The 72,089-nt window shown below is 34.3% G+C and overlaps 1 protein-coding gene across 1 annotated transcript; it reads left to right on the forward strand.

Moving 5' to 3' along the window:
• Positions 1-39,475: 39,475 nt before the first annotated feature.
• Positions 39,476-41,667, forward strand: LOC103496005 (probable O-methyltransferase 3). The gene is made up of 2 exons (XM_008457722.3): positions 39,476-40,306; positions 41,252-41,667. Exons 1-2 carry the CDS (start codon positions 39,524-39,526, stop codon positions 41,555-41,557), a joined length of 1,089 nt encoding a protein of 362 aa, XP_008455944.2. The 5' UTR covers positions 39,476-39,523; the 3' UTR covers positions 41,558-41,667.
• Positions 41,668-72,089: the final 30,422 nt, after the last annotated feature.

Genomic DNA, 72,089 nt, shown 5'->3' on the forward strand with positions numbered 1-72,089 from the left:
TCATGATTCTATTTTACTGACATGAATTTATGACACATGAAAACCGTCATTTTTTTCGAAAAATATAAAAGCCTTCATTAAAAGCATTAAGCTGGAAACAAGTCATCAGGCACCCCATCAGTTTCTAGAAACTTTCGGCTGGATAAGGAACAATCAAGGAGGAAATTTGCAGCACCTATTACACAATGAAATGTGTCAAATATTATCTAACTGATGTATTCTTTTTTCATTCTTTATTATTTGTATCCCTAAATTATAGGATTTATAATGAGGCTTGCTTTTTTGAAAATATAACAAAACAACAAAGTATTTACACTGTATAGAACAATTCCAAAAACGAAAAAAGCCCACAAATTCACAATGTGAAAAAACAGTGAGATAATCAATCAAATCTTCAGTTAATACTAAAGCTATAAACTGTTGTAATAGCTAGAGGGACAGCAGAAGAGATAAACACAAGAAACTTTGTTAACCTAGTTCGACCAATGATGCCTACGTCTGGGGAGCTACGCACACCCCTGATGAGTTATTTTATTAAGATTCACACTTCATCAAAATACATTGATACAGCAGAAGACTCGGTTCAACTATATGGCTATTTGATATGACAAATAACTGCAGACTTCATGCTCCCCCTGAATATGTGAGGGTAAATTTTTTTTTTGGCATGTAACATGACTTGAGCCATCTTCGGTAATGTTTTGTTTTTACTTTCAACAACTCCATTATGTAGAGAAGTTATAGGAGCAGAGTATTCATGGTGTATTCCTTCAGAATCACAAAAGTTATTGAGATCTCCATTTTTAAATTCTTTGCCATGATTACTTCTGATTCTAACAATTTTCACTCCTTTTTCTCGCTGCAAAATCAAGCACAAGCTGATGCAGACTTTGGGAGTATCATACTTGTCTTTCAAAAATCGAATCCATGTAAATCGAGAAAAATCTTCTTCAGCTACAAACACATATTTCTTTCCACCAAGACTTTCAGTCTGCAATGATCCTTTAAGATCCATATGTAGAAGTTCAAGGACTCTATTAGTGGAACATTCCTTTAGGCTTTTGTGGGATGCTTTAATTTGCTTCTCAGTTAGACAATCTCCACAAACCAATTTGCTATTTACATTAATATTTGGAACACCTATCACAACATCCTTTTTTACAGTCTTGTCTATGCTTTTCAGGTCGATGTGTCCTAGCTTTATGTGCCACAACAAGGTTTGATCTTCTTTATTCAAATGACAAACTTCTGAATTATTGGGGATCCAGTGATAGCAGTTATTCGCTTGCGGACTACCATTCATAAGAATCTGATTATCTTTATTAATTACCACATAATTGTCTTTGCTAAAGTTTACACTTTAGCCTTGATCACATAGCTGACTTACACTAATCAGATTTGCTTTTAAGCCATCCACATATCTAATATCATACAAACATGGTAGATTATTTTTGGCAATGTTTCCTTTCGTTATAATTCGCCTTCTTGCACCACCTCCAAATGTAACATGACCATAAGTAAATTCCTTTAGTTCAGAAAATAAGGATCTGTTTTCTGTCATGTGTCTAAAACAACCATGTCAAAATGCCAGGCATTCGTCGTGACTTGAACAGATGTGAATGCAATATTACACTGTCCAAACTATTTAACTTTCCAAACCATACAACTTCTTTTTCTCTTACTTTGTTTTGCAGGACTTGCTTTATACTTTTGATTGCTGTGTTTTGCCTTCCACTGATACAATATATCTCTCCGTAGTTTATAGCAAAAAGGTCTAATATGGCCTTTCTGACCAAAGTAGTGACAGATCCATTTAGTAGTTTTAGCTGAAGGGCTAACTACTTTCGTTACCGTGACTGTATCTGTCTTGTCATTAACTGATGCAGGTACAAACTTTATTTCGGTTGTAGTATTCATCTTTCTTGCAAAAGCATCAAACCCAAGACCATATTTGTTTAAACCATTCTGTCCTGAATTTAACATTACATCTAAATTCTCAGTTCTTGAATTTAGCATCTTTATAGACTTTAATGTCTGATCATATTCACATTAAACTTCCTTTAACTTTAGCTTTAGAGATGATATGACAGACATTAATCTTTCATTTTCTTCTATAAGATCTTGAATTCTTTCTTTTTGTATTACTCTGGCTTCAGAATCTTCTTTCCATAGGACTTTGAGCTCTTCAAATGTAAAGTTTTTATCACAAATCTGCCTAGAACATTCACTTTCATCTCCAGAGTCAGTTTCTGAAACACATACTGTAAATGCATTCATGCTTTTAGCTTCTTCACCATCACCAGTATCTTCATCTAACAAAGTATCACAAAAAATTTTCTCAAAGTTTTTCTTTTGTCTTCTTAAAAACGTGGGACATTCAGCCTGATAATGGCCCACTCCCTCACATTCTCTACATCTGAAAACTCTTCCTTCGCGCTCTTTTTTTCGTCCATAATCACTATTTCTCCTATTTGAATTTTCATTAAACCTTCTCGTATTGTTCTCACCATCTTTTCTTTGATAGTTAATCATATTTGGAGCGTTTGATCCTATGGTATTCAAGTTTTTGAATTTCTTGACCACATTAGAAAACTGTTTGATCAGGAGGTCTATTGATTCGTTCATGTTTCCTTCAGTGTCACTTACAGCCTTCTCACTTACATGTGTCGATTTAAAAGAAATTCCCTTGTCTTTCTTACTTTCTCTATCAGCAATGGCCATCTCAAACGTAAGCAACGAACCAAACAATTCATCAAGTTTCAACGTTGTAATATCATGAGCTTCCTCAATGGCAGTAACTTTTAAATCAAATTACCTGGGCAAGGATCAAAGTACTTTCCACACTATTTTAGAGTTAGGTATTTTTTCACCAAGCATCAAAGATTCATTTACGATTTCAAGCACTCTCTTATTGTAATCAGACACTGATTCATCCTCAGTCATTCAGGTCAAACTTAGACGTTATCAACTGTTATCTTGAGATCTTTACTTTGGAAGTACCTTCATACGCTACCTCCAAGGTTTTCCAGGCTTCTTTGGCTGTACTGCAAGAATTTATTAACTTGAAAACGTTCAGGTCAACACCATTAAATATCATGTTAAGTGCTCTGGCATTTCCAACAGAAGCTTGCTCTTTAGCATCAGTCCAATAAACTTCAGGTTTTAGAATCGAAACACCACTCACGGTAATCATAGGAGGATCATAACCCACCACAAGAGCTTTCCAAGCTTTTTCATCTAACGTCTTAATGGAGAAGATCATTAGAGGTTTCCAATATGATAGTTTTACCATCCAAAACAAGAGGACGAGAAGTCGATGGTCCCTCTCTGATTATCTCCATGATCTAATAACCCGCTCTAATACCAATTGAAAAAACAGTGAGGTAATCAATCAAACCTTCAGTCAATACTAAAGCTATAGACTGTTGTAATAGCTAGAGGGACAACAGAAGAGATAAACACAAGAAACTTTGTTAACCCAGTTCGGCCAATGATGCCTACATTTGGGGAGCTACGCACAGCCCTAATGAGTAATTTTATTAAGATTCACATTTCGTCAAAATACATTGATACAACAAAAGACTTTGTTCAACTATATGACTATTTGATATTACAAACAACTGCAGACTTCAGGCTCCCCTTGAATATGTGAGTATCTCTTCTCAACGTTTTCTGAGTTCAGGCTCCCCTTGTCTTCATCCATGAATCTCCTTAACGATTCCTTCATACTCTTCTGATGAATACGATGATCACGCAAATCACCATCTCGTCCTTATCATTACTCATCAATTTATATCAACTTAGATCAACGTGCTAAGATCATACTGCCTTTTCGTTCCTGTAGCTTCTGCAATCAATTCTTCGTTAACCTTCAACCGTGAATGATCTTTTTAATATTTTTCCACCCACGAACACTGTATTCGAAAACCCTATTTATACATATAAATCTACATGTATAAATATTATTTCTTCAAAGATAATTAGCAAGATTCCTAAAATAAAGAAGAATCTTTTATCTTCTTGTAACTAAATAACTCATTAATAAAAGATAATCTTATAAAATAAGATAAAGGAGAATCTTTTATCTTTTTGGAATTAAATAAAAGATAATCTCATAAAATCTTTTTGACAAAATCCCAACACAATGAAAAATATCAAAAAATACCTCATGATTATTTAGATTTGGTAGAGGATTATTTAGATTTGCTATTCTTTCCTACACGATCGTTTAGATTTGATCATTTAGATTTTGCTACTAAAATCTAAATGATTATTTTTTCAAGATTCATTAGTTTAGATTTCGCTATTGTTTAGTACACAATCGTTTAAATTTGGGTAGCCAAATCAAAACGATTTTTTTCAAGATTTTTTGTCACACAATCATTTAGATTTTTGTATAATATTGTTTAAATTTGGGTAGTCAAATCTAAACGACTTCTTTCAATATTTTTTTGATACATGACCATTTAGATTTGATCGTTTAAATTTGGGTAACCAAATCTCAACGATTTTTTTTTCCAAGATTTTTTGGTACAAGTTCTTTTATATTTTGTACAAGTTTTTTTAAACAATTTGGGTAGCCAAATTTCAACGATTTATTTTCAAGATTTTTTGGTATACTATCGTTTATATCTGATCCATGATCGTTTAGATGTGATCTTTTAAATTTGGATTTGACATCCACTAAACTAGGTTACCAAAGCTCTCTATGTTATTTACTTCTACTGAATATTTAACTATTCTTCCAGTTATTTACTTTAGATTTAGGTAAAGAAAATTTTGATTATCTCACTAGTTTTTCACAGGGTATTAAACTCGACCTATCCTCACTATGTTTTAAAATTAGACAAATTAGAGGAAAAATTAAACATGCACGTGTAAGGCACTAAATAAGAGCTGGCAAACTAAGACAAGTTTAAGGATGACTAATCCAGTTTATAATTAGTATAAATAGGCGTTATGAGTTCGAAGGAAGTTATAAAGAAATTCAAAATGTTAAAGCTCTGCCAAAAGAACACCAAGTAAGGAGAAGAAAAAAGGTGTTAAGAAGGGGATTAAGAGAAAACGTTTAGTGTTTGTGAGTGATTCTTCCAATGAAAATAGCAAAAAATACTAAAATTTTTCTTTCAAAAAGTCATGTTATGTTTTGTATAGTGAAGTGCATGTTACATTTTTTATTATGTTATATAAGAAAAGCATGATTGTGTGAAAGATTTCCAAGTTAAAGTATTCATTTATGTTGCTTGAATGAAATGCTTGTATGCAAGTAAACCATTAGCTTTATTTTTATCATTACCTATCTATTATGTGCATATAAGAGTAATGACAACCATTCATTGACTTGTCAGTGTGGGAGGTCGTTGGATGCGTTGAGAGGTCTGCATTCGTGCTGACCATTTGAGCAACTAGATTTGAACATGAATTCTTTAGGGATGCTAATGGTGAAATGAATCACTATAAGCAGCTCAACGACGCTAGCCCAATAAGCCTCCCATTGCAGCAATAAGACCAGATGGATGGCTAGGGATATAAGGCATAAGACGTAATTCACTCCTACTCGTTTTAAGGTTAGAAGATAGGTTGTTCCTTTAAGGACTGAATTCAAGTCTTGAACAGGGGATCCCATCCTCTCATTGTCTCAAGAGGGGTTCAATTTATAAATTGGACCTTAAATCAAATGTCAATAGTAGATCAGTTGGAATTAAGGAGTAAGATGTAGTCTTGATGGTAAAATAGTATTTTGACCCAGTCGAGGTTATGAAAAACCTATGAAAGATTAACTGACCGATCATGGTTATATTAGATGGATAGAAATATCCATAGTGAGGGGAGTGCAACTACGAGACTTCAGTGATTAGCTCGGTCTAAAAGTATTTAGCAGTTAATCTCAGATCGTTAGAGCCCATGATCTATGGTTCATTTGGTTCCCCTAATAGCATATATAGAATTAACTTAGAACAATATGTTAGAATAATTCGAATTGTTTGAATTAGGTAGAGAGAGAAACTGACAAGTATATGTGATATAGCCATCGATTATAGAACCTTATGTTTAAATATGATTTAAGTATGAAAAATATGAATATGGAGTCATATTCGGAAGCTCGGAATTGATGGAAATGGTCAAAGTTGTAAAAAGTCAAAGTCTTGACTTTTGACTTTGAAACGTCAAACTTTGACCGACTTGATATTCAAATGTGATTTGAATTTGGAAAAAAAGAAATGTGGATTCATGCTTGAGAGGTTGGAATTAGTTAAGAGGAACAAAATGGTAAAAAGTCAAAATTTTGACTTTTGACTTGAAAAAGTCAAAGTTTGAGTTTGACTTAGTTGGTTAAATGACCGTATTGCCGTTGGACTAATGTTAGTGAAAAAATTCAACTTTTTGTTGGATAATCCCACTAACACTTAGTGGGACAAGTGTTTACATGTGATGTAAACAACAAGCTCACCACGATTAAGTTGAATAGGAGGTGTTGTTTTTTGGTGAAGATTTTCCATGCCTTTACACGTAAATCTTTTATAAAATTATGTTTTGAAAATGTTTTTTAGACTTTGGAAAAATTGGAGAAGTTATTCAGAATTTATCAAAATTTTCCCCACCTCTCTAACTTAACAAAGATGTTGATTTCTTCCTCCCTTTTCCCCACCTCTCTAACTTAACTATCATATCAAATCGCGTAAGGGGCCTTACCAAATTCTTCAGAACGTGCAGTACAGAAATGGTGCTACAAAATAAAAGGTGTTGATATTGCATTAAGGAATGGTATTGTGTATTGCACCTTATCGTAAGCTCTTCAACCAAACCAGCCAATGTGTCACTTCCTTCCCTCATCACCGTGTTCTTCTCTCTAATTATTGTGTTCTGTACCTTGAGGTTTGTGAGTTGAGTTTTGAGCTTTTGATTTTGCATTTTGAGTCCTTAACTTCTACTTGAAGTTTAACCATTTGTGCCTAATTGCTTGCACTTGCATTGTCAACTTTAAGCTTCAGGTCGCTTACTTGCTTTTGATCTAACAATTGTATTTCTTCTAAGTTGCTCTAGCACTGAAATATTTCTTCAAACCCTCTTTCTAACGGTTTACAAATAAATTCATCCATGAATTTGAAGACATAATCCATGTCAATTTCTTCTTCTTCTCTCATCGCCTCTTTCAGCTTTATTAATCGCGTTGTGGGGTTTTGAGATTGGTCTACGTGGTGAGGGGAGACTTCTCTCACTAGCATCCTCAAGGAGTTCTTATTTTTTCCCTTGGAGAAGGTGATCGATAGTCTCCTCCAAGACTTCTTTCTCTTTTTTGCCTTCCTCGAACTCTTTTATCGTTATCTAATAATGTTATTGGGTTAAAAGGTGTTTCGTTGAAGACGTCTTGGTTTGAAGTATCAGGGTTGGGCAACTTGGACTGACACAAAAGAATTGCGTAAATAAGCTGAGAAGTTTCCTCTTGACGAGGTAAGGAGGATTCGGCCCATTCAATCAAGACAAGGGTACAATCTTCATTAGATTAGTGCTTGGGCGAAGAAGTGGTTAATGGGTTAGTGATGGGTGGTGGCGATTTGGAGTTTATGAATTTGAATTCTTGGGATTGTTGGGAGGCTTGAGGTTTTGTGGGCGTTTTGGATTTTTAGGGTGTCTGGAAAGTTGTGGCTTTAGGAAGTTTGAATTTGATGGACGGGAGAGGGTTGTTGGGCTTCTTTTTTGTTGTGACTTCTTGACGATGTCGAAGGCAGAGTTTCCTTAGAGTCCTTGGCCTTAATGATTTCAGACTTCTTCAAACCCGATGGCTCCTCCTCGCCATGTCTTTTTCACTTTAATGGGGTTTCTCTTTCTTTCCTTTCTTCTTCTTTCTTGCTATCCAAAGTTTTATCCTCTTTCTGACCTTCTTGATTGGTCTTAAGGCGTCTAAGCTTTGCCCTATTTTTGTGGATTGTGATGATGCGATGGAGTGTTGGTCCTGTGCAAACTCTATCGCTCACTTAAATTTCTAAGGACCTCTCTAACTCTAGGCAAGCCTTTATACACATTTGTTCGATGAGACGCGGAAATGGCTTTGCCCCATGAGGATGCTTCACTCATACAGTTAGATGTTCACAAATAATCTCGCTAACATTCATAAATATTGCATCATGATATAATACAAGAACATTACTCTTTCCATTGAAATTATGTTGTTGTAGCGAGTAGGCAATATCTTCTTCTTGATGAATACCAACCACACACTTGCCTTTGTGACTAAATTATGCAGGAAGAGTTAGTATTTCCCGGTTGGTGTTCTATCCCTCTTTGTCACAGTGCATGTGACTTTCTCCAAGCCTCTTGTAAATCATGATCCTTACATGTCCAATCTCATTATTTTCCAACCCATATACCGCATTAATGGCATCAGGCCTGAAGTTTACCCTCTTTCCCTTAACCTCGAAGTAATGCTCTTCTATGTTTATGTAGCCTTTATAAAATAAGTATACCACGTCGAGTCTAATTGTGTTTACCCTCTGAAAGAATCTCTTCAATTTTAGTGCTCAAATGGGAGCCTTGAGGAACTCATACATAGTTTGTTTATATGGGTAGAGGCCCTTTTAAACTATATAAATAACTTACTAACTCTCTTCGCATAGAGGGGCTCGTCCATCCCGCTTTCTACAGTTTTACCCTCTTCATCGTTCTTAACTTTATTTTTCTCTTTCTCTTCTCGCCTTTTTCTGAACTACTCCCTCAAAGCCTTCTTTTTAATCGTAACTTTTCTCTTTTTCTTTGGCATTAGAGCATCGTCGTCCAAAGGACTCAATTTCTCAATTTCTTTTTAAGCTTCTTCGCAATGCTCCTCAAACATCTTTTCTTTTCCTTTTTCCTTGCTCTTGTTCGCTAGAGAGCAACCTCATCAACTTTAGTTTGGAGCTTCTCCCGTCTCTTCATCTTGACCTGAAGTTTTCCTTCTGTCAAGGCTTTAATGCCTTGCAACTTCACCTTAGTCTTAAGAAACCCATACTACAGTTGTTCAATCTTCTTTTGGGTCTTCTTTGCCACTAGTTCAATCTCTAATTCTGCTATGGACAAGGAGGTGTCTTTTTCTAGCAAACTTTCATCTTGCTCCTCCTTACAATTGTCTTCTTCTTCCAATTCTCTCTCTTTTTCCTTTTCTCTCTTTTTCCTTCTCTTTCTGTTTTTCAACTTGGTTTCTCTCATCCTCGTTCTTTTTTAGTTATTCTTGTATTTTCTTTCCTTTCTACTCCTCAGCCATTTCTTTTCTCGCCCTCTCTTTATCTTCTTTCTTCTTATTTTCAATTTCTTCTTTAGCTTTTCCTCGTCTATTACTCTCTTCTATAAGCAAGTGCATCATAAATCCTATGTGTTTCATCAGTCATGGGCACCTTTTTGCCCTTGAAGCTGAAAAGATTCCAACCTTCTATTCCAAAGACTTCTCTCGAACTGGGTAAAGCTTTATCGTGCGACGAGGAAGCCAACTGTGCTTGCTTCGACATAGGACTATCAGAGCACACGATTTTGGTATCTCTCTCGAAGGGAATGGCCTTAATTGGTGTTTCTTTATTTTTGGACTAACCAGTGCTCTTCGTTTCGGCCATTTGTCGGTAGGGGTACAAGGTAAAATAGGAAAGAAATCAAAGTAAGAACATGAGATATCACGCAGACAAAAGTTCGGAATAGGGATTTTTGAAGGGTTTAAATAGGTAAGGATAACTATGGTTAGGGTCTAGGTTAACCACGTAGTTAATTTCACACGTTATTAAGACAAAGCGACATGTTCTAATAACATTAGTTGGGCTTTCGATGGCGGCATAATCATTACTATTAAAATAAGAATTTTAAAAGAGATGATCCTTTGAGCTTCCTAAAAACCTGAATCATTGATAATAAAAGCCTTTTGCTCAGCACTTTGTGAGAAGATTGAAACGTCTAATGCGTTTGGACGCTAACCCTTCTCATTTAGTGACTTCATCTAATTCACTTAAATACTCCACGAGAAAAACTCACGCTCCCTAACATGCAAAGAATCTCTAACAAACTAAACTTCAAAATATTTACAAGTATACTATACAAAAAGAATACCAAATTAAGTATATAGATTCTGGTAAAGATTAAGGAAATTTATACATTATAGGTGCATCCTTTCGCTCAGGTTCTTTGGTAAAGAAGGTTGGGCCTCAACGCGTGCTGCTCTTCATAGCTCCCTTATTCTATAGTCTTCTCTTGAACTTCGTGGATGAATTAAAACATGTCTCTACGGGTCCTGATTGCTCATCGCAATAGCCTTTACTCGCAATTGTTCATCACAATGTTTACACGATCTTTCTTGGTCCCTAATCGCATAGTTAGTAGAGATATATATCTCACTAAGCTCTCCGCCTGGACATCTTCTTTAATGTCTTACTTTGGGTTCTTAGATTTTAACGGATTATGCATTAAATATCTTAGGCGTTTGAGGATCTCAGCAACATGCACAAATTGAATTTAATTTATTCTTAACTTACTGCTGAATTGCTCATTTTCTGAAAGATACACTCAACCATGGGCCAGCTCCAGTAAGCACAAATTACTTTGGTACCTTAAACCTCTTGACATGTTCCTCAACTGAATGCGTGATTCACTAAAGTTAGGCGTTTTGTCTAAAATCAAAGTAAAATCCTATTTCTATGTTTGAAAAATCAATTTTCCGGCAACGGCCACATGGTTGTGGTTTCAGACTTAGTGAGGTAAACTATTTCATTCTTCATAATGTGTCATTGATTCAAGATCATTGCATGCAAAATGCTCCCAATGTCTTTATTTATTATAACATCAAAGTTAAGTCATTGTCGAGTATAAGTTTTCATATTGCTTTTTCAAGTATAAGTGAAACAATAGGTTTATCTGGATGATCCAGAGTCGAACACAGGGAATTAATATCAAAAGTTAGTTCTGGGATTTATTACTCAAGTAGGCGGCATAAAAGAATAATGAATAATGAATACTTAACAAATAAATATAAGTTCAACAATAATTACTTATGTACTCTAAAGATTCTGTAAAGGGGAGTTAGATGGATGTGAAATGGAGATGTGAACTAAGAATGGGTGGAGAAATTTATATGCATGACTAGGTGCTTAAACCATGAAGGTTTTGATGTGATATAGTTTTCATAACTAGTCCATGATTAAGGAGAGCTCCTCTCAGAGTCTTTAAACGCCACACTTGTTCTCCTATCGGGGTACAAATGACTCAACCTAGTTAGGTGAGATATATATAGAAGAATACACTTATAAAACGTATAGAGCTTCGCAATTAAGGACAATAACCTCTAGGTACCTACTGCACACACTTATAAAACATATCTCTCTAACTCCATTTTTCGAGAGTGTTTATGTCTCATAGAAAGAGTGCGTTGAGCCCTATCAAAGAAAACAAAAGACTATCAGAAACACAACTCTATATGTTTACAATTATCATCAAAGTAATGGGATCAAACTGAACTGTCACCCATCGAGGACGGTCTCGCATTATCATTATTTAAAACGTCGTCGAACACTATAAACATATGATCTATCTCTCGAAAACCGATGGGGAATGACAACATAGTACCTAGTACCTATGGACATGAAAACCAAGATTAATTAAAAAAATGATAATATTTCAAACTAAATCTAAAAAAAAGAATAAATATGTGGATATGTGGTCTTCTCATGTTATTCATCGTCACTTAATCTGATTTGTGGTGATAATTATTCATCATCATCGTTTATAAAGTCTTTAACGACATGACGCAAGCAGTCTTTCAACCACTGTGGGATCAACTCAGGTCGGCACAGAGTGTCATCCTCAATGTGTTCATCCACATGATATCCGATAATAATTTCTAATACATTTAATTATTCATTCTCAACATCTTCCACCTCGAGCATGTTCTATATACGTTGATTTTGGATGGCTTTTTTTGGTCCTCGAGGTAAAATACTTGATATGCGTGGGTCGCGAGAATCACTGATTCCTCAGCGAATTAAAAACGCTACATGTTAATTAATTTGTAGCCTAATTCCACGTGGGTCCTATGACTTTTATTGTTGTCGGTGTCAAACCATCTACACTTGAATAGCCAAACACATCATCCTATCAAATATTGAACGTCCAACACTTCACCTAAAACACGATAGAAATTATTATAGACTCTTCCCCTGCCACTATTTTTACCGACTACCAATGTCTACTGTTTTGTGTAGTGCAATGGGAATCACGCTCTACCATGTGAAATCGTACCCTACTTACAACGCGTCCACTATAAGAGCAAACCTCAGATGAAGGTCCCATTGTGAGTGAGAAGAAATCATGAGAAATGTTTTCTCTCTCACGTAATTCTAGAACCCAAAATTTATGTAAATGGATATTTATAAATTCACAAATAAGATATACCAATAATGAAATTCATGTATGCTATATACCTGAGCTCTGAACCAACTAAGAAATGCTCGTTGATGTCTTTTATATAATTCAGAAGCGTTTCCTAAAATAGATAATTGTGAATTTGTACGACGACAATAATAAATACTTAAAATAGCAAGTAAAGTATAAGGTTGAAAATGCGTACCTACAGTAGTTCGCTATTTCATCTACATTGTTGAGGATGTATTAATGTGAGAGTCCTTTCTCTTTCTCTAATAAGGTTCACAAACTTGATGCACCTAATGGTCATACTTTTTGCATGAACACTTCCAACTCACCAATGACATCATCATTGGGAATGCCATTATCATTTCGTTCATCTATAGTGAATAGAGTTTCCATCCCACTTAGATATCTCAAACAAAAAGTACCATAATTATTCATCAAATGTGCTTCTACAATAGACCCCTCAGGACGTGCTATGTTTCTAACAAATTGTTTTAACATGCGTAGACTTCTTTTAATGCGATACATTACGTCAACGAAGGTAAGTTGGAGTATTCTTTCCAATTTGTAAAGTTTGATTATGATATCTGATTGCAATCAATCTAAATCACTTATTCTTATCCTTCTTGTGCACAGTCACGAAAAAACTACACAATTTAGTAACAGCACTAGACATTTTTTTAGTAGATATCCTCGAACACCAATGGGAGAAATGGATGTAGCAAAGCATGATAGTCATGTGTTTTAAGACCTTTATATTTTCCCGTCTCTATCATTCACACATTGTGAAATATTAGAAACAAATCCATCAGGAACTTAACGGATTTTAGATACTTGCAAAATGTAACTTGTTTGCTGGTAGTCAATGTATAACTTGCATGTGGCTTCACTAATTTGTTACTGACTTTTATTAGGTGTAAATCCTTTATTATTTTCAAATCTTGTAGGTCCAACTGAGCATTCATGGTATCATTCATTTTTCCTTTAATATTCAACAACGTACTAACCAAGTTATTACATTCTTTTCAATATGCATACCATTCAATTTATGACATAATAATAGTCCGGACCATTAAGAAAGTTTGAAAAAGATATTGCTCTTAATCCAAATGAGAGCTTGCTTTATTTTCTTATCTTTCACTGAGAGATGTTTACTCATAATTGGAAAATACAACATATCTAGTTATAAGATTTTATGCCCATTCATTACCACTGGAGGAGCACTATTCTACGATTTCATGCCCATTCATTACTATAGGAGGAGCCCTACACTCAACCTATCCATCATGTAGCTTACTTCTATGCCAAACGTGGTTCTCTAGAAGATAACGTTGATGCCCCATGAATGATATTTTCTCGTTTATCTTGAATGACGATTTATCTCCCATGCATATGGAAGATGCTTGGTACCTTTTCGTACTCCACCCAGATAAGTCACCATACACCTGGAAGTTATAATTCTCCACAACAAGGCTGCATACAATTGAAAGAACTAATCAATATGAGAATCATACATACGCTTAGCAAAATGTCATAACTCTTTCAATTCCTTAATCAGCGATTGTAAGTAAACTTCAATTTCCTAATCAGGCGATCTTAGACCGTGTATGAGCAATGACATGAAGAAGTTGGACTCTTTCATACATTTTAAGGTGATAAATTATAAGGAATTAACACTACAGGTCACATATTGTACGAGGTACTCATACTCCAAAACTGATTAAAGCCAATTGAAGCTAATCCCATGCAGTAAAATCAGGAAATTCACAATCAAAATGCTTGTATCCCTCTGCATCAGCTGGATGTCTTAACAAATTCTCTACTTCGACTCATTTATCCTTTTGTTATCTCATGTCAGACGAGCCTTCTTGCGATACAAGTAATTGTTGTAATCTCTATATCAACGAAAAGTGGCGCAATACTTTATACAAATTTTTTTCCTTTGTTAGGACTAACCTTGTATCGAGACTCACCACAAGTTGGACAATATTGCAAATCGCTAAGTTCCTTCCACTATAATGTGCAGTCGTACTTACACGCATGAATGGTCTCGTATCCTAGGCCTAAGTCACTCAGTTTTCGTTTAGTTTCGTAGAATGAACTAGGGATATTAGTAACCATTAGGAACACTACTTTTAATAGTACTAATAACATGTCTACTCCAACCATTGAGAACCCAAATATGTATCAACTTAACCAAAAAGTTCAAGAAAGAAAATTTTGGACAACCGAGGTATAGCTCATTACATGCTTCAGTCAATAAATCCTGTAATATGTTTGTTTTCTCTTGTTCTACACTAATATTAAACAACATCTCATTCTCCAAACCTTGCTTCGTTTCTTCTTCATATTCAATCGGAGCTGGTAAATCATTAAGCATACCTAAAATTCATTTTCTTCATGCAAAAAGTGTTATTGTTAGTTCCTTCATAAAAAATGGTTACAACTAGTTCCTTCATCAAAGCTTTCTATACCTCTATGCATGTTCACTAGCTCTTTATGATACATTGAATCTATATATGAGGGGGATATTCCAATTGTTAGTAGATATTGTTCCACCTGCTCTAATGACTCCCACATTCAATTCATACATCTCTTGCATAGACACCTTGTTCATCCGTAATCGTCGACGTCAAATTTTGAAAGCTCTAAAAATTGGGACACTCTCTCTATACTCAACCGATAAATTTATTCTTAAGTTTCATCCAACTTTTGTCCATCGTTAAAGGCCTAAAACATAAATAGGTTTGATTAGTCATATATTTCTCCCCTCAAATTCTCGAAGTGACTCCATGAATAAGCTATGCCTAATCTTCCAACTTTCACTAAAACTAAGTTTAAACTATAGAGGTTACCATAACTGTAGGATAGCCATAAGCAACTAACCACAAATAACTTCCATATTTACAAACTACTTAACACTTCCAACATACTTTACAAGTTACCTAGCACTTCAAACACCCAAAACTACTAATAAATTAAAAACTAAGTTTGAACTAAAGATTACCATAACTGTAAGATAGCCAGAACAAATTTCAGACAAGTTCAATATCAAACCCCCCCCCCCCAATTTAATATAACCCCCCTCAAATTCAAATTCAATATTAAATCCTAAAACTAATTTAAAATCTAAATCCTACAACTAATTCAAAATCTAAATCCTAAAACTAATTCACGATATAAATCCTAAAACTATTTCAAAATATAAATCTAAAATTATTTCCTTAACTAAACCAATACTAAAATAAAACAATAACTAAAACACAAACCAGAATGAAGAGCGACAGCTGTAGACGACAACGAACAATGGGACGGTGATGACGGGGAGGTTCTTTTTTATCTCTCTATCTATCGCAATTCTTTCAATTTCTTTCTCTTTCTATTTGGCGTTTCACATAACATAAAGAAGGTTTTTATAGGGGAACTTATGATGTATAACAAAATGTCAGAAGAATCTCCATATTTTTGACGCCATCAATAAAGCGCCAAAAATAAATACCCATTTTCTCAACGTCAATTGTGTGACATCGAGGGAAAAGAAAATTATTATTTAATTGTTTCCTTCCTCCGACACCGTTAGGGGTCACGTTAGACATAGTGAACCCATTCCCGACGTATGTTGAACTTGCATCAGAGAAAAGAAAATAATTAAATAATAGTTTCCTTTCCCTCGATGCCATAAATGTCCACGTCAGACATAGCGAACCCATTCTCGATGTATGTATGTATGCATGGTATCAAAGAAAAGGAAATTATTATTTAATTAATATCTTTTCCCTCAAGGTGTTAAAAAAACCAATCGTAACCCGACGAGCCTGAGGTTGGGTTGTGTTAAATTATATATTGGGTTGGGTTAGGTTAGAGAATTGAAAAAAAAGGGGGCAGGTTACTGGGTTGGGGGATTACAGGTCGGGTTAACCCAACCCAACCTGATTTAGGGATCTATATAAAACCCTAAATAACACCTCTAGTTTTAGCATTTTAACCCACCCCAACACTGATCTCATGGCCCACACTCAACCCCTTCCCCTCGCATTCACAATCAGTTCGACGTCACATTCCATTGGCGATGACCTCACATTCCGAATCCAACCCACCTCAATGTGACCCACACTTTTCCCTTTTTTGATGGCTATGCAAGCTGAAATTGTAACCTCAATCTCCTAAACTCACGTTCTTAGCACTTTTCCAATCATCTCTCACGAAACCCCATTCTCTTTTTTCTTTCATCCTTCTTCATCGCTCTGCATTCTTTAGGTTAGTCCATCTCTTTCTTTCCTTTCACTTTTTTCATGCTTTTTATCTATCAATTTTGCACCTCGATATCTTTTTTTTTTCCTAAAATCACATTTCTAGCTACCAATTTTGTTGGGTTTGTTTCTTTTTGGTAATGTGTGAGGTGAATCTTTTGTTCCGTGTCTTTCATTTTACTTACCGCGTATTGTTCTATCTGTATTGTGGTCGGGAGTTTTCTTTTGCTTCTTTTTGCATTGTGGTGGGTGTTTCTTTTTTCTTTTGCTTATTGCCTATCATTCTTTATGTGTTCTTTCTACATTATGGTGAGGTATTTTCCTTTGCTTCTTTTTGCATTGTGGTGGGTGTTTTTTTCCTTTTGCTTACTGCCTATCGCTCTTTCTGCGTTCATTCTGCATTGTCGTGGGGTTTTCTTCCTCTTTCAATTTCTTTTAGTTTAACTCTACCATTTGTTAGTTTGATATGTAAAGCTAATTGTTTTAGTTTTCTATCCAACTTCTGTCGGCACTACCTAAACCCTAAGAAATTATGGAGAGACTCATCATCCAACCCAACCCAAAATTTTTGGGTTGGGTTGGTCCTTGCATATTGAACCGATAAGGTTCATTTTTTGCCAACTTCGATAATCTGGGTTGGTCCATACTAACCTAAATATTTACACAGAGGATTCTTTACAGGGTAATGGAATAGGATGTTTATGGATCATGAACTAACTTGTATTAAGAAAGATAAAGGAAAGCCTTTGCATTAAAGGTGGTTTAAATAGAAGAAATGGCTTGCTGCAATATATATCACTTAACCATCTTATTTTTAATGCGAGCAATCTGTCGGCACCTAAACACCACACTTATTCTCTTTTCGAGACACGTAAAGATCAATCAAGCGATATGCATCTAGACATGCATCACTTGATTGATATTTACCATTTAAGCATGTTTTATTTAAATCTTGGTCTAGATCTTGGTCACTTACTCTCTAGAGGAGTTTGCAAAGAACGATGGCCAAGCAATGAGTTAAGCTCAAGCTGAACACGAGGAATCTTATACTTAAAGAACCCTTATCAAACAAGTAATACATACTTAAACTACTTATCACACTTCAACAATATAAATAGTAAAGAAATGCTAGAAAGGCAGTGGATAAAACATGCATTGTATTGATAATGTAGGCCTTTCAACTATAACATTAAGAACATTTATACAATACATTACAAAGTACAAAAAAAAAAGGAAAATAAAGAGGTAAGTCGAGCCGTAAAATGCATTATCATGCATTCCTTGGCTCTTTCACAAGTTAGAGGAAATGGTTGGCGAGCTTCTCTCTCTAATCTCTCACTTAGAAGCTGACTGGTGAAGAAGTGGAGGAAGAATTGCTACTATAAATGTGAAGGATGAGTTTTAGAGTCCTTCACATTTATAGTAGTAACCGTTTCACCGCCCTAAAACTCATCCTTTCACCGCCCTCCTCAAGGAAGGCCTCTTCTGCATTCTTGTTTATGGTCGAGTTGGCTTCTTTGTAAGTATACTTCTAAAAATTAATTGCACTATGCTACATCTCCCTTGTTATGCTCCACATTAGTCAATGCCTACAAATGTCAGTGCAAAAAGTAACCGTTTCTTGTCACACCAGATCCAACTACCACTCTTGTCTTTTAGCGAATCATCTCTCGTGATGTATTGGCATCTTGCCTTACGAATCGCTAGGCAGCTTCTTCTAGTTGAGTTCATGTGTGTGATCCTCGCTTCATTTCTTCTTTCTGATGTCCTGTGTATAAAAACACTTAAAAGCATAGCTAATCATGTGTGAGGACTTATGTAGGGTGCATTCTCTTAATCATTATGAATCTGCACTAAAAGCTAAGCGTTTTGATTCTTTATCTTGCATTTTGACTTTATTGTTTTACCTAAATAGCCACGATAATTTATATTTTAACAAGTTATCACACCGCGAAATTTAAATTTAAAACAATGCTTGTCCTTAAGCATAGCTCCGTCCCTTAAGGCTAAGCTTCCTTTTTCACATCCATTAAACTTCTCATAAAGAAATTTAGTCTTACTCACCAATCAAATTTAGACTCATCGCATACTTCCAACCATGAAAGTATTTTATGGTTTAGAACGCGGCAAGCATAAGTCTAAAACAATCCTTGTTCATTCTTGATAAAATTTTATTTTCAATTTTTAGAAATGGCTTAAATTTCTAGTTTGGTTCTTTTTTGGTGAAGAAAGTTTTATTTATTTTATTTGTGTTTGGTGTTGAGTAGAAAATCATTGGTATTCTATGAATTCTTTTCTCTCCTTAACTATAACTCTTATCGACACTTTAACTTTTACTCTCAGATGTTTGAAGCTTTGCTTCTTATTTTTGGGATGAGTGGTGGCTACATTTGAGTTTTTATTTTAGTTGAATTTGAATAAAATAATTTCATAATTTTACTTTATTTTTTACATTGTTTTAACTTTTAAAATGTCTTATTTAAGACGCGTTGAAAGGATTCTTAAAGAATTTTCGAAAGCTTTAGTTTGGACCTTGCACACCCCCAAATCTAGAATGTAGCAAGATACTCATTGTTAAAAAAAGAATGATAAGATTTTTGTAGCAAAATCTTACAAAAGAAGTTTGAGTTAAAGCTTGTTAGCCTAGTGAACTTCTTGAAAAATTTTCTAATTAGGTTTACTAAAAAAGTTGGATGCCTAAGTGACAAATGAAACTTAACCTCATAATGTTTACATCATTGAAGTTATTATCATGAGGCAAGAAAATTAAAGAACTTAAATGCTGAAGTTATTACTTGCAACGAGTAAAGTAAAACGCATAATAAATGCATCAAAATATGTACTTGAATTGCAAATAATATAATTACAAAATAGAATGAAAATTACAAAAGTACAGGAAAATTAATTTACAAAATAAGAAAAATACAAACAACACCTCCAAATTTATGGTTCAGCACGCATTTCGAAACGTCCTGACGTGACACTTGGTTTGCTCTCAAAAAGGGGTTCCTTAATTTTTTTTTCCAAATGGCAAGCTTAGGCATAAGACTTGTAATGGCCACATGGATGTAATTCATCATTGACTTTGTACTGCTTATCAGATAGCAATAAAGCTCTTTTGATCAAACCGCCCAACGTCTAGATCTGTGCTTTTAGACTTATAATATCTTAAGCGATTTAGTCATGTTTAGTTCGATGATGTTGATTGTAGTTATTAATATCTATCTCCATGTCTTGAATATGCTTCTCATGTCTAATCGCGCGTTCTTGCAGATCAGTTTAGTTTCAAAAAATATCTTCAAGTTCATCCATCAATGGTTTTCCAAACGTCTCGCTGATGAACTTCAAGTATTGATCCTTATCATCTCTTTCTCTCACAGCGTGTTCTTCTTGATTGTTTGTTTGCTTTGACTTTGAGGAGCATGTATTTGCCTGCATCCTCAGAGGCGATTTGTTTACCCCTGAGGAGTGAATCGTCAATAGACTCCTCCTAAATCTTCTTGGCTAGTTATCCAATAGGGCTAGGGTCGTGTTCTTTTGATCCTTATCCATTTCTTCATATATGGTTGGTGGATCGCAAAGAAAGTCTTCAAGTTGGTCTTTGTTGAACTCATTATTTGCCCCTTTATCAAATATGGTCTCATCATCTTCGTTTGGTGGCATGGTGGTTTGGTCATGTAAATCTACGACAGAAGATTGAGTATTTTCTTCTTGTCACGGGGAAGGGGTAGTAATAATATTTTGGATTTGGTAGAGATGACTTGGAGATTTTGACTTTTAAGAAGATGGAATTTGGATTATTGGAGGAGGCGGTGGTGGTTTGTTTTTAGCATTTTGGAAGGCAAGGGCGAGATGGTGGTTTGGGTGGTTTGGGTAACAAGCGAGGTAACGATGCCAAGAGAAATAGGGTCCGTAGACTCATTGGCTATAGGTTTCATTTCTCTTTTCTTTAACTTAGATGCATTGTCTTTGCCTTTCCTCTTACGAACCAGTGGGGTTCGATCTTGTTCCTCCTCTTTGTCAATCTCCATTTCATTATCCTTATCAAACTTTTTTGATTTATTTATATTGAGGCTTTTGTCTTCAGATTTGTTCTTGTGTAGTCTAATCATGCAGTTTAGGCTGGTTATTATGCAGATTTCATCCTTCGCCATAGTTGTTGGGATGTTCTTCAATGTAGGACATTCCTTCAAGTATAGTTGCTTTATTAGATGTGAAAATGGTTTTGCGGCTACATAGATGCCTGATCCACGGGTGGATGTGATCGCATATTGTTTCGCCCATATTGACATGATTCTCCTCCATAATATAATAAAGGAGCATCGCTTTGTCCATGGAGATTGGGTTATCGTGGCAGGTCGGCATGAAGTTCTTCTTTACAAAGAAAATCCATACACTAGCTTGTGTGTTCAAGTTGTGCAGTAAGAGTTGGTACTTTCCAGTTGACGTGATGTAACAATTGGTTCCGACCATGGTATCATCTTTAACGCATCCATCATGACCTTTTGCATGGGGTTCGTAAAAATAACTTGCCTCACCGTGTTATCATCCAATCTGTAAACCTTGTTAGTTTCCTCTGACCCAAAATAAACCCTTTCTTGTTTAACCACCACGTAGTTTTCCTCTTCGTGTATGAAACCCTTGTAGAAGAGGTTAACCACGCCCACCCTTATTTTGGTCACCCCTTCGAAAAACTTTTACAACTTGAACGCTCAGATGTTTGCCCCAAAAAAAGTTGGCAGAGAATGTCTCTAAATGGGAATAGCCCTTTCTTAGTCTTTAAATATTTTTTTAATGTCTTGCCAACTAGGGGCTTGTTCCCATTGCCTTCTTGGTCTTTTATCTTCCTATAGATTCATTTCACCTAGAGAACCCTTCTTTTCTTTTTCTTATTGCTTCTTGGGGAACTGTTCTCTTAAAACGCTCTTCTTCACCATTACATTCTTCTTTTTCTTTGACAGTGACACCACTTCATCATCTAGAGGGCTTAGATTATCCAACTCTCTATCAAACTCTTTAACTAACTCCTCGCTAGGAATCTTCCTCGCATTTCCCTTCTCTGTATAGAGAGGTAATTGGTCTATTTTCTTCAAGTGATCTTCCCGCTCCCTCAAATTCACTTATTTCTTTTCTTGTGAAGGCCTTGACACCATATGCCCTAATTTTGATTTTGCGAAGGTTAGAGGCTACCTTCTCCTTCTTTTCTTAGGCCTTCCATACGACCTTCTCAAAGTAAGTTGTGGCGATAGGGTAAGAAGATTGTCTTTTTCTTTCTCAGATTGTTTCTTTAATTCCTCCTTTTTTCACTTTTCCTCATCGTCGCATTTCTTGTAATGCTCTTCTTCCTCTTCTCTTTCTTTCCTTCTTTCTTTCTCTTGTTATTCTTCTCTTTCCAACTTTTGCTCTTTTACAATTTACAACACCGTAGCCAAATCTTCTTTATCAACATCTCCATCATCTAAATTTAATGCTTTAATCTACAATGGCCTCTTCGCTACACTACCCTGCCCTTTACTACCTATTCCTCACGTCAAAACGCGATTTAAGTCAATCGAATCCCCAGAAACTCCTTCTAATGCTTCAAAGTTGACATTGTGACTGGGTTGAGCACACTCTGATACAAGACCATCAGGGCGTACTTGATCTAAATGTTCTTGTGACTGGGTGGGTTTTGAGGTCAAATACCTCTTGATGGTGTTGGTTTGCTTTTATGCCATTTGAAATTGAAAGAAATAGAAGAATGCATTAAGAACAAAGAAAGAAATCTCACTTGAATGTTCATCAAAAAGTTGGTCTAGAAGGGTGAATGATAAAAAATCTTAAGGTAGGCAAGTTTTGATAAAAATAGAAACAAGGGTTTTGTCACGCCTCGCACCATATGGCACTTCATGCGATTAGATGGGGGTCTGCCACCTAGTAGCTCATTAAGCATTTGTCCACGAGATAATGCCCTGAACGCCTAGTAACAAAATAACTTAACTTGCCTATACCTAATGTAGCGGAAATTAAAACTTTACTTCATCGTCTATTACTCTTTACATAATACTAATCAATTTAACCTCTAGGCTATAAAATCAAATAAAAATAATAACTATAAATACAGTCCAATAACGTAACTTCTTCTCTTTGTTAATTTAACACTTTACAGAGTACATACTTTACAATTACATTCCTTTTCTCACGAAATCACATAATTAAAACTAAGTTTTGATCCACTTTTCTTCCTCCACTGCCCAACGCTGCTACTTGCTGCGGAGGGCACTTAGAGGTGTAAGGGTCTCTTTCTCCTTGATCACCCAGTAACAATCCTCAGGGCTTCCTTTGCTTGGCTCAGTTCTTCGGCTCTTTTGCTTTTTGAATTTGGCCTCACCAACTAGTTGTGCTCTCGCCTTCTCTTTTAAACTAAGTGGTAGCCCTCAGGGTTAAAAAGTAAAGTCTTTAACTACCGACTATTTAAACATGAGACAGGATGACACGACTCGCACGCCGCACAAGCTTACATAACTGCCCACCTTTCCCTTATTTACTTGGCTTCTACACCCAAGGTTCATTCCTTACTTTGTTTTGACGCCTGACAACTTAGGGAGAGGAGACTTAAAACGTAAGCCAATGACTTAATGAGTGATGGGTTTAGTGATTACCTTTTGTGGAATACAACACTTTTAGATTTCATAACCACAAGGTCATTTCATATACAAATATATAATGTATTAAACACACTCACAACCATGGCAAAAGTTCCACGAGGTTTTAATCAACAAGCATTCACTACTCATGGGCCTGGGATAATTCTCCCATCGCCTGGACCTGGGATTCCCTTTCACCAACATCTTATCGCTTAGACCTGGGATTCACATTCACCAACATCATGTGATCAACCTTGGATCCGCTTCTACAAGCGTCACACGATTTCCTTGGGATTCCACTAGTGCCTCGTAATACTCATTCTTTCTCAACCTGAGATTGGATTTCACCAGTATCTCATCGCTTAGACATGGCATTCAAATTTACCAGCTTCACACGATGGACTTGGGATTCACTTCCACCAACGTGTCTTATACATTCCTTGTCTAGATTTGGGATTCACATTCACCAGCATCATGTGATAAATCAAACCACACCACATCGTACAATCATAACAAACCACAACAAGAGAATATTAGCTCAGAAGATTTTCATACAGTACAACGTAGTACATTAGTAATAGTTCTTGCAATAACATCAAATGTAAGATCACAATGTTTCACAACAATCATATACATTACTTTCATTAACAAAAGAATAATTTATTCATTTACAAGATCGTTTACGAAATACTTGCTTTACTCTTGCAAAACCATTCATAACAAACATTTGTTTATAAGGATCACTCACGAAAATACTTAGTTTCAACTATTTCACCCTTTGGCTTTCGGCTTCTTCTTCTTGTCAGCAGTTCCTCTCAACCAGTCATTCAACACCCAGAACTCTCTCTAGACAATTTATTAGAATATTTAAAATCTTACGTTCTTCTTTCGATCTCGTTAGTCCTATTCATATTCACCTTTTGTATCTAAGGTTGATCTCCACGCTTGACACGAGTCACTTTCCTATTTCATCGCGTTATGCAGTCAACCCAAACTCGACACGTATGACAATGTCAGTTACGAATAAACACTTTTCTTGAGACACCAACCTTATCTTCTTGGGAAGCCAAACTTTTTATCGTCTGACCCTCTTCTTGGGAAGCCATAAAACATTTACTACGAATCGAAGTGTTATCCAATCACCTCGTACAGACGTCCAACCTCTCATTCGAACGCCTACCCTGTTGTAACCATACGTAGGTGCATGGACTTTTTCGTGCATTACTTCACCCAATGCCTAGTTCTTAGCTTCTGTCGCGACCTTCTTCCTCACCAGCTAATTTCATCATGTCGCTTACTCTAACACGATAGCACTTAAACTCAATTGCTTCTCTCACCTTATCTTACCTTCCATCACATCCTTTTCCAAAAAATGCCTTTTATCAACACTTTGTTCGATGCGACTCTTCTCAACGAGGATCCTCTTGAATAGGGCTCCCTTTTGGATTTGGGCTTCACAGGTTTTTAGAGGTTTATAAAGGGGCTATATTGTGGTAAAAATGATGGTTACTACACATGGATGGAATGAGTGCATTTTAAACACGATGGGATGTATGACATCGTCATTCAAACTTTCAAGGCAGCTCATCTTTTCTCCTATTTTAAAATTCAAATAAAAATGTTCTAAATACCTTATAAACCATAAGAAGCTGATAACTTATAGAAATACAAGTTATTGTGGTCTTTTATGTAAACTAATGAAGCCTTATTGCATAAGAACAGACAGAAACGAGGGAAAAAGTAGACTTGATTAACTTATGTATCGCATCTTATAAAAGAACTTTATCCTCTTTTTGTCCCATTTTATATGTCTTGACGTAAGATTATAGGCAAAAAGAAGTAGAGTTAGGCAATAGAAAGCTAGGCGAAGAGATGCATTCAACCAATGTGGCAACGATCACAACAAGCTAGGCGATCTGATGCACTAGCAAACAAATTTGGTTGGTGCATATGTCAGAAAATGACAAAAGGACATCTGCGCGATGCTGATACAACTTTAATCAGAAGCATTAATGAGGCATATAATGTCCTATCAACATCACTCTCCACCTATAAATAGAAGCTCTACTTTCGAACAAAGGGTGCAAAATGGGACCGGAGAGTGAGTTCATTCCATCTTCCATACTTTCTCCTTCTTTAGAAAGTTTTGAGGCTTCTAAGACAAAAAGAGAGGGAGTTCTTCCCTTACTATTTTTCCCTCAGCAATCAGACAAAAATCAGAGCCGAGAAGTATGAGAAATCATATTATGAGGCTTGATTCACTTCTTTGTACTCCATTTTATGTTTTTCTTCTATTAATTTGTAACATGTACTTCATGGTTGAAAGGCCTAATGTTATATTTATAAAATTAATGCATTTCTTCTATCACTCTTCCATTTCTCTTTTAATATCCACTTTAAATCTATTTAATTAGTTCTTAAGTAATACAATGTGTTATTGATATTTGAGAATCCGAATGTATATCTTGTATGTTTTGTTTAGCTAAACGTGAACATTAAAGCATTGTTCATTCAAGAGAAAAGACAATCTCATTGATACCAATGACCTGAACTAAGCAAACGACAAATAGTATATAGCAATACACTCTCATAGTTGAGTTCATCCTTCGCATAAGTTGCAGAAATGTTAACATCTGCGGTGAAAGCATCTAAAAATTGCTCGCCTTAGATTAGGATAAATAGAAACTTTAAGTATTTGGATGCCGAAAGGCGAGCAAGTATGGCAGAGACGTAAAAAGGATGCTCGCCTTAATTCTGAAGTTAATAGATGCTTTGTATCACCTAAAAATGTTAATGCACATTACATTGCAGTTAGTTTCATATCATATCTGTAATATGAGTTCATTTTCCATCATGCACCATATCTACAATTACTTTGCATCACCAATTGCACCTTAGTGTATATAATTAGGATAAAATATATTGTTCATGCTTACAATGTAAAGATTATACCACATGAGTTTAGCTATGCAATAGATTTAATAGAAACATTGATTCCTTGAGTTCCACCTTGGATCACCAAGAAACCTCTCTTCGCCTACACTTTTTTCCCGATATTATTTAAAATCAATTTAATTGTTAGATTAATTTTTGCCATAATTTTTCTTTTTTACTTTTAATTTTGTGATTAACTACCTTTTTCTAAAAAAATGTTATTTAACTACTTTTTAAGTTTTGTTGATAGTTTAGTTAAAGTAACTAAAACATTTAGTTAGGGTGACTAAGGTAGATGGATCAATACCAAAGATGGTAACATTTTTTAATTTGATTTTGTTTATTAAAGGCTCCATGCCATTTTGATATGAATGCTAAAGTTGGTATTATTTTCAAATTAAAAAAACCATCCATTTTGAATTTTTAGCCATTTGAAGAAGCACATTCTTTTGCTATAATAATCCCTTCTTCTTCATCCATGGTGAACACCCATTTTATCTTTTCTTCTAACAACCCGTAAATCTTCATCTTTCTCCCTACAATGCCAAAAATCCAACACACAAAAAAAGCTTTAACTTAGTTGGAGGTGTATGGTAGGGTTTTGGTCTCAATGATCTACACCTCAACAACAAATGAGTTTAGTGTGTTGAGATTTCAACTTTTCTTTATTTTCTTTTTCCTCTTTTTCTTCTTATTATTTTGTTTATTTTCCTTCAAAGTTCTTTATTTTTTATTATTCTTACTATTTTTAATTATTTTATTTATCTTTCTTCAATCTTCCATAAAAAAAGTGAAAAAGAAAAGAAAAAGAAAAAAAAATAAAGGCTAAATGATTAAATATTTCCTTATTATTGTTGTTCTTATTTCTCTAGTTTTATTTCTCTTATGATTATTTATTTATTATCTTGTGAGCTTCTCTTTTATAGTTATTTATTTATTTATTACATATTTCTTCATACCTTGTTGTTATCTATTTTTTATTTATTATCATGTCTTTCCATTATTTATTTATTCTTAAGCTTTATTTTCTATATATTGTTTCTTTACATTTTTTTATATATAATTAGCATTTTTATTTATTTAATTCTTTTTTCTTTTTATAGCTTTTAGTATTGTATTTTCTCATCTTGATTATCGTTTCTTTAATATTTTTCTCATCTTGATTATTGCTTCTTTAATATGTTCTTCTCTTTTATATGTTATTTAATATTTTGTTTTTTCCTCTTTTGTGGTCAATTTAATATGTTATTGCTAATAATTTTTAAGCTTATTAATATTTTAAATTATTTTTCTTTAAAAAAAATTTCACGATGGAATCTAGAAAATTTGGGAGTCCAATTTCTTAGAATTCTTGAGTTGAGGAGATCGATTCTTTGGAAGTTCGAGATCAATCTTCAATATGTTATTTTGTGTTTGCATAATTTATTATGATGCTTCTTTACTCTTGTTTATTTCTACTTTATAAGCCTCATTTTTATTCCTATTTAAAAATTTCAAGTCTTTGTAATTAAAATTCTCAATGTTTTAAAATCTTTCTAATTGAAAATTATCCAAGTTTTAAAACATTTCACAAAACCTATTTTTTTTAATCATTTAGAACTTTTTTTCTTCTAAAGTTACAATTTTTTTTATATTTTTCAAAGGTTCAAAATTTAATCTATGATTTCTAAAGTTTCTTAATCAATCTTTTCTAATAACTTATACCATTTTTCCTAAACGAAATCCTACGACGGAATCTAGGAAATTTGGGTGTCTGATTTCCTAGAATTCTTGAGGCGAGGGATTACATCTTTGGGAGTCCGAGATTTCATCCCAAGAAACAATAATTTTAATTAATGTTATAAAAAATTATGTTCATTAGAAGGCAATTCCTATGACGGATTTTGACAAATTGTACAAATTCTTTAGTTTCTTAAGGTGAGAAGATTTTCTTCAACATAGTTTAATTGATGGAATATTTGCCACTTATTTTATGAGATCATTGCTTTAAATATTGGAGTAATAAGGAGTAAAATAAGAAATTAGTTTTTAAAGAAATTAAAAAATATTTTCAATTCAAGATTTGGAATTTCACCACTGTTTTCTAAACAAGTGTTATGGGGTACTAACATCTGCCTCATACATAAATGACTCCTGAAATCAACTCTAGTTTTCGCAGACCTTTTTTAATGATTTTATTTAGAGGATTTTTACTATATTTCGATGTCCAATCACACCGTAAAAAATATTAGTTGCGACTCCTATTTTATTTTATAAACTAACCCATTTTGAGGACATCAGCCACTCCTCGTCGTCTCCAACACGTGGCGACAGAGAGGAAAACTGGTATTACACGCATATTATGAGAAGAAATGCAGCGCATAGATAGGATTTGCCCCTTTTATCTCATCATCCTATTCTAGTCACTTAATCGGTCACTCAATTAGAGTTTAACATGACGTACCCACGAACAAATGTTGCATTACACGAAACAAGCAAAAACCCATGGGCATTTCTACTCAGTAAGCTTTGTGAGATGACTTTTGATGTGTAATGTATTTTGTCACTAATTCTTATCTCCCACAGTGGCCTTATTGCATATACCCTATTCTCTTCCCGCCTAACTTCCACTTAAGGAATCACAACTACCTTTCCTAAACTTGTCAAAAATTCTAAAGTAGAAAGCAATGAAAGACAAACTAAAAAGCATGCAATAAAATAAAGTAGTAAATAAAAAAAAATTATGTGATTTGTAAGACAGTTAGAGAACGCGATATATTACAAATGCATCCTTGCGTTCAGATTATCGAAAGTGATTGTTTGAGGCTTGGTTGCGACAAACCTCGCACAACCATCCTAGAAGTTTATTTCTTTCTGAATGTCTTGCCATCACTTGAATTTTACAGCCTCATGTGATTTTGCTCTTTCCTCCTGCATCTATTCTTCGCAATGTTTTCCATACAGAAGTTAATGTAGTTCTCTCGTGCTGTAAAAGATCACTTCATCCTCTCTCGCATAGCTAGAGATGACCAGCTGCCTCACTAAGTCTATCACGTGTACCTTGTTGATGATGCCTTAATGAATATCCTCCACAAATAAGGATGCAAAAATTCTTTTCCTCCAGGCGTCTGAAGGACCTTTTATGTTTTGCCTTAATTCCATGCATTATAGTTCTTCATGTGAATGCATTTTTCAGCGACTTCTTTCGGTAAACACATGATTCAACACAAGTTTAATGTTTTCTTGAAACCAAAGTAAAACATTATACATAATTTTGAAAAAGAAATTCCTTGGCAACGTCGCCAAAAACTTGTTTGTTTATTTGTGTTGCAATGCATCAGAAACTTTGTTGGTCTGTTTCTTGTGCTTAATTATGATTATGCATTACAAAATTCATTCATTGATGTATCATGAATGGTTCTAATAATGTGACTAATCAAGCGTCTAGGTTAAGGATATACAATAAAAGATACATGTCTTATCTATTCATTGCTAATTAATGATGATAAACGTTAAAAAATTTTCCTCACACTGGCCAAAGTGTATGTGAGGCGATTGGTTTCCTAGGTAAGCCAGGGTCAAAAACAGAGAATTTCTATCAAAACTTAGTTATAAATTTTACTTTTAAACGAGACAGTATAAATTCTATACAGTATAGGTATAAAATTATACAAAGCTAACTATTTACGTAAAGGGTTCTGTAATGGAGAACGAAAACTGGATGTTTAATTATGGATCATGAACTAACTTGCATTAACAAAGATGAAGGAAAGTCTCTGCATTATAGATGGTTTAAATGCAAGATACGGTTTGATGTGATACAGATCACTTAACCATCTTATATTTAAGGCAAGCAACCTCTTAGCGCGTAAACACCACACTTGTTCTCCTTTCGGAAAATATATGGTAAAGATCAATCAAGCAATATATATCTAAACTTCATTATTCATAAGCTTCACATTTTCCTTGCTTTTTAAGCCGAGCAACTTCTCGCTGCCTAAACACTGTACTTGTTTTCCTCTTGCGACACAAATGATTGGAGGCAAAACGCCATATTGAAGTTTGTTTCTAAACTCCCTTCTACGCATGTTTAGCAAAGTCTTTGCCACTTACTCTCTCAAGCCGTTGGCAACAAACGCTGGCCAAGCGAAGAGTTAAGCTTCGGTTAAATAATATGAAGCTTGCCTACAAATGTCAGCATAGAAAGTAGTTATGTTTGAGGTTTGTTGAAGGAGATATGTTTGAGGAAATAATCCCACCAGCAAATGCTATTTTACTCAAGGTATATGTGTTTGATTTTTGGAGATGGTATAGAATTTTAGTTTAATGTAAACGAGTGAACTTTGTTCCTATAAAATTTTAGTTTCCATGCATCCTATTAAACCATACAAACTATTTTATCAAATTAGTTATAAGAATTAATTTCAACGTTTTCCAATTTATGTTGGTTTTCAATGAATATTGTTTTTTAGTGGTTTTGGTTCTTTAATAACAAACTTTATAAAATAAAATTGATGAGATCAATCTCGCCAAATAGGATCAAAAGAGACCATATATATTTGACATAAAACTATATCTCATATTTCAATAATTGTTTCTAAAGATGAAAGGAACATTTTTTGTTGTTTGATACGCGGTGTTTGTTATATGTACAAGTGTATCTTATTTAAATGTATAAAATTAAATATTAAATTTATTTTAAGCGATTATAAATATGTTTTGGAGTCATTTCAAATATGATAAAAAATGATTTTAGGTTAAGTGGTCATATAGAATGGGTTACCTCTAGAATAAATATGTATATAGAATTAAGAAATCAAATTATATATTTTTAAAATTAGATTTTTAATTTTTGGATTTTGATAACCAGTGGATTCTACACGATTGGAATGATGAACAAAACATTAGGATATTGAAGAAGTGTAAAGATGCAATTCGAAGCAGAGAGAAATGTGGAAAATTGATCATCATAGACATTGTGATGGAAGACAAGAAAGAAGAGAAAGAGTCAACTGAAACTAAACTTTTGTTTGATGTTTTGATGATGGTCAATCTAGGTGGGAAAGAATGAATGAGAATGAATGGAAGAATCTATTTATGGAAGCAGGTTTTAGTGGTTACAAGATCATTTCTAAGTTGGGTTTAAGGTCTGTTATTGAGGTCAACCCTGCCTAATAATTAACTCAACCTATTACTTATTTACGTTGTTTTTTACCACTTGTATTATCTCAAAACTTTTACTACTTATTTTAATTTTATCGTATATATAATATTAAAGTTTTATACATTTAAAGTGGACTTTTTAGGTTCTCTAGTTTAATCATTTGTTTTATGAAAATTAAGTCTAATTCATCTCCATGTCTTACAATGATTCACATTTTTCTTAAAAATAATAGTTCGATTCTTAACCAAATTCCAAAAACAAATCGCCATCATTCTTATTTGTAGAAAAGTGACATATTTAAGTAGGTTTAAATTGGATTTTTAAGTTGAGGGCAAAATACTAAATATGCCTCAATGACATTTTTTAAATAAGTTACATCTTTATTTAGGTTAAAAGAAAAGAAAATAAGAGATAGAAAAAGATAGGGGTAGCCAACAATTAACAACCACAAGAGAGAAGAGAGAGTTACAGCGAGAAAGCGATTGACTTCTTTCGATTCGGCGTTCGGCGAGATCTTCGAGGAGGGCATAGATCGAGTAGCGAGTGGCCACCATTTATGGAGAAATTCTTCGGATATAAGATGGACCAAAGTAAAAGCTTCGAAAAGAACCTGGATGAATTTCAGAAGATTGTAGTTGATCTCCATAACATTGGTGAGAAGATGTCGAATGAGAATCAAGTAGTGATTCGTTTAAATTTCTTACCAGGAACACATCGAGAGGTTAAAGCAACTATTAAATATAGTCGGCATTCATTGACCATGAGTATAGTTACACATGGCAATAGGAAGAAGTGACAAAAAGAGGTTGAAAGGGAAAGAGCAGAGTTCTGAGATGAATTCAAAGGGGAAAGCAAGAAAGTTCTTCCTTTATCACAAAGGACACTTTAAGAAACATTGTCCCTTAAATAAAAGCAAGGAAGCATCAAGTAGCAAGCATGCAAACAGTAAAACGAATGATACTGATGGGTATGATTCAACAGGATATGATTCAGTAGAGGTCTTGATGGTGTCTCACAAGGATATACAGAATGCTTGCATCATGGATTCAGGGTGCACGCATCACATGACTCCTAATCAGGATTTTTTTATTAACTTTCAAAAAAGTGATGGGGGAAAGTTTTATTGGATGATAATGGTACTTGTGATGTAAAGGAACTGGTTTAGTTAAAATGATGATAATGGTACATCTAGGCGCCAAGTTACCATACTTGTTCTCTTTTTGGGACACAAATGATGGATGTTTGATCACCAAAATGGAGTTTGTCCCCACATTCCTTTATGTATGTGTTTTGGCACATCCTTGTTGTTGGAATTTATGTCCTAAAACTCGTAGTTTGTAATCATATTCTATTCAATAAAGTCGTTAGTGAGAAATTGAATACTATAATCTTAAATCCAATAAACTAATATCCCAAGGCTATTTTGAGTAAACTTGAACTTTATGTAGAGACATAAATATGGAATAAGTTCAAGTAAATAGCCTAAATAGTCTATAGTATATAAATAAAGGTTGGGTGCCTTATTCAAAGATACTATGGATGCAACCTGCTTTGTAGTTAATATAAACGATATAATCGTGAATCGTTCATGTAGAGACATGAAAGTGGGGGCATTCTATGTAAAAGGTTTACATATGACAGAACCATGAAATAATCACTTTTACGTTATAACGTCATTTACTGTTTAAAATTGACTATTTCGATTATCGATTACCTAGGTAACTTAATCTTAATCTTGAGCTAACTGTGAACTCCTATTCACATGAGATTATCCTTTGATCTGCATAAGTGAGGGCAACCTATTAACGTTGGACAATAAGCCTCCCATTTCAGGGGTAACATCGGGTGGATAGTTGGGAACATAGGGTGCAAGATGGAATTCACTCCTACCCGCTTTAGGGTTAGTAGATAGGTTGTTCCCTTAAAAACTGAATTCAAGTCTTAAACAATGGGGCTCCACCCTCTTATTAGCCCGAGAGGGATTCGGTTTATAGGTTGTACCCTAAAACCAATTATTCAATAGTGGATCAGTGGGACTTAAGGAGAAAGATGTAGTTTTGAGGGTAAAACAGTACTTTTCAAACCAGCCAAGCTTATAAACAACCTGTGAAGGATTAACTTACTGATCATGGTTATATCAAATGGATACAAGTATATATATCTATAGTGAGGGGAGTGAAACTATAGGACTTTAGTGGAATGACCCATTAGTTAACGAATGTTGATTAACTCGGTATAAAAGAGTTTAGCCTGCTAATCTCGGATCGTTGGAGCCCATGATCTATAGGTCCATTAGGTTCCCCTACTAGCTCATATGGAATAAACTTAGAATAGCATGGTGGAATGAGTCAATTTATTTGAAACAGAAGAGGAGAGAGAAACCGACAAGTATATGTGATATAGCCGTCGGTGTTAAATTACTAATAAAGCTTTATGCTTAAATAAGATTTAAATATTAAAGATATGAATGTGGATTCATACTCGGAAGCTCGGAAAAGATGGAAATAATCAAAATTATAAAAAGTCAAACTTTGATCGGCAATATATTCAAATGTGATTTGAACCCTGAGAAAATAAATGCATCTCATGCTCAGAAGGTCAAAATTAGTCAAGACGGACAAAATTTTAAAAAATAAAAATGTTGAACTTTTGGTTTGAAAAGTCAAAGTTTGAGTTTGACCAAATGACAATTTTACCCTTTGACCAAAGTTAGTGGAAAAATCCAACATTTTGTTGGATAAACCCACTAACTATAGTGGACTAGGTGTTAGCAAATTATGAAGACATTAAGCCCACTAATAGTTAGTGGGTTATGTGTTGTTGGCCCATGTATTTGCATGCACATGGGTGTTTAGATTTGGGTGGCTACCTAAATCTAAACGACATTTTTTTCAAGATTTTTATATTTACTACACTATCTTGAACAACCAAATTACAATTTGAAAAAACATAAAAAAATAATAGATCTTTTATATTTGATACACGATCTTGAACCTAATAACAGTTTGGAAAAAAAAAAAAGAAGAGAAGAAAAAGGATGGAAAGAAAAAAATCAAACAAGAAAATGAGAACAAAGACGATAAAAGGGATGAACAAACTTGAAATATTTAAAAAAAATGACCAACTTTCTGAGCTTTTTTATTTTGTTACACAAATCGTAAATATTTTACTGTTTGTTATAGAGAAACATACGTAAATGTAAAAAACCACCAAACTATTTACGGCCCGTGTAACAAAACCCATAAAGTTGGCCATTTTTTAAATATTCCAGGTTTGCGCTTCCATCTTTCTTCTCTACCTCGCGATGAAATTGTCTTCTTCCTCGTGTGATTTCTTTCATCGTCTTCTTTCCTGATTTCTTTCATCGTCTTTCTTTTTTTTTCCTTTTCTTTTTCTTTTGCGATTTCTTTCCACAATCTTTCTTATTTTTCAATTGTTTTTTTACATTGTTAAATCTTTCCATAGTATTTCTTCTTTTCCTTTTTTTTCGCTGTAATTTCTTTCCATCGTATTTCTTCTTTTATGATTTTGCGATTTCTTTCAACCATCTTTCTTCTTTTTTATTCTTTTTTAAATCGTTTAATGTTTCCATCGTTTTTTTTTCGTTGTGATTTCTTTCTAGTCTTTCTTCTTTTCCTCTTTCTTCTTTTACATCGTTTAAATTTGAATAACTAAATCTAAACGACAGTGTAAAAAAAATAGCAAAATCTAAAAAATTGTGTATAAAAAATCTTGAAAAAATCATTTAGATCGAAGTATCCAAATGTAAACGATCGTGTAAAAAAAAAAAGAATTGGTAGACAAATCTAAACGATCGTTTACCAAAAGAATTAAAAAAATCGTTTAACCAACTCTAAACGATTGTGTAGATAAATCTAAACGATCGTGTAGACAAATCTAAACCATCCTATAAAAAAAATAAACGATCGTGTAACAAAAGAATTTAAAAAAATCGTTTAGCCAAAGCAAAACGATCATGTACCACGTTTTGAAAAAAAATTGTTTAGATTTGGGTCCCAAAATCTAAACGATCAAATCTAAATGATCGTGTAACCAAATTTAAACGTAACCAAATTAAACAATCATGTAAAAAAATTAAAAGATAGAATTGAAGAAATAAATTTAATTAAATTGTAGACATATCTAAACGATCGTATAAAAAAAATAAGCGATCGTGTAGTAAAAGAATTTTAAAAAATCGTTTAGCCAAATCTATTATATTTTCCATATTTGAAATATGTAGAAACGATGTGATATAGGTTGTCTTTTTCTAATTTGATTTGTCATTTTAGATTAAGTTTCTTACCTTAATGAAAAAATATTAGATTTTAAATATTAAAAATATTAATGGTTCTTTCTCAATAAACTCGAAGAAAATATTGTTTTCTGCCAAAAGAGATGTTTACAACCTAATGACTTTGATGTAGTTTCACATTTTAATGACTATGATGAAATGTTACCATGTAATAACTCTCATAATTCAGTGTCACTATTTAATGATTCTTTTTAATAATCGTTAAATGATGGCACAAAGAAAGTGTCATATCGTTAGGAAAATACGAAATTTTATATATTTTCTTACCAAAATTGTGCATTTTTCCTTTCAAGATATTTGGTGACTCTTTTTAAAAGACATGAATTTATGACAAATTAAAATGGGGTCTTTTTCAAAAAATATAAAAAAATGACTAAATATTTACATTCTATAGAACAATTCCGAAAAAAGAAAAATCCTAGAGGCTCACAGTGTAAAATACCAAAAATACCTCATCAACCATGCTGTGAACAACGCGCGCCTAATATATTTACGATCGTTTAGATTTGGTTATTGTTTGATACACGATCGTTTAGGTATGGATATGGCTACAACGCGATCGTTTAGACATGACTACAATTTATACGCAATCGTTTAGATATGGCTACAACGTGATCGTTTAGACATGGTTACAATTTATACGTTTAGATATGGCTACAATCGTTTAGATATGGCTACAATTTATCTTTTCAATTCGATTGTTTAATTTTGTTACATGATCGTTTAATTTGGTTACACGATCGTTTAGATTTGGGGACCCAAATCTCAATGATTTTTTTTTAAAAAAAAATGGTACACGATTTTTTAATTCATTTGTTACAAGATCGTTCAGATTTCTTTATACAATCGTTTACTTTTTTTACACGATTGTTTACTTTTTTTAGATCGTTTATACTTGGCTACTCCAATCCAAATGAATTTTTTTCAAGATTTTTTATATACGATCTTTTATTTTTTTTTTACACGATCGTTTATTTTTTTAAAACGATAGTTTACATTTGACTCCTCCAATCTAAATGATTTTTTTCAAGATTCTTTATACACGATCTTTTAGATTTTACTATTTTTTTTGTACATGTCTTGTACACAGTCATTTAGATTTGGTTACCCAAATGTAAATGACCTAAAAAAAAGAAAAAAAAAGAAAGATGATGAAAAGAAATCGCAGTGAAAAAAAGAAGAAGAGGAAAAGTATAAAAACGATGGAAAGAAATCGAAGCGAAAAAAAAAAGAAGAGGAAAAAAGAAAAACGATGGAAAGATTAAACACGTAAATAAAGAGTTGAAAAAAAGAGGAAAGAAGAAAGACGAAATCTAACAGGAAGACGAAATTGCAAGAGGAAGACAAATCGGAGGAAGCGAAGAAAGATGAAAGAACAAATCTGGAATATTTAAAAAATGACTAAGTTTATGGACTTTGTTACCCATATCGTAAAAGGATAATTGCAAATCTAGCAATTATATTCAAAATAATTTAGTGTATAGCAACAATTTAAAAAAATTGCAAATATATCAAAATCTGTCAAAATCTATCAGTGATAGGAGTCTATCACTGATAGACCATGTAGCAATTTTTGATCTATCACTGATAAACCATATGAGTCTATCAACGATAGACTCTATCACTGATAGATTTTGCTATATTTGCAATTTTTTAAAAATATTGCTACATACTAAATAATTATTCTAAAAATTGCTACATAATATAATTACCCTACCGTAAATAGTTTTGATATTTTTGTTACATTTACATAAATTTTCTAGTTAAAAAAAGCAACATTTTCTAAAAAAAAGTAGTAATAATAATAGAAAAGCTCCGTTTTACGTTGTAAAAAACGCATCAAATGAGTTTTAATAGCTCATTTTGTACCCATCCATTATTGGCAATTATTCATGATTCACGTGGAAAGCCATTAGAGTTTATTAATTGTTATTTTCACCCAAAATTGAAGGGAGCTATTAAATATGGTCGGGAATCATTCACCCAAAATTGAAGGGAGCTATTAAATATGGTCGGGAATTTGCAAATTTATTTAAACCTAAGCAGTTAAGTAATTAAAATCGGTCAATTTCCAAATTTTTAGATTAATTTTCAATTTTAAAACTGGCCATGGACCACGATTAATACTCAACTGCATTTGGTTAAATCAATTTTGATTTTGGTTCATTTTAATTAGAGTTGTGTTGTTACTAATTTTAAAGTTGGCCAATTTCTAAGGACAATGCAATTAATTATATAAGCTATTGTTCATGAACCACAATGAAGTGACAATTCATCAAATGCAACCACCATTTCAATTTTGACTAATCTATTTCGATTTTAACATTATACTTGCAAAAGTTTTTTAATATCGGTCCGAAAAGTATTGTTTCGAAGATTCAATGGGACTTTTCTAAATAGTAAAATAATTTAAGAAAATAGAACCCATATCACCATATTTTCTACATTGCAAAAATAGTAAATTTTAAAGCAGATAATCTTCTAATAACCCTCTGATAACCCTTTGATAACCGTTCGATAACATTTTGATAACCATTTGATAGCTATTATATTTTTCATGTTTGAAATAGGTAAAAAAGATGTGATATGAGTTGCCTTTTTCTAAATTTTTTTTTTGTCATTTTAGGTTAAGTTTCTTCCCTTGATAAAAAATATTAGATTTTAAATATTAAAAATATTAATGATTCTTTCTTAATAAACTCGAAGAAAATATTGTTTTCTACCGAAAGATTTGTTTAATTACAACCTAATGACTTGGATGAAGTTTCACATTTTTAATGACTTTGATTAAGTGTCCCTGTTTAATGATTGTTTTTAATAATTGTTAAATGAGGACATAAAGAAAGTGTCATAAGGTTGGGAAAGTTGGAAATTTTATATCTTTTCTTGCCAAAATGGTGAATTTTTCCTTTCAAGACATTTCGTTGACTATTTTTTAAAGAAATGAATTAATGACACGTACATTTTCTTAAAAAAAAAAAAATCGAAAAGCTCCGTTTTTTCGTGTAAAAAATGCGTCATTTCTTGTTATTTTCTCCCAAAATTGAAGGATTTTTTATTGTATAAAAGATCGGCATCTCAGCATCTTTATGATAAATTGGACGAGTTGCAGAAAAATTTCTACCACACGATAAACTTAATGATAAATTGGAGAAGTTGGAGAAAATTTCTACCACTACATTTATATTCTCATTTATCCTTTGACAAACCGACATGTTCTTTAAAAATCACTGAGGTCCATTCAAAAAATATTAAATTACTATCTACATCCATTTATTATTTTATTCGAGAACCATGTGAACCATGAATTAAAATATGTGTAAATTTTCAATATTGGGGTTCGAGCTTTTACAACTTTATGATTTTTATATAAATAAAAAATTATAAAAAATACAATATTTGACAATATATTTATGCTTTATAAAAAATCAAGCATAATAGACTTTTTTTTTTAATGGTTTTGTTCTATATAAGTGTAAATAGTTTGTCACTTTTTTCTTGTTTCGAAAAAGATCAAACATATATAGAAAAAAAGTCAATGTAATATTTAGAATTGTAGTTGGTCAAGTGGTTAATGTATACCCTTCTGTAGTTCCAATTTCAAATCTCATGAAGTTAATTTTATTTTTTTTCCTTCCTTGATAACTGATATCAAGTGGCTCAGCAACAAAACTTTTGAATCCACTCTGAAGTAAAAGAAGTGCCATAGAAGTTCACTCTAGATCAGAAAGGGAAATAGGGGTGTATATACTCCATTCATTGTTTGAAGAAGTGAAAGTTATTATAATATTTTAATTGTATGAGGAGGTGTTGCCTCTATCCTTATAATTAAAGTCGACCATTATTATTGAAACATACATAGACTAACAAAACTAGAGAAATGGGAGAGAATTTGAACGAATTGCTTCAATCTCAAGCTCATGTTTGGAATCATGCTTTGAAATTCATAAACTCCATGTGTCTAAAATGTGTTGTTGAATTAGAAATCCCAGATATTATCCGTAACCATGGCCAACCGATGAGCCTCTCTAGTTTAGTTGCAGCACTCCATATTGAACCAACCAAAGCTGAATGCCTTAGCCGCCTAATGAACCTCCTTGTTCATTCGGGCTTCTTTACTACTGCTCAAACACAAGCTCATGACAGAGCTGAAGATGTGAAGTACAGTCTCACCCCTTCTTCTAAACTACTCCTTCACAATAAGCAAGCCACACCCTTCTTGTTTCTTGCTTTGGATAAATCAACAATAGCTTCATTTCAAAGTTTGAGTAGTTGGTTTTGTAGCTCAAATAACAATGGCCAAAATTACTCAAATGCTTTTGAAATGGCAAATGGGAAGCTATTATGGGAGTATGCTGCTCAAGAACAAACTTTTGCCAATTTGTTTCAACAGACAATGGTGTGTGATTCTGAAATAATTGGTAAAATAGTGAAGGAGTGTAGTGAAGTGTTTGAAGGGTTGAAGTCATTGGTTGATGTTGGTGGTGGTACAGGAGTTATGGGCAAGGCCATTGTAGAGGCATTCCCACATATTACTTGTACTGTATTTGACCTCCCACAAGTGATTTCTAACCAGCCACTACAAAACGCAAAAAATTTGAGGTTTGTTGAAGGAGATATGTTTGAGGAAATAATCCCACTAGCAAATGCAGTTTTACTCAAGGTACATATATGTCTTTGTCTTTTTTTGGAGATATATAAAATTTTTGTTTAATGTTAAATTGTGTGAATTTTTTTCCTATAAAATTTTAGTTTCCATCCTATTAAATCATACAAACTATTTTATCAAATTAGTTATCAGAAATAAATTCATAAATTGTCCAAATGATATGGAGTAAATTTTTTATTATTTGTGTTTAAACTCATCTGGTCTTTTTAATGAATATTGATTTTTAGTGGTTATTAACAAACTTCCAAAAGTTGATGAGAGATCAATCCCATCAAAGTAGAAAGAAGGTATTTTTGTTGGATGGAGAGGAACCATATATATTTTACATAAAGGTATATCTCATATTATCATAATTGTTTTTGAAGATGAAAGGAAAAGTTTTGTTGTTTGATATGTGGTGTTTGTTATACATACAAGTGTATCTTTTTGTATCCAAAGTTCCTTCAAAGCAAAATTTAAAAAAAAAATTGGTACATTTTCTAAAATATGCTTTTATTTTTAAAAGTAAGATTATCAAATGTATTTCAATTCTTTTCTTGCATTTTTTTCTAAATTTGAAAACATAAAAGCAAATAGGTTCCTAAACCAACTAGCTTTTAATATTTAATTTTCACATCCAAATTAATGTATATGAATGAATATGAAATAGTTAAAATCATTTTTTGACATTTTGAAATAATTCAAAAATACTATTTTTTTAAAAAAATCAATTTTAATACTATGGAAATTGCATTTAAGTATGTAAGATTAAATATAAAATTTATTTTAAGTGATTATAAATATGTTTTGGAGTCATTTCAAATATGAAAAAAAAAAACAATTTAGGTTAAGTGGTCATATAGAATGAGTTACCTCTAAAATAAATATGTATATAGAATTAAGAAATCAAATTATATATTTTTAAAATTAGATTTTTAATTTTTGGATTTTGTTAACCAGTGGATTCTACACGATTGGAATGATGAACAAAGTATTAGGATATTGAAGAAGTGTAAAGATGCAATTCCGAGCAGAGAGAAAGGTGGAAAATTGATCATCATAGACATTGTGATGGAAGACAAGAAAGAAGAGAAAGAGTCAACTGAAACTCAACTTTTGTTTGATGTTTTGATGATGGTCAATCTAGGTGGGAAGGAAAGGAATGAGAATGAATGGAAGAATCTATTTATGGAAGCAGGTTTTAGTGGTTACAAGATCATTTCTGAGTTGGGTTTAAGGTCTGTTATTGAGGTCTACCCTGCCTAATAATTAACTCAACCCATTACTTATTTATGTTGTTTTTTACCACTTGTATTATCTCAGAGCTTTTACTATTTATTTTTTTTATCATATATATATTATTGAAGTTTTATGCATATTTAAAGTCGATTTGTTAGGTTCTCTTGTTTAATCCTTTTGTTTTTTGATTCTTGTTTTTTAAAATTAAGCGTAATTCAATCCTATGTCCTATAATGATTCACAATTTTTTCTTAAATATAATATCTTGAATTTTTAGCCAAATTTCAATGATAAAGTATAACTTTTTAAAAACTATACACTTTTTAAAGGTTTGACTTAGTTTTTATAAGCGATATGATTTCTAAACAAAATCTTAGTATTTTATTTATTATAATTAGTTATTCACAATATAAAAGAAAGAAAGTGTATCCATATATTGATTTTTCTTATTGATATCTTAATAAATATGACCTAATCTTACGGTTACTTAAAACAATTTCATATAGATGAGACTGCTCCTAATAAAGAGTGTTGAAAAAAGATAATTTAAAAATATGAACGGAGTGGGGTGAAGATTACAATAATGAATTTTGGAAATCTAACTGAAATATATGGTGTAAATAAGATATTTTAATGGGATATTTTCAAATAGGAGTTTTTTAGAAAATATAATAAAGTAGCAAAATATTTACCCTGTATATAACAATTCTGAAAATAGAAAAAGTCTACTAGCTCACAATGAAAAATATAGAAAATGCTCCTTTAACCATGCCATCAACAACGCACTTAATATATTTGGTAAATGGTCATTTAGATTTGGCTATTGTTTGGTAGACGATCGTTTAAATTTGGATAACCAAGTCTAAATGATTTACTTTTTCAATTTGATCGTTAATTTGGTTATTAATTTAGTTACAGAATCATTTAGATTTAGTTACACGATGGATTAAATTTTGTTACACAATCATTTAGATTTGGTCGTTTAGATTTGGCTACATGATTGTTTATATTTGGCTACCCAAAACTATGCAAATTTTTTTTTTCAAAATTTGGTGCACGATCGTTTAGATTTGGTTAAACAAAATTTTTCAAGATTCTTTTGGTACACAATCGTTTAGATTTGTTACACTATGATTTATTTTTTCAAGATTCTTTAGTACACTATCGTTTAGATTTGGCTAAACGGTTTTCTTTTTTAAATCTTTTGTTACATGGTTGTTTAATTTTTTACATAGTCGTTTAGATTTGGCTACTCCAATCTAAACGATTTTTTTCAAGATTCTTTATACGCGATCTTTTAGATTTTGTTACCCTAATCTAAACGACGTAAAAAAAATAAGTGGAAAAGAAGAAAGATGAAAGGATGAAATCAAATTTGGTTACTGAAATCTAAACGACGTAAAAATAGAGAAAAAGAAGAAAGACGATGGAAAGAAATTGCAGCATAAAAAAAGAAGAGGAAAGGAAGAAACACGATAAAAAAATCGTAGCAAAGAGGAGAAGAAAGACGAAATTACAAACCTAGAATATTTAAAAAATGGCTAAAATGGGTTTTGTTATACGAGTCGTAAATATTTTAGTAATTTGTTATATTTATGAAAATTTCTCTTTCAAATATAGTAATTGAATCAAAGTATTTACAAAATTTTAAATTTTAACCACTAATAGACACTAATAAATTGTTAATGCACTTATTGGTTAGAATTTATGCGATATATAAATAAATATAAAATGAATTAAACTATATCTCAAACTCGCATTTCATAGGCTAGAGCCAAATAAGTAATCTATCATAACACTGAAAAATATATTGCTTCGCCTCAAACTCAAGATTATGCTCGGTCTTTGGCAATGTGGGTTCTACTATGGTGAATATTACAACATAGAAAATTTTGAAAAATAAGCTACCTAAATAGCTTACAATAACTATTTGAATCAAAGCAAAACATCTGGATAACTTAAAATAAAATATGATAATCCCTCGATCCAATAAGAACACACTGCCCTTAATTGAAATATCAAGTTGGAAATAGAACAACTTTTTAATTTTGTGAAAGATTGACAAATTATTTAAGAGATTTAAAATGAGTTTTTTAAGTTGAGAACATAATGGTAATTATGCCTCAATAGCATTTTTGCAAATATGTGAATCTTCTTCTTTTTGCTTTAGGTTTTATGTGTGAAAAAGAAAAGAAGAAGAAACAAAAAGGGGGCAGCCGAGAGTCCAATAACCAAAGGAGAGCAAGAGAGAGATTACAGTAGCATTCGGTGGTGAGAAAGCAACCGATGTTCTTTCCGTTCGACGTCTGGAACGCTTTTCAAACGAGGAGAGAAAGTTGCTACGTTTTTTCGACGTTTGGGTCACCGTTTTGCGAGCATTGATAGCATACGTTGATGGGTAGTTGTAGCGGTGGGTTGCCAACAGGTTTGGGTACATTTGAGTACAGAGTCCGACAGGTTTGGGTCTTTTTAGCGTCAGTTCCGATAGGTTTAGGTCTCAGTTTTAGCGGTATCCGTGTCTCTCATATTCTTGGCATGGTTTGAGTCGATGGTATAGTCGGGTATGTCTTAATTAATTACAGATTGTTGGTTGCATTAATTTCTTTAATTATTCCTGAAATTTGCTCTTAATAAAATTCTTCCAAGCTGTTTCTCAAAGTGGATGTAAACCAAATAGTTGAACCACAATATATCGTTTGTGTTCGCTTTGCTTCTTTATCGCTTTGTGGATTTTGCATTCTGTGTATTATTGACTTTTGTGTTCTGTTTTAGCTTCATACTCTAATTTAGTGCATAAATCATAACAAGTGGTATTAGAACTCCATTCGATCAAAAAAGTGTTTGGGTTTTGTGTAGTAGTTCGTTGTTGGCATATTTTGGTTAAATCATTTTTTGTAAAGATGGCTTTGACGCGGTTTGAGGTGTCTAAGTTTAATGGGAATGGTGACTTTGCTCTTTAGAGGAAAAAGATTAGAGCTACTTTGGTTCAACATAAAGTAGCTAAAATCTTAGCTGAAGAGAGACTTCCATAAAATATTACAAAAAGTGAAAAAATGGATATGGATGAAATGGTCTATTCAACAATTCCTCTGTATCTGTCAGATGAAGTGCTTAGGCTAGTGGATGAGGCTACTACTACGGGGGAGTTGTGCAAAAAGCTAGAGAGTCTTTACTTGACAAAGTCCTTGCAAAACAAATTATATCTAAAGGAGAAATTCTTTGGATATAAGATGGACCAAAGTAAAAGTTTAGAAGAGAATCTGGATGAATTTCAGAAGATTATAGTTGATCTGAATAACATTGGTGAGAACATGTCAATGAGAATCCTACAATGATTTTTTTAAAGTCATTACCAGAAACATATCGAGAGGTTAAGATAACTATTAAATATGGCCGGGAATCATTGACCATGAGTATAGTGTTGGATGCCTTGAAAACTTTAAATCTTGATATTGAGAAAGAATGTAAGGACGGCGAGTTACTCATGGCCAGAGGAAGGAGTGAGAAAAAGAGCTGGAAAGAAAAATAAAGGAGTTCTAGGTCTAAATCAAAGGGAAAATCTAGAAAGTGTTTCCTTTGTCATAAAGGACACTTTAAGAAAAATTGCCCTTTGAATATGAGCAAAGAAGCATTAAGTAGCAAGCAAGCAGTTGAGACTAGTGAAGTGAATGTTATTGATGGGTATAATTTAGCACAGATTACTGATGGGTATGATTTAGTAGAGACTACTGATTGGTATGAGTCAGTAGAGGTCTTGATGGAGTCTCACAAGGATATATAGGATGCTTCGATCATGGATTTAGGGTGTACATTTCACATCTAATTGGGATTTTCTTATTAACTTTCAGAAAAGTGATGAAGGAAAAGTCTTATTGGGTGATAATGGTACTTGTGATGCAAAGGAAACTAGTTCTATTGAAATTGCAACACATGACAGGATGATCAGAATGCTTACTAATGTGAGTTATGTTGTAGAACTCAAACGTAATATAATATCTCTTGGTGAATTAGATAGATCAGGTTGTACCATAAAATTTGAGAATGGAGTTATGAAAGTTACCAAGTGTTCTTTGGTTAAATTGAGGGAAACCTTGAGACATGGTCTGTATGTGTTGGAAGGTACAACAGTTTCAGGTACTGTTACTATTGTGTCAGGCAAAGTTACAGATATGTGTATGTTATTGCACAAAAGGCTAGCTTATGTAAGTGAAAGAGGTTTACAAGCACTTTCTCAACAAGGTTTGTTGGGAGGAGTTAAAGATGTTGAACTTCCACTATGTGAACTTGTATAATGGGAAAACCTACAAGAGTAAAATTGGAAAATAGAAGCACACAACCAAAGGTATTTTAGATTATGTTCATTCAGATTTGTGGGGTCCTACGAAGGAGACTTCTATAGTAGGTTCTATATACTTTATTTCTATAATTGACGATTTTTCAAGGAAAGTGTGGATGTATCCATTGAAACAAAAGGATGAAGCTTTTGGAAAATTTCTTGAATGGAAGAAGCAGGTTGAGAACCAAATAGGTAGAAAAGTCAAGTATCTGAGAAACAGATAATGGTTAGAGTTTGTGGATAAAAATTTAACAACTTTTGTAAATCTGAGGGAATCACGAGGCATTTCACTCTTACGTACATTCTACATCAAAACAATTTGGCTAGGAAGTAGAACTATTATGAAATGTACGAGGTGTCTCTTAACTAATGCTTCATTACCACTGAAATTTTGGAGGGAAGCTACCCAAACAACATGTTATCTCATTAATAGGAGTCCTTCTACAGCTTTAAGCTTAAAAACTCCTCAGGAGGTATGGATAGGTAAAGCTGCAAGTTTGGATCATCTCATAGTGTTCGATGCACATTTTACGCTTAAGTTAAAGATGGAAAGTTGAACAAGAGAGAACTAAAATGCATGTATTTGGTTATCCTCGGGGTGTCAAAGGTTATAAACTTTGGTGCTTGGAAAAGAGGATGAATAAATGTATTATCAGTAGAGATATAACTTTTAATGGTATAGAAATGCCTTAGTGTGTCAAAGAGCAGCAAAAACAACAGATAGGTGATCATGTTATGACAGAAATCATAATTGCTTCAGAGGTACAACCATCAGTTGACTTAGATGTATCTAGTGATCAATCACCACTACTTTTAGAGACAAAGGCTACACAACAGTCTAAATCTGATGGTATACAGTCTCAAGAAGAGAGGATTTTGATTGATGAGGGAGCTTTTATTGAAGAAAGCTCAAGTAATAATGACCTACAGAACTATCAACTTGCTCGTGATAGGGCTCATAGGGAAATACATGCTCCCACAAGGTATGGTTATGCTGACTTAGTTGCTTATGCTCTTACTTGTGCAACTGACAGTATTAAAGCAGATCCTCTTACTTTTGAAGACGCAATAGTATCTGATTCACAGAAAAAATGGAAGGATCCTACGGAAGCAGAGTTGTTCTCTTTACAGAAGAATCAGACATGGTCATTGGTTCCAAAGGCTTTTAATCAGAAACTCATTCAATCAACATGGATTTACAAAATTAAGACAGAAATATAAGGTGACAAGAAGCCTAAGTATAAGGCTAGGTTGGTAGCAAAGTGCTACACTCAGAAGGAAGGAGTTGACTTTCATCAGATTTTCTCTCTGGTGGTGAGAAATTCGTCCATTAGATTAATCTTATATATTGCCGTTCACTTTGATATGTTTATTAAATAGATGGATGTCACCACAACATTCCTTTATAGAGATCTTGAGGGAGTGATGTACATGGCTCAACCTAAGGGATATGAGGTGAAGGGTAAGGAAGACATGGTTTGTCATCTTCACAAGTTCATCTATGGACTAAAACAATCTCTAATATAGTGGTATATCAGGTTTGATACTTTCATTCTAAAGCAAGGATTTCACAAGAACTCATATGATGCTTGTGTTTACTGAAAACTATCTCAGAAAGGTACGCACATCTATCTACTGTTATATATATAGACGATATGATACTAATGTCTAAGGATTATTCTGAAATCTATGAACTCAAGAAACAATTGAGTAATGAGTTTGAAATGAAAGATTTAAGTTAACTAAAAAGGATCATAGGCATGGATGTAAAAAGAGATCAGAGAGAAAGGTTTGTTAACCATTTCGCAGGAGAGTTATGAGATTAAACTGCTTGAAAAGTATAATATGTCTGGTTGCAAGGCAGTTTCAACACCCATAGTATCTCATTTTAGACTTTCTTCGTCTCGATGTCCTGTTACTGAACAAGAAAGGTTAAAGATTTCTAATATTCCATATTGTAATGTTATTGGAAGTATTATGTATCTGATGATTTGTACTAGGCTAGACTTGGGTTATGCTATAAGTATGATTAGTAGGTTTATGTCAAATTTTGGGAAGGAACATTGGAAAGCTGTTAAATGGGTGTTACGTTATTTGAAAGGTAGTGCAAGTGTATCATTGTGTTATAGCAAGGATTGTGATAAATCAACATTGTTGGAAGGTTTCACAAATGTAGATGATGCTGCAAATCTTGATAAAAGAAGGTCACTAGTAGCTCACATTTTTCGCTTGTATGGTAATGTTGTCAGTTGGAAAGTTATCCTACAGCCCGTTGTTCTTTGTCAACTACTGAGTCAAAATATATTTCTCTTGGTGAAGAAGTTAAGGAAGCAGTGTGGCTGGAAAGAATTGTTGGTGAGTTTTTATCGCAGGAGTTTATTCTTATCATCCATTGTGATAGTTAGAGTGTTATTCATCTTACGAAGAATCTATCTCATCATGAATGATCTAAGCATATCAATGTCAAATTTCATTACATAAAAAACGTTATTACTCAGAAAGATATTGAACTGGTCAAAGTTCATATAGTTGAGAATTTGTCAGATACGTTAACCAAAGTTCTTTTAGCTCATAGGTTTAAATACCTATTAGACGTGCTAAATCTTAAATCTGGATGATAGGGTGCTTGGAGAATCAGTTTGGTGTCTTAAATAGTTTGTCATGAGGTAGATTTATAAAAGATCGACAAATTATTTAAGAGGTTTAAAATAGATTTTTAAGTTGAGGATAGAATGGTAATTATGCCTCAATGACATATTACAAATATGTCAATCTTCTTCTTTTTGCTTTAGGTTTTATGTGTGAAAAAGAAAATAATAAGAAATAGAGAGGGGCCAGCCAAGAGTCTAAAAACCAAAGGAGAGAAGGAGAGAGATTACGGCGACGTTTGATTGTAAGAAAGCAACCGACATTCTTTCTGTCAAACGTTCGGCATGCTTTTTTGGTGACGAGAGAAAGCTGCTGATTTTTTCGGCATTTAGGTCTCCATTCTTTAGGCATTGATAGCGTATGTTGACGGATAGTTGCAGCGGTGGGTTGCCAACAGGTTTGGGTACATTAAAGGATAAATTCTGACAGGTTTAGGTCTTTTTGGGGTCAGTTCCGACAAGTTTAGGTCTCATTTTCAGAGGTATCCGTGTCTCTCATATTCTTGGCATGGTTTGAGTCGACAGTATAGTTCGGTTTGTCTTTATTAATTATAGATTGTTGATTGCGTTTATTTCTGTATTTATTCATTGAATTTGCTCTTAATAAAATCCTTTCGAGCTGGTTCTCAAAGTGGGTGTAGACTAAATTGGTCGACCACTATATATTGTTTGTGTTCGCTTTGGTTCTTTATCGCTTTGTGGATTTTGCGTTCTATGTATTATGGATTATTGCGTTATGTTTGAGCTTCGTACTCTAATTTAGTGTAAAAATCATAACAAATTTCTATCAGGTGCATTTCTTCTCTCCAGCAGCAAGAGGACTCTTAGCATTATATGCCTCACAACATACACATTGTCATATTTCTTTCATGCATAATTGTTGGAACAAAAGGTACTTCACTTCATGAGAATAACCAATTTAGAGAAAAGGCACGACTATCTAAATGGCCATGAATGAGTCTTTAGATTAAGTGCTCTCTTCAAATTTTATAAGATTAATTTTTTTGTTTTCTCTAATTTCTTTCCTTCTCTAAAAGGTATTTCTCTCAATTTTCAAAATTGTTGAAGTTTGGTACATTCATAAAGTTTCATTCGTTGATCTTTTGGATGTGGTTCTACAAATAGAAAAAAGATAGTTTGTTATATCATGTGAGACAATTACTCTCGAAACTCGAGCACCAGAGTGAGTAAAATTATCTTTAGGAGACAACGTGAATTTGTTGGGCTCGAATGTTTAATATATGTGTTTTATGTGCTTTTTTGCTATGATATGGTTGTGATTTTATTTAACAATAATCACTTATAAATACACATTTGAGTGGTTGTCTTTAAATTAATGGGTGAGGCCTATTATCCTTTCACTATGACACGTGACCCATCCTATTTACCAATTGATGTATCTATTCCCATAATGTCATTTAGCATGTTCATCAAGTCATTCACTAAACCACGGAAAATCAGTCTTCTCATTCCTTACTGACACTAGATGTCACACCTCCTCCCTGATTACCTGCTATCTTAGACCGAAAGATGGCGTGAAGCTGACGGACAATGCTTTTGTTTATCTGTATCTGTCGACTCTGCTTAAAACATTAATGTGATGAACTTTCCAGTCTAGTATATAAACTATTATACATGTACACAACGCAACGAATCCTAGACTAATCATATAGATCATAAAATGTATCTCGGAAATAACTAATTTCACAACTAAACCTAGAGACGCGTTAACCAAGACATAACCAAAAAACATTTACACAACTGTAGCTCCTAAAGCTTATACAAATTGTGAAGTATCTATAACATACAAGGGTGTATATACATCATAACACAACAGACTCTATGCCCAACTCGAAACACATACTAGCAATCGATAATAGAGATTTAGTAGACTAAGGCAATCTATCAGGCACCGAGAACTCGATCTTTACCTGAAAAATTGGTAAAACATTTTGGAAAGGGTGAGCTATAAAGCTCAGTGAGTGACTCAGTTTAAAACTATAAATTTAAAAATAAGAGCATGTGAAAACTTTACACATATAAATCTGTTTATATAAGTCGTAAATGTAAACGTATAGTAGTAAGAATAACTTTCTCAAATACTCAGCATATATGTCATTGAAATCTAGCAAGGCATATCAAGTATATTGAAACATTTTAACTAACATGACAAATCTACGTTGTGTAGGGCTCGCCCAGAACAACCAACGTTTACCAGCTCTACGATGTAGTGGGGCCCACCCAACGCTCCCATTGCCTTTGTCGTAGTGGGGCCCGCCCAGCGCTCACAACACCATCGTAGTCACAGAGTACACTCAACGTCAATAACAGAATCTAACCAGTGTGCACACGGTATTCTCTAGGCTCAGGCTTAAGATCTCAGTCATGTAATTAATGAAAATTTCATAAATCATCTAAAAATATTAAAACATGCCTGCTTATAAATCATACATAAAGCTCAAACTTTACTCAGCTCTTTCGTGGAAAACTGTAGTTCTTAAAGAAAAACATCTTACTAATACATGCTTTGCTTAAAAGATTGTGGTTTAAATACTTTCCAAACATTTAATATCCACGTTCTAGCATAAATTTATTAAGAAATCTAGTTTCCAAACATATACTTGAAAATAGTCATGAAATTCAAATAATTTTCATGGCTTCGTAAACAAACATTTATCGCATTCAATCATAAATAACACTTATGGAAAATATTTCAAAATTGGTTTTGTCACTCATAGTCTTGGGCTAGATCCTTGGTTTGTCATCTTGGTTTAATTCTTCTCGGTTTGCCAACAACCTAACCGAGTATTAGAACTCTAAAAATTCTGGTTTTCTAAAGATATACATGACTTGTCGCACTAAAGATGACGCTCACGAAAACAAAGCTTAAGAAATAAAATCCTATTTGAACAACTCTCTACATTTTCCAGATTTCTAACATAAATATCAAATGACTATAACTTCCTCAATACTTAACTAAAACGAGTGTTCTTTATGTAAAAATCTTCATTTTGATGTTCTCTATAATTTACCTGAAGGAATGAAAATACGATTCTCAACAGATTGCTATAAAAATGGCCTGAAACAGATAAAGTTCAAAAATTAAGTCTTCTGCTATCCCCTGACTTGTTTCTAAAATTAAGCTTACGTGCAATCATATTTAGCTTACAATTTATTCATAAAAGTTATAGTAAATTGAATTCTCTTTTCAACCATACCAAATAGAGATCTTAACTTCACCAGTACTCTCGACAATACAAGAAAAACTAGAGACCTCCTAAATTCGCGTGAAAACCAGCTACCCTGTTTTCTTCCTCCAAAATCACCCAATGAACATCCGAATTTGCTCAAACTTTCTTCTTAAAATTTGTTTGAAAATGAAGTATCTTTCAGTAAATGTAACCCTCACCTCTTCATTCGTTTTGTGGTGTTCAAATCGATGCAAATAACCAAAAGATGTCTATAAACACGAAGCTTCTGCCATGACTATCTATCCCTTCATGATTTTCTTTATCTCTTCACCTTAATTCTCAGCCCTTTCCTCTTCTTCGTCTTCCTCAGATTCTACCCCAATATCTATCTCAAGTTTAAGGACCGAATGGAAATAAGAAATGGGTAAGATGTGTTTGGCGGTGGAGAAGAAAAATGAGAAAGAAAACCAATTAACTTTTCTCTTCTTTCCCACTTTCCTCTTTCTTTCCTTTTATCTTTTATTTTTAAATAAAACCTTTAATTATATATATATAATTAATTTCCATTTTTCTTTTATTCCTTTCATATAAAAAAAAATCCAAAGAGAATTTCGTTCATACTGTATAGTTTCTTCTTTTCTACTGCCTAAACGTCTAGTGAACTCTAAAACTAAGTTTTGATATCAATTCCCTGTGTTCGACTCTAGATCATCTAGATAAACCTATTGTTTTACATACACTTGGGCAAGCAATAGTAAAACTTGTACTCAGCGAGGACTTAGGAGTTACATGATGAAAAGATACATAGAGAGCAGCTAGTATGATCAATGGCTTTGACCATGATCAATGATTCTTCATGTAGATTTAAATACCAATGTAAGCAAAGTCACTAGTCTTCTAAGCTCCAAAGCTAACTTAACCAGCCACAAGCAAGTTTTTTGGAGCTGTTGAGTTGGCTACAAGCAAGTTTTTGGCGCCATTACCGTGGAATTTATATTTTAAACACTAAAGTAGGGTTTTACTCTAATTTTGGGTAAAACACTTGATGTTGGTGAACCATGCATTTAGTCGATGATCACCTGAAGAGGTTCAAGGTACAAGAGTAATCTGTGATTGCTTAAACTAGCCCCAGGGTTAAGTGTATCTTTCAGCTAGTGAATGATTCAACAAACAGAAAAATTAGAATAAGTTAAATTAATGCATGTTGCTGAGATCCTCAAACGTCTAAGATCTTAAGCGCTTAATCTGTTGAAATTTGAAAACCCAAAGTAAGACGTCAAAGAAAGTGTCCACACGATAAATTTAGTAAGATCTGTATCTTTACCAATTATGCGATTAGGAACCAAGAAATATCATTTGAACATTGCAATGAACGTTAAGGAGCATAGGTTTATTGCAATGAACAATTTGATCATAAATCGTTCATCTAGAGACATGGATGTGGGGACATCCTATGTAAAGAGCTTACATAAGACTAGAACCATGAAATAGTCATTTCTAAGTTATAACACCGTTGACTATATAAAACTAACTATTTCATTTTTTTATGACCTAGATAACTTAATCTTAATCTTAAGCTAACTATAAACTTCCGTTCAAACTGTATTATCCTTAGATCTTCGTAGGTGATGGCAGCTCAACGACGCTAGTTCAACAAGCCTCCTATATAGGGGTATGATCGAGTGGATGGCTACAGACATAGGGTGCAAGATGAAATTCACTCTTACCCGCTTTAGTGTTAGTAGATAGGTTGTTCCCTTAAGAATTGAATCAATGTCTTGAATAGGGGGCCCTACCTTCTCATTGGTTCGAGAGGGATTCGATTTATAAATTAGACCTAAAACCAATTGTTCAATCCTGAGCGAGATGTAATCATAGGGTAAAATGATATTTTGAGGGGTGTGCAACTATATTGAGAGGAGTGCAACTATGGGACTTTAGTGGAATGATTGGTTAGTGAATGAATGTTACGTAGCTCGGTTTGAAAGGGTTTAGCCAGTTAATCTCGGATAGTTCGACCTCATGATCTATATGTCCATTAGGTTTCCCTGCTAGCTCATACAAAATTAACTTAGAACAATGTGTTGGAATAATTTGAATTGTTGAAATTAGGTAAAGAGAGAGAAACCGACAAGTTTATGTCATATAGTTGTTGGTTATTGCTTTGAGAAAGAGCTTTATGTTTAAATATAATTTAAATATTAAATATATGAATACGGATTCATATTCGGAAGCTCGGAATTGATAAAAATGGTTAAAGTTGTAAAATGTCAAAATTTTAATTTTTGACTTTGAAAAGTCAAACTTTGACAGGCTTTATATACAAATGTGATTTGAATTTCAGAAAAATAAATGTTGATTCATGCTCGAGAGATCGAAATTAGTCAAAATGGACAAAATGGTAAAAAGTCAAAATGTTGACTTTTGACTTTGACTATAATGGGGAAATGACCATTTTACCCATTGACTAAAGTTAGTAGAAAAACTAACAATTTGTTGAATAATTTTGCTAACTCTTAGTGGGTTAACTAGAAGCTCATGGTGATGACACCAAGCCAACTAAAAGAAATTGGAATAATTACTAATTCCACTAATTGTTAATGGAATAATAGGTGTTCAGTTTTTATAAACGAATCCAATGCATTTTTGCATGTAATTAGGTTATAAATAGGTTCTTTTTACTTTATTAAAAAACTTTTGAAATTTTGTTAATTCCTAGAATTTACAAACTTTTAAGAATTTCTTAATATTCTCTCTTTCTCAACCTAAATTCCCTTCCCAAAATTTCCATCCCTTTTTACAGTATTCCTTCATTTAACGAGTCCCACCACCCGATTCTAATTTAGAGAATAGCGGGTCAACTCTAGTGAAGGTCCAAGATCGTGTCCGTAAGGAGATTTCAAGGAATCAGGAAGCTATAAAGGTATGTATTTCTCTTAATCCTAATTTGTATTATTTAAAGCTTTTACACATGTCAACTTCCAAATTAGTTTAGATGCATTTAGAGTAGAATTTTGATTTGTTTCTGCTTCGCGTGGCTTGTTTTCTATCAGTGAGAAGGGTTTGCATCAAAATGCATTAGGCGTTTTGATATTCTTGCAATGTGTGATTGAGCCTAAGGTTTCGTTCGGAGTGATTAGGGTTTTGTGGAACTTCAATCATTTCATTTCTTTTAAAATTCAAAGTTTTAAAGTCATGATTACACCATCCTTGAGAAATGAACCATTTGTGTCAGACGTCACTTCTCCATTAAAATGCAGGATGTTAACCACACGATAACCTACCCCTTAACCATGGTTAGCCACATATATATAAACTATCTTTAAACCCTTATTTGGAACTTTTTAGCCGAACAATCATGAAAATCTTCAAGCTTTCCAATGCTTCTGATCATCCCTTCCGGTGAGAAACTTGTAAGTTTTACTTCCCCCGAATCCGACCTTACGTTCCTTTCTCTTTTTTCTTTTATCAATCATGTCTGGAGAACAATCCCTTACTTAAGCCCTTAAGAAATACCAAGGTATTCTTGGCAAAGAAAGCATGTCCGATGAAGTAGTTCAACATTCTTCAGCCGACGGTCCAGTGTCAAAGTAAAAGGGTGAATACAACTTAAAACAGTTGCTATCAATGAAGAGAATATTCAACTAATAGAGGATAAGTTAGGAAACAGGAAACCTACTCGCTATCGTCTCTGAGGAGACTTCAAAGAAAGAAAAAGAGTTGAAAGAAGAAGAAGAGAGAGAATGGTTAGAAAAAGAAAAAGTTAAGAAAGAGGTTCGAAAAAGAACATAAAGAAAAAGAATAAAGGGAAAAGTAGGAAAGAAAAGAGAGAGCTGAGAGAGAAAAATTAGAAAAGGAGAAGGAGAAGAAAGAAAAGAAGAAGGAAGAAGATGAGAAAAAGAAAAAGGAAGAAAAGAATAAGAAATAAGATGAGAAGAAAAAGAGGGAAGAAAAGGCGAGAAGGCAAAGCGAGGTGGTGAGAGAAACACAAGACGCAATAGATGGCACTTCCTTAGCTATTGCATAAATTGAGTTGGACAGGGTGGCGAAGAAAGCCAAGGAAAAGACTGAAACGGTGAAGTTTGGGCTTTTGAAATAAAAGTAAAAGTGCAGGCCGTCGAGGCCCTAGTTCAACAAAAGTTGGAAACAAAGATGAATGGGAGAGAAGAGCTCCTTAGCGAGGTGGAAAAAGTAGCCCAGTCTGAAGAAAAGGACAAAGGCAAATAAATGACGTTCTTTTATGCAAGTTAGTTCACAATTCCATCTCGCATCCATCTTAATCCCCCTCTACAAATTCTTGAGTATACATAAGTAGATTTTGTTTAAACTTACATTCGTTGATACTGTATAGTTTATTCTTTCATACTGTCTAAATGCCTAGTGAACTCTAGAACTATGCTTTGATATCAATTCCCTATGCTCGACACTTAAGGCAAGCAATAGAAAAACTTACACTCGCCGAGGACTTAGAAATTACATGATGAAAACATACATAGAGAGAATCTAGTTTGCAATGACCATGGTCAAAGACTCTTCATATAGATTTAAATACCAATGTAAGCAAGAACACTAGTCTCCTAAACTCAAAAACTAACTTAAGCAATCACAAGCAGAATTTTGGCACCGTTGAGGTGGCTACAAGCAACATTTAGAAGTGTTGGTAAAAGCTCTGCAATTGGAGTCGTGATAAGTATTGCAGTCATCAAAGGTTGGCCTCTTCAACACTTAGATTTCAACAATGTCTTCTTTAATGGTAAATTGAAAAAAAGATGTGTATATGACTAAGCCTCTAGGGTATCTAAACTCAATATGTCCTCACTATGGTTGCAAATTTATGGATTAAGGAACCACCTTAGGCATGGAATGCAACTTTGACTTGTGAACTTCTAAAATGAGGCTTTATCGATTCCAAGTTTGACATGTCTTTATTTATATATAAGAAGACTTCCTCTGTGATACTGTTACTTGTGTATGTGGATGAGGATCTTGTCACTGGTAATGATCTATCTTTAATTACTACCCTTATATCGTCTCTAGACAAATATCTTACTCAAAGATCAAGGACGACTTGAATATTTTCTTTGTTTTTAGCTTCACAATCTTGACTCTAGATTTCTTATTAATCAGTTTAAATACGTTGACAACTTACTTCCAAAGCTCCAATTAGGTGATCTAAAACTAGCTCCCTCTCCAAGTGTTCTCGACAATAATTTATCTACAATCACTACTACAAAAGTGGGTTTACTTGACGGTTTTTAACTGTCAAGTATTGGTTTACTTGACGCTTTTCAATGTGTCAACTAATCCAGTGTCAAGAATAAGGGTGGTTTACTTGACAGTTTCTAAGTGTCAAGTAGAATTATACTTGACATTGAAAAAGCGTCAAGTATATAATTATAATTGAAAGCTTTTATGCGTCAACTAATCCAGTGTCAAGAATAAGGGGGTTTTATTTTTGATAGGTTTTACACATCAAGTGAAATTATACTTGACAATTTATAGGTATCAAGTATATAAGGTTTGTTCAAATAAAAAATTATATATTTTAAAATATCCATATATTTTATCCTGCACCTGTTTTGAAGTCCAACAACATTAAAATACACATTAATTGAACAATTGAAATCAACTCATACTTAATTACATACTCAACAAAACTATTTCGCTTATATCCAATATCAACAAAACATCAACACAATACAAACAGAACTAGTTCACCTATATCCAGTATCAACAAAACTTGTCTATCTAACTCAAAAAAACTTAGCTATCACCATAATCACATGTGGTCACCCAAAAGATCAGCAAGCTCCATTCACACTTCATCCAACTCGAGTTGACTGTAGATGAGGTCCTTGTTGATTTGATATGAAACCCAAAATATTGAAGTCAATACTTTGATTACTTGAATTATATAAAATAGTTCAAACAATCATTTAAACACAACATACCGAATCTGTGACTACTACACACAATCATTCAACCTACACACAACCATACACAACCAATCGTTAACTGTGTAGTCATTTTTAATCACCAAATGAATCGTGAGTAAAGATTAGAAAATCATCTTTTAAGTTCAACCTGATTTGTCTTGTTCATCTCAAATAGCAAACTGAGGCAAACTATATAAACATAATCACTTCCCCTTCTCCATAATAGCATTGTTTTTCATACTTTTGAGGCAAACATGTTAGTTTTATTTCCATGAACTCCTCCAACCTCCAACCCTCTAGATAGTCTAATTAAAGATAAAGGAAGCAGGTATGAAAAAGCATACCACATTCATCCTTAAGGTTGCTAATCCTCGAATTACACCATAATGTTGAGTCACAAAGACCGCTTTGGGTCTAAAAATGCATTCAGAAGAGTTTATGTGGGCTTTGTCTGCAGAGTTTTGTAAACATGATCAAACCTGCAACATTAAAACTGCAACCTTACCAGAATGATCTAAAAGTGACACATCTTAGAAGTAATGTTACAGATGACAAAGATTATACCATGCTCTCAAGAACGATGTGTTAGTAGTATGTTTATTAGTAATATTATTTTAAGATAAAAAACCTACTTCCACTGAGATAAATGGAAAAGTCTAAAAGTGCATACAAAAAGATAAGATAACACAATAAAAGGAAACGTCTCAAACTAGCGATAAATAAAGGAGTCCAATCTAAAAGCTCATGTTGGTTTTTTCTTCAGAAAAAAAAAACATAACTTTCATTGAGAAAGAAGGAAAGATCACATAGGCATACAAAAAAACCAAGCCCACAAAAAAAGGCCTAAGTTGGTATTTGATAGAGATAATAGGAGAAAAATTATTCACAAGGCCGAATATTTGAAATTGGAAACATCTATCAGCCTATTTTAGTGATCAACTTGAAATATTATCTTCACATATGCATCTTTGCCTCACTCAGTTATCTAAATTTTAATGAATTCTATTCTAATTTGTATTCTAATATCAGTTTCATTGAGCGCCCAAAATCATGGAAAACATGGCAGCCCAAGATGATGATAGTAATATAGCCACTATAGAAGATTGTAGGGTTGATTGGCACTTAGTAGATTACTCAATGGCTTGGCGATCTGGGAGAAGCCTCGAATGAATCTTTTGTAGAAACCCACGTATCCCTGAAAGTTGTGTAGTTGTTTTACATCTGAAGATACTGACAACTTACCTACAACATCAATTTTCACAGGGTTCACTTCTAGTCCCGTGTCGGAGATCTTGTGCCCAAGCACAATTACCATTGTCACCATGAGGTGTCACTTTTCTTAGTTTAACACTAGGTTAATTTCTTCACTTCTTGTTGATACTTCTTCTAAGCTTCTTAGAGATTCTTCATATGAACTTTCAAACACGGAGAAATCGTCCATGAGAAATCTCCAATGATCTTTCCTAGAAGTTTGAAAATATTATCATCATGTACCTTTTGGCACATTGCATAATTCGAAAGGCATCGCAGGAAAATGTGTCGTAGGGAAATGTAAACGTTATCTTTTGTTGATCTTCGAATATAATTGTGATCTGCTAATAGCCAGAATAACAATCATGGACGCAGTAATATTTGTTGCCCATAAGATTGTCTAACGCCTAGTCAATGAAAGGCAATGGGAAATGATCCTTCTTGGTGATCGTCCATGCAAATCTGCCACCTAATCACTATTCTGGTAGGAATCCATTCATTATTTTCATTAGTGATTACAATCCTCTTGCGATCTTGGGCGAGAACGCAACTTGGGTAACTCCAACACCTCTAACGAAGCGCTAGAATGCCCCCAACTTAAACTTGACCCAAACTTTATTTATTGAAAACAAGCTATGTGATAAGAATAAAACACTTTAAGCTTGAATATAACTTAACAAGTTTCATTAACTTGATACAACTTGATACAAATAAAGGTAAATAAGAAAAACTTAATTAAGCTTCACAACATCAACACCTAGCTGAGCTCCTAACACCTAGCTCAGCTCCTAACACCTGGCTTCATGCCTCAGTAAAAGTTCCTTACTTTCACAAACATCGTAACGTTGCATTACGTGTTCAAGTAACACGTATCACATAAGCCTCTACTTATTCCTCTTGCCTGAATATTGAACTCCCTCAACACATAGACTATTGTGATGACTCATCTCACCATCACTTTCTACAGGCCCTCGTTCAATTCTAGTTTCATTGGCGATTGACTGGAACACAGACCCTTTAATGCACTCAGCTATCTTTCTACCAAGCGGACCATTCTATGCAAGACAACCTCTACTCTTAAGTTTACTGATAACTTGTAGAATATTTATTGGATAACGAGGACAAAATATAGAAGAAGTGTATTAAAACGCCGTGATTATGTTGAAAAAACATAAGTACTTAGGAATACACTTTACGTAAATATCCATATCCGTTTTATCGTGTTTTTAGTGTCTTAACACAATAATAGAAACAGAAGAAGAGACTAGTGAACCCTAGAGGACCTCGCGTAAGAGCTAGGCTAGAAGAGCTCGTCTGGCAAAAACAACTTCTAGTTGAAGATCTACATCATCATGCAAGAACGATTCATAAAGGACATGAATAGTTGTTGGAGCTTATGTGACTTGATAAAGGATGCAATCGACACTGACATGATCAGAATAATATAAGTTTCTTGCCAAAAATTGCCTATATAAAGTCTCCTTTTACATCAAAAGAAAAGAGGCCTGAATGGACCCAAAGGGACGAGTGTATGAAAGGTTAGTGTCTGTATCCAATCAAATCCTAGAGATGGGCGAAAACGAGTAGCCTTTCCACCCACTATAAAAGTAATCTTCTTCATTTCTGGTTAACCTGCAAATGAGAGCTTGGAGTTTGGAAGGAGGGAAGTCCATTTCCCATTTTCCCTAACTTGTAAACATATTCCATTCCCTCGTCTTTCCATTTTTGTATTCTTTGTAATATATGCTGCTCATATTGTACAATGGCGAAATGCCTACATTATTTAATATATTGCATGTTTATACCATCATAATATGTCATCTCTTTACCGTTGATCATTCAATGTGTTGTTTGTAGTTTTTTTTTTTGGGATAAGTTCTTGATAAGAAGCTTAGCATATAACACTTATCACGTTAGTTGAGCTATATTTATTACTTGGCCAGTGCTTATCGCCAATTACCCGACAGGGCAAGTAGTAAGGATATGGCTAACCCGTAGAAGAAGGAGTTTGGAGGCAAACTCCACCTTGGCAAGAAAAATTCCATCATTTGTATCCCGAAAGGAGAACAAGTGTGGGTAATAGGCGCCGAGAGGCTATCACCCTTAAAAGAGAAGTTCTATAAGCCTTATAAGTGAAACCTAATAGACTATTCTTGCGTAACCAAGTTTAGTCATTTGCATCTCAAGAAGCGAGTAAGTTTGTTGTTTAAGACACTAAGAGATCCTCGCCTTAATCATAAGCTAGTTATTTGAAATACTTCGCATTAAGGCTCTCACATCATTTAAATGCCTAGTAAAGCTGAGAGTTCCTCCATTTTCTATTATACAAGTTAGCTTGGAAGTCCAAGTAGATATAGTTAACCTTATATTTCGTCATAATGTATAGATAATTCTTTTATTACCCACTAAATGATGTTCATGTAAAACTCATTTCTCGATAAAAAGTGATTTGGTTAAACAATTGTATAAGAACGTAAACGATCATGTTAGATAATCTAGATGATTGTATAAGAAATGAGAATCGATGATAAAAGATTGTGTAAAAGAGATAAAACGATTGTATAAGAGATTGAACGATGACATGAGAAGATAGACGATCATGTAAAGGGTTAAACGATCATGTAAACGGTTAAATGATCATGTTAACGTTTAGACACTTGTGTAGGATTCTAAACAATCATGTAGAAAATTGAAGACGTCCTCGGGGTTAATTTATTATATTAGTAGGGTGGTTTCCAAGTGTCATGGCATGCGAAAATTCAATACTTAATTAAGCAAGAGCTGGCAAAAATTATAGGAGTTTAAGGAATGATAAATTTAATCTAGGATTAATATAAATAAGGAAAGAAGACAGAAAGGTGTATTAATCTGAGATTAAATTCCAACAAAAGAAGGAGATATTGGTGAAGAGTGTTTTCGAGAAGCTTTTTGGTGAAGAAGAAAGGGATTGGCAATGATCTTTAAGAAAAAGGAACCGTAGAATCATGAGTGATTATCTTAATAAGAAATCCCAAATTTTAAAGCTTTTTTCCTAAATCTCATGTGTCATGTTTCATTTATTATTATGTATGTCTATGTTTATGGAAAGCATGATTAATGAAGAAAGTTCTAGTGTTGTGTTTCAAAGCTAAAGTTCATGTTTTATTGATTGTGGTGTAAACTTTTATTAGGAGTAAACCATTAGTCATATTCTTATCAATAAGCTAGCTATTATGTGCACATAATGATAAAATTTTGTCTTTTCCTTATAGATTTTAGAATTTTCGTAAGAATCTAATCTAAGTTTTTCTAACTCAATAAGTTCTAGAAGTTTATTTTCTCTACCTTTTTCAAGAGATAGATTACACTTCTTAATTGCCTAATAGTTTTATGCTCTATTTGTACAGGAAGGTGACATGCTTTTCCAAAAACAAGGTTGAAAGAGGATGTGCCTATTAGAGTTATGCAAGCGGTTTTATAGGATGTTAGAGCATCGTTAAGCCTAGTGCTCCAATCTTTTCTTTTTGGATTGACAATTTTCTGAAGGATATAATTTACCTCTTTGTTTGAAATCTCGGCTTGTCCATTCATTTATGGATGGTACGGAGTAGAAACTTGTCGTTGTACGCCATACTTCTTCATGAGTGCCTCAATAGATCAGTTGCAAAAGTGTGAGCCTTGATTACTAATGATAGCTTTGGGAATTCCAAACCTAGAAAAGATGTTAGCTATCAAGAAACAATACACAACAGAAGAATAATTAGTCTTAGTGGGGATTACCTCAATCCACTTGAAAACATAGTCAACGACTCGAAATATGTAAAGATTTCCAAAAGAAGATAAGGAAAAGGACACATGAAATCAATTCCCAAAATGTCAAGAACTTCACAAGGGAGAGTTGGTTTCAAGGGCATTTCATTCCTTCTGGAAATGGACCCAAACTTTTGACACTTTTCACATGATTTACAATATGCATAAGAGTTGGAAAATAGTATTTTTCAATAAAATCCAAAAATTAAAATCTTCCTAGTAGTATGTATAGGACCAAAGTGTTCTCCACATGCTCTTTCATAACAAAAAGACGATATACATTCATGCTCATTTTAAGCTACACATCTTCTAACTATTTGGTTTAAGCAGAGACTCGCAAACATAGTATTTAGATTCACTTTTTAATTTACATAGTATTTAGATTCACTTTTTAATTTACATTTTTTATTGTAAGAGATTAGTAGAAAGATTACCAGTCACAAGGAAATTTACTATGTCAGCATACCATAGAACGTGCAAGTCTAACTGGAAAAGGTATTCATAAAAAAAATCCTCGCATATTAGATTGTCCTCTTTCTTTTGGATGATCCTACCCAAATGGTCGGCTACAAGGTTATCAAGGCCTTTCCTATCATTGATGGTGACATTGAACTTTTGAAGTAGAAGAATCCATCTCGTTATTCTTGGTTTGGTTTCTTTTTTGTTTGCTAGATACTTGATAGTTGCATGATCAAAGTAAACAATTATTTTAGATCCTATAATATAACTACAAAACTTATTAGAGCAAAAATTACAGAAAAAAACTCTTTTTCTGTTGTTGAATAGTTAGCTTAAGTTGAACTTAAAGTCCAATATTCATAGCAAATTACATGAAGTTTCTTATCAACTTGTTCCCTAAAACTGCACCTAATCCATAGTCACTTGCATCACACAATGATTTCAAATGAAAAATTACAATTGGTTATTTGGAAAATAAGGTTTGAAGTTAACTTTCCTTTCAAAGTGTCGAATGCAACCTTATATTTATCATCAATTATGAAAGGGATATCTTTTTTAAGCAAAGTAGTCTAAAGTAAAGCTATTTTGAATTTCTTTTTATAAAATGTCTATAGAATCCAGCACTTCATAAGAATGATCTAACACCATTTAAACAAGTTGAATAAGGCAAGTTTTGGATCACATTTGTAACGCCTCAAATTTTGAGGTAAATTTTAACATTTTTATGTTAAATTTTAGGGATTTAAGAATTTTGGGTGTTAAATTTTATTTCGTTTAGAAGAGAAAAGAAAAAAAGAAAATGAAGGGCATAATTTTTTTTAATAATATAAGAAGATATAAAATAATATAATAATAATATGATATAAATTATATTATTATTATTATTAATTTTATATATATATATATTTTTTAAACCCTAAAAGCTATCTCCCGCGCGCCGCCCCCCCTCCGTTTCTCTTTCTTCTTCTTCTTTCTCCCGACCACGCTGCTTTCCTCCGATCTCTATTTCTCTTCATTTCGACACACACAACCGCCCTCCATCCCGACCTTCTCCTTCGTTCAACTGATCGCGTTTGTATGTCCCCATCTCCATCTCCATGGTAGTCTCTCTGTCTCCATCATCATCGGCTTCGAAACACCAACGTACAGTCACCGCAGCAGCCCATCTCACGTCCTCTCTCCTTCTCGCACCGTCCGCAGGTCAGCCGACCATCTCTGCCTCAACCGCAAGTTGTGTTCCCTCCTTTGTACGCCGTCCAACACAGCCCAGAAGAACCGAGCGAAACTGCGAACAGTCGTCGCTGTCACTGTGTGTTTTTCGTCCGTCAACTTCTCCCTCTTCATCTTTTTCGTCCCAGAACCATCGTCACTGTTACCATTCATTTTTGTCGTCGTGCGTTCCCCTTCGGTCGTTGTTACATGAAGTCGAAAACTAGTCGTTCGTCTATGCCTTAGCTACAAACGATCAAGTTGAGCTGAGTCAAGCAAGCCAAGCCGATCGAGTCGAGCCGAGCCGTGATTGAAACAAGTCGAGCCGAGCCCTTAACCGAGTCGAGTCGTCAGCTGAACCAAGCCGAGCCGAGCTGCCTCCCAAGCCAAGTCGATTTTCCAAGCCAATCTCCTTGTTCATCGAGCCACTTAAGTTGTGTCCATCCGTGCCGAGTCCCAGAGAGTTTTTGTAAGGACAATGTAAGGAATTCCTAACATTTTCTATAGTCAATGCGAGTTTAAATATCGAATTAGAATGTTGGACTTATTGGTTGGGTTAACTTTTGATTTCTTAACGGTGTTAGAGAGGTGATGCTCGAGTTCTGGAGTTTTACGACAAGTGTAGTTGGAGCCAACTCTCCTCTACTTGGGTAAGTTGGTAGATGTTGCTTTGGAGCGTTTTTAAATATGGATTTTGGTGGAGTCAACATCTAAATCCTTATGTTTGTGTTTTGGTGGATTCGTTTCGACATTGAATTGAACAGAGATTTTAGCTACATTTCAGGTAAAGGATTTCTTACTTCTATACCTCAGATCGAGACTGGAAACGTAGTAACCCACATGGGAATTATACGATAGCGACTGTACTGAATTTATTGATGCACGTTGGCCTAGAAAACATTACCAATATGCACTCTTGATTGATTAAAGGTGACATAATCGTTAGTTGTAGCCTATGTATTTATATATATGAATGAGTTGTTCAGCAGATGGAGCACAAATGCCCAGATGTTCTGTGTAATGTAGTTATGTTGATGGGCTGTGCTGTTAACTGAAATAGTAATGTCAATGGATTTTGAAAATTCTTAATGTTATGGATAGTTGAAGTATGTTGTTGGGCTACTAGTTATTGAGTTAGGTTGTTGAGGGATTAAGAGTTCGAAAACCTCAGTTGTAGATTGTGTATTCACTGTTGGAATGTGTTGTAGTGAATACGACCGTTATGCATAATATCGATGTTATGCATAAGATAGATTACCTATAGTTGTGCTAGGGTTTGAATCGAGACGAAGTTACCGTCAGGTGATTCTATAAAGTGATGATTTGACTAGTTGACTGGATTTAGGTAATGTCACCATGACGTGTGAATTGGATATACGTATAGCGACTGAGGAGACTGTTGATTAAACCTAAACTGTCTGACTAGCTATGCTTATAAACTGGACCGTTAGCTTGAACGTTATTGTGATGTGACTGTTGTAAACGTTTTAGTACGAACTGAGGGGCAACGATTAGCTTTATCTATGGGGTAGTGTACCTTGCAGGCACGGTGTCCTTCGGGATTCCTCGACTGATATGTGTATCCTTCAGAATCACTAGACTGATAGGTGTATTTGACGGGATCACTAGACTGATTGATTTGTGCGTTCTACAAAACCACTAGACTGTTTATGTAGGGTACCCCTTAATAGGAAGCTAATCGTTATTACCCTAATGGGCCCAGTAGTGGGTTCCTTACTGGGTATATTCTTATACTCACCATTTTCTTTTTAACATTTTAGGTAAGAGTAACGCTTGGGGCAGACCGGCGAGAGGCAAGAAGAATGTGTGAAGCCAATATGGACACGTCTGGTTTTCTTTATGCTTCCGCTGATGTATTTGTTACTTCCTATTTCTTTTGATTACCAGATGGAGTCATGGTTAGAACATCTGTTTTACCGTTTTATTTTGATGACTTTATGAGCTATGTTTTGGAACTTTTGGGATGGTGATTTTAAATAGGGCCCAAAACTGTTTTCGTGATATTGTGAATGTTTCTAATGATTCGTAACATGTCTTTTGTGGAATTGTGTGTTTTACTGTTGAGTCTTAGCAGTAAGTAGTGACTTCAGCTTATTCTGGTAAGTTTGATCATTACAGTTGGTATCAGAGGCTAAGTTTTAGGTTCAGTAGACTGACTTATGATGTGAGTCTGTATTGTTGTGTCCCTATGGCTAAAACAATCCTTTGCCACTCGTCAGGTACGCTTTCATGAAATTATATGTATAACTCTATATGTATGATCTTACCTAAGTTAAACTGTGAAGTCAATAATTGTATGAGATAAAGAAGTTATTGGTGGTTGTTAGGAAAATGTCGCCAAGGAGAGGTGCTCGTAGAAGTGGCTGAGGAGGCAAAGGAAGAGGAGCAGGACGTGCCCAACCTGAAGCACAGCCTGTAGCTCAAGCTACCGACCCTGCTACCCCAGTCACTCATGCAGACCTCGTTGCAATGGAGCAGAGGTTCAGGGATTTGATTATGTAGATGTGGGAGCAGCAGTAGCCTACCCCGCCAGCTCCTACTCCGACTCTAGTTGTACCCTAGGGTGTGCCGGACCAGTTGTCGGCAGAGGCCAAACATTTAAGATGCAGAGTTTTGTATGTTATCCCGTTTCGCTCCTGAGATGATGGGGACTGAATCTGCCAGAGTCGATAAGTTTGTCAGAGGTCTTAGGCTAGATATCCAGGGTGTTGTTCAAGCCTTTTGACCAGCCACCCATGCTGATGCACTGCGCCTAGACTGGATCTCAGTTTATAGAAGAGGGCTAACTCGTCCAAGGTTACAGGTAGAGGTTCGACTTCAGGACAAAAAAAGAAGGCTGAGCCGCGGCGAAAACTTTAGATCAGGTGGAGATTTTCACCGCTTCCAGCAAAAACCTTTTGAGGTAGGGGAAGCTGCCAGAGGGAAGCCTTTATGTACCACTTATGGGAATCACCATCTGGGTCGTTGTTTTTTTGGGACCAGGACTTGCTTCAAGTGTAGGCAAGAGAGGCATACAGCTGACAGATGCTCGATGAGACTTACCGGGTTGAACAGAATCAGAGAGCAGGTGCTCCACAATAGGGTAAAGTCTTTGCTACGAATAAGACTGAGGCTGAGAGAGCATACATTGTAATGACAGGTACGCTTCCAGTGTTGGGGCATTATGCCTTAGTTTTGTTTGATTCTAGTTCGTCACATTCCTTTATCTCTTCTGCATTTGTGTTACATGCACGCATAGAGGTAGAGCCCTTATACCACATTTTATCTGTATCTACTCCTTCTAGGGAGAGTATGTTATCGAACGAAAAGGTGAAAGTATGCCAGATTGAGATAGCAAATCATATGATAAAAGTAACGTTGTTAGTCCTTGATATGCACGACTTTGATGTAATTATGGGTATGCATTGGCTAGCTGCTAACCATGCCAGCATAGATTGTTCCTGTAAGGAGCTAGCGTTTAACCCTCCCTTGAAGGCCAGTTTTATTTTCAAAGAAAAAGGATCAAGGTCGTTGCCTAAGGTAATCTCAGCTATGAGGGCCAACAAACTGCTTAACCAGGGTACTCGGAGTATCTTGGCCAGTGTGGTGAAAACTAGAGAGGTTAACGTGTCCTTGCCATCAAAACCAATGGTGAGGGACTATTCAGATGTTTTTCTCAAAGAATTTCCTGGATTACCTCCTCACAGAGAGATCAAATTAGTCATTGAGCTGGAAACTGGTACAGTTCCTATATCCCGAGCTCCATACAGAATTGCCCCTGCAGAGTTGAAAGATCTGAAAGTGCAGTTATAGGAGTTGCTTGACAAAGGCTTCATTCGACCGAGTGTGTCACCTTGAGGTGCACCAGTCCTGTTTGTTAAGAAGGATGGGTCGATGCACCTATGTATTGACTACAGAGAGTTGAATAAGGTAACTATTAAAAACAAATATTCCTTGCCCAGGATCGATGATCTGTTTGATCAGTTACAGGGAGCTACAGTGTTCTCTAAGATCGACCTCCGATCGGGATATCATCAGTTGAGGATTAAGGATAGTGATATACTGAAAACAACCTTTCGTTCCAGATATAGGAACTATGAGTTTATTGTGATGTTCTTTGGTTTGACGAATGCTCCAACGGTGTTTATGGATTTGGTGAACATAGTGTTTAAGGAGTTCCTAGACACTTTTGTGATTGTATTTGTTGACGATATTTTGATATATTCCAAGACAGAGGCAAAACATGAGGAGCAGTTACGCATGGTTCTAGAAACCCTTCGAGCTAATAAATTGTATGTGAAGTTCTCAAAATGTGAGTTTTGGTTGAAGCATGTACCTTTTCTAGGCCATGTGGTTTCTAAAGCTGGTGTTCCTATGGATCCAGCTAAGATAGAGGCAATCACCTGTTGGCCCCGACCTTCCATAGTCAGTGAGGTTTGTAGCTTTCTGGGTTTAGTAGGTTATTACCGACGGTTTGTGGAGAACTTCTCCCGTATAGCTACTCCTCTTAGTCAGTTAACCAGAAAGGGAGCTTCTTTTGTTTGGGGCAAGGCCTGTGATGACAGTTTTCAAAACCTTAAACAAAAACTAGTTACTGCATCGATTCTTACTGTACCGTATGGTTCAGGGAGTTTTGTCATTTATAGTGATGCTTCTAAGAAATGTTTGGGTTGTGTTCTGATGTAGCAAGGTAAGGTAATCGCTTATGCTTATTATCAGTTGAAGAGTCATGAGCAGAATTACCCTCCCATGATTTAGAGTTGGCAGCAGTAGTTTTTGCACTGAAGATATAGAGGCATTACTTGTATGGTGAAAATATACAGATCTTCACGGATCATAAAAGCTTGAAATACTTCTTCACTCAAAAGGAGTTGAATATGAGACAACGAAGATGACTTGAATTAGTAAAGGATTATGATTGTGAGATATTGTATCATCCAGGCAAGACGGATGTGGTAGCTGATGCTCTTAGTAGAAAGGCATCACATTCGACAGCACTCATTACCCGACAGGCCCCGTTGTATCGAGATTTTGAGAGGGCTGAGATTGCAGTGTCAGCAGGGGCAGTCACTTCGCAATTAGCTCAGTTGGCGGTACAGCCGACTTTGAGACAGAAGATCATTGTTGCTCAGAGTAACGATCCTTACTTGGTTGAGAAGCATTGCCTAGTAGAAGCAGGGCAAGCTGTTGAGTTCTCCATATACTCTGTTGGTGGGCTTTTATTTGAGAGGTGCCTTTTTGTGATAGTAGACAGTGTAGTTCAAACATAATTATTGACTAAGACTCATAGTTCCATATTTTCCATACACCCAAGTAGTACACAGATGTATTAGGACCTGAAACGAGTTTACTGTTGGCGTAATATAAAGAGAGAGGTGGCAGAATTTGTTAGTAAATGCTTGGTGTGCCAACAGGTTAAAGCACCAAGATAGAAACCAACAGGTTTATTACAACCCTTGACTATGCCGGAATGAAAGTGGGAAAATGTGTCTATGGATTTCATTAAAGGACTTCTTAGGACTCAGAAAGGTTTTACAGTGATTTGGATTGTTGTTGACAAGCTTACCAAATCAGCACACTTCATTCTGAGGAAATCTACTTATACTGCTAGTAGTGAGCACAGTTGTACTTGTCTGAGATAGTGAGACTTCATGGAGTGCCAGTGTCGATTGTTTCTGATAGAGATGCCCATTTCACTTTCAAGTTGTGGAAGGGTTTACAAACTGTTGTGGGCACGAGGTTAGACTTAAGTACAACTTTCCACCCACAGACTAATGGTCAGACTGAGCGTCTGAACCAAGTTTTAGAGGATATGTTGTGAGCTTGCGCATTAGAATTCCCAGGTAGTTAGGATTCTCACTTGCATTGGATGGAATTTACTTATAATAAAAGTTTTCAGGCTACCATTGGCATGGCAACGTTTGAGGCTTTGTACGGAAAATGTTGTAGATCCCTTGTTTGCTGGAATGAAGTTGGTGAGCAGAGATTGATGGGCCCTGAGTTAGTTCAGTCTACTAACGAAGCGATACAGAAAATTAAATCACGTATGCAGACCACACAGAGTAGACAGAAGAGTTATGCTGATGTGAGACGAAAGGATCTTGAGTTTTATATGGCAGACAAATTGTTCTTGAAAGTACTACATATGAAAGGTGTCCTACGATTTGAAAGGAAAGGAAATCTGAGTCCCCGTTTTGTTGGGCCATTTGAGATTCTAGAGTGAATTGGCCTTGTGGCATATCGTTTGGCATTGCCGCCATTACTCTCGGCAGTTCATGACGTGTTCCATGTTTCTATGTTGAGGAAGTATGTGTCAAATCCATCCTATGTAGTAGATTACGAGCCATTAGAGATTGATGAAAATTTGAGTTATACGGAACAACCAATTGAGGTATTGGCTAGAGAGGTAAAGATGCTGAGAAATAGAGAGATCCCTTTAGTTAAAGTCTTATGGCGGAACCACAAGGTTGAAGAGGCTACATGGAAGAGGGAAGACGATATGAGAGCTCGTTATCTAGAGTTGTTCGAGGAATAGAACTTTCGAGGACGAAAGTTCCTTAAGGAGACTGTTGATTAAACCCAAACTGTCCGACTATCTAAGCTTTTAAACTGGACTATTGCTTGAATGTTATTGTGATGTGACTGTTGTAGACAGTTTAGTATGGACTGAGGGGCAACGTTAGCTTTATCTATGGGGTAGTGTACTTTGCAGGCACGGTGTCCTTCGGGATTCCTCGACTGATATGTGTATCCTTCGGGATCACTAGATTGATAGATATATCTGACGGGATCACTAGACTGATTGATGTGTGCGTTTTACGGAACCACTAGACTGTTTATGTAGGGTCCCCTTAATAGGAAGCTAAACGTTATTACCCTAATGGGCCCAGTAGTGGGTCCCTTACTGGGTATATTCTTATACTCACCCTTTTCTCTTTAACATTTCAAGTAAGGGTAACGCGTGGGGCAGACCGGCGAGAGGCAAGAAGGATGTGTGAAGGCCATATGGAAATGTCTGGTTTTCTTTATGCTTCCGCTGATGTATTTGTTACTTCCTATTTCTTTTGATTATCAGATGGAGTCATGGTTAAAACATATGTTTTACCATTTTATTTTGATGACTTTGCGAGCTATGTTTGGGAACTTTTGGGAAGGTGATTAAAATAGAGCTCGAAACTGTTTTTGTGATATTGTGAATGTTTCTAATGAACTGTAACATGTCTTTTATGAATTTGTGTGTTTTACTGTCGAGTCTTAGTAGTAAGTAGTGACCTCAGATTATTGTGGAAAGTTAGGTCGTTACAACATCTATCGTCGCTTTGTCTACTTGGATTCCTTTCTATGACACTAGTTGACCTAGCACTTTGTCGAGACACGCCATAAAATGACACTTTCCAAAATTAAGTGCTAAGTTTGTATCTACGTATCTTTTTAAAATCAATTGTAAACTATTCAAACAAGTTTAAAAATCATTACCATAAACCATCAAGTCATCAATAAACACTTCTATGCATTTACCAACAAAATTAGATAATATATTAAGCAGGCATCTTTGACATGTAGGAGGAGCATTATATAGTTCAAATGGAATCTTTCTGAACACAGACATCCAAAAATGAAATTTTACCATATTACATATTATACTTTTATTTTGGTCATTGCATGCAATAAGTATTTGGTAAATACCAGAACAACTGTCAAGAAAGTAAAAATATGATTTTCTAGCTAATTTTTTATCAT

This window comes from Cucumis melo, chromosome 11 (genome assembly GCF_025177605.1).
Source record: "Cucumis melo cultivar AY chromosome 11, USDA_Cmelo_AY_1.0, whole genome shotgun sequence".
Lineage (NCBI taxonomy): Eukaryota > Viridiplantae > Streptophyta > Magnoliopsida > Cucurbitales > Cucurbitaceae > Cucumis > Cucumis melo.

Bases quoted from the DNA above. Each gene is read 5' to 3' on its own strand.
- LOC103496005 (XM_008457722.3), top strand. From the start codon at position 39,524: ATGGGAGAGAATTTGAACGAATTGCTTCAATCTCAAGCTCATGTTTGG. The intron at 40,307-41,251 runs GTACATATATGT...TTTGTTAACCAG, and splicing joins CAAATGCAGTTTTACTCAAG to TGGATTCTACACGATTGGAA.